Source organism: Dendrobium catenatum, unplaced genomic scaffold, assembly GCF_001605985.2.
Source record: "Dendrobium catenatum unplaced genomic scaffold, ASM160598v2 fragScaff_scaffold_231, whole genome shotgun sequence".
NCBI lineage: Eukaryota > Viridiplantae > Streptophyta > Magnoliopsida > Asparagales > Orchidaceae > Dendrobium > Dendrobium catenatum.
In genome coordinates this window covers 10,202,005-10,274,093 of record NW_021318693.1, presented here as the reverse complement: position 1 = coordinate 10,274,093, position 72,089 = coordinate 10,202,005, and the positions used below count along the sequence as shown (strand labels likewise).

The following is a 72,089-nucleotide window of genomic DNA, read 5'->3' as shown; positions in this document are numbered from 1 at the left end:
CGGAGAAGCGATGCTAGCGGTGCCGAACAGTCAAGTAACGGGATTTCTTGCAGAATTTCGGGACTACGTGGAAAAAAATTTTTATTTTGATTTTCTGTCTTTTTCTTTTGTTGATTTTTGTTCGTTATCTGATGGTTCAACAAGCGGATTGTTGAATTCAATAAGAAAAGAGGAAATGAAGGGATTTAGGTTGAATGAGGAGTTTGATAAATGTGTGTATAAAAGAAAAAAAAACAGGACCTAAAAGAACAAACTCCTAATAAAATGAGATATTCAAAAGATGCATAAGAAATAGTAAAAAAGTTTATATATTTGTAAACTCATATTTGATAGGTTTATAATAGCATTAATTTCATTTTATTCCAGTGTATCTTGTATAAATTGTTGATTCATTGAGTAATAATTATAAAAGAAATGAATGATAGTGGAAAAGTGAAATAAGTCATATATTGAGAATATGCCCGCATAAGTAAAGGTGAAAGATCTAACGAGATAAGCATATACTCTTGAAATTCAAAAAGTTAAGAATTCGGACCCAACGTTGAATGAGATAGCAGCTTTAATTCTAAAAGTTAAGAATTCATACCCGACCTTGAATTAGAAAGCTGAAATGATGCGAAAGCTTATAGCCATCATATGACTTGTATAAATGGATTGAACATGAAATAAGAAAGTGATGTTATATATTCTTATAATCAGTATGGAATTTATATACGTTTTAAATCAATTGTCAAAATGGTGTTATTATTTCTTATGGATTACTTGTGTATTTCATTGAGCTCTAGCTCATTAACAGTGATTGTACTGCTGGAAAAGAAAAGGAGCTAGTGGGATAGTAATCATAACAGTTGACTACTCTTTTGTGTACATACACTTTTTGGGTGTATAAAGGGATCTGAGTGGGAGATGTACATACTTTTGGATATTCAAAAAAAATTAAAAAAAATTTAGTAAAACTTTGTATTTCAATTGAAATGAGCATTCTTATTTGAGGTATATTACGTATGCTTCCTATTATGAAGTATAAAGCTTGGTATTATGATATTCCTAATAGACTACTTCTTACTCCTTGATTCTGATAAAGATATTTCATAATAGGTGTTAGTTAGGAGTTCTGTTCAAATTCTCCTTCTATGTTACACGCTCGATTGATTGGGGGGTCAAAATAAGGTGTGACATCCCCCACCATCAATTCGATTGAACGCAATAAAAACGACAGATTATGAACACCGTGCAATGCAAAACCATGCAACCATCGCCTGTTTTATGAAGCAAACTATGCCAACACATTTGAAACTTCGAAAATATCTGCAATATACACCCATATTAACTATCCACTGCACAAAAGCACAACTCAATATTTATCTATGTGCGAGGCGACGACAAAAAATTTGAGACCCGCAAAAAATTAAAAAAAAAAAAGTTTTAGAATGTCAATACACATTTCAATTTCAATTTGTTTTAAATTTTAATTAAACTTTTAAATATAAATTCTCGTAAGCCTCAAAACCCCGTAAAACACAGATCTGAACACTACGACACTCCTCCCAAGTCCATACAACCTTTATTGCCTATCCCATCCCTGTTTAAACAAAAAAGGACCATTGGTTTTCTTCCTCCTTTTGCTCCGACCCAATTTCTCTGAACCCTCAGCGACAAGGAAGTGGGGAAGCATCGATAGGAGTCTGCTAGTGATGGCTTCAACGTTGCTATCAACATGTGAAGGATAGAAGTTTGTGAGACTCTAAAAGCTATAAAATATTAGCATGGCCTCTTTTTAAAATGAAATATCCTTTTTTTTTTTAAGATGACTCCTAAATAACAGTATTCCATAGAGTAGAACTTCACATATTAAGTTCCTAAGAGAGAGAGCTAAAGGTGTTAGCCATAAAAGCTAGAAGGTTATCAAGCAAATGTTGCCAAAGATAAGAATAGAAAGATGGTTTAGAGCCATTGAGTCTACTTCGAAATTTTCATGACTTTTGTCAAGCAGCAAGAATGCAAAATGTCCCTAGAACTTATAAATATATGAAAGGTGGCTAAAAACCCTTAATTTTGCTTTGAGATTTACACTTATGTTGTTGAGTGGTAGGTGGCTACACAGCGAGAATTCTTTTCAATTTATATAAAACAACTAATACACAAAAGAAAATGATTTACTTTAATTTACTATTTAATTATATATTTATATTATTTTGAAGCATCACTCGTGCTATTATCATTACTCAATGGCAATTTAGTTATGTTTAGGGCTACAAATGAACTGAGCGGAGTATGTGTGTATTCATATTTGAGATTGTTTATTATTAGCTTATTCAAGCTTGGTTCAAACTCAATTCGAACTTTTTTGCTTGTGTTCAAGCTTGGTTCATTTAAAAGAATAGATGTTCATCTTTGTAATGTGTTTGGTTCATATTCAGTTCGTTTATGCTTATCGAGCTTTAAACAAATGAGTCTTATCGAGACTACTAATAAACAATCACCTAGAACCTATTCGCAAATAGATATAGGGAGAATTTTCGATATACCAAACGAGTCCGTTCACGAACAAACAAGCTCATAAAATTATTCTTCTTATAAACAAGCTTATTCATGCATACTGTAAGCAAAAAATACTGCAAACATGAATAAACACCAACTGCTTATGAATAAATTCATTATATTAAAATAGTGTAACATAAAAAATTAAATATTTTTTATATAATAAGAATACTTTATTTTAATAAAAATAAATTTATGTGAAAATATACAAAATAAAGATTTAAATAAGCTTATTAACATGCTTCTTATTGAGCTTATTCATGAGTTTTGATTGATATTGTTCATGCGCATAAACAAGCCGAACACATGGATGTTCATATTTGTTTATTTAACAATCAAGTATTTTAAAAATTGTTCAAAATTGTTTGATTACTTAAACAAGCAATCATGAAGCTGTAATCGAGTGGAGTCATTAGTAGCTTGTGGAACGCTCGGTTCTTTTGCAGCCCTAGTTATGTTCATTTTTCAAACATTTTTTCTCTCAAATTAAATGTATTTGATCTTACTAAAAAAAAAAAGTTAGGCATCCAATGAGTCTTCCTTTAACTAGTGCTATAAAAAAGTCCACCTAAACTGAAAAAAAAAAAAAAAACTATTCTTCCTTTAACTAATTCTATAAAAAAGTCCACCTAAACTGAAAAACAAAAAACTACACACAAAGAATTGATCCAATGTAGTTTGAGTGCAATTTAGTTTCAGTTTTTTATTTAATTTGTATAAATCAATTGATTTAGTTTAATTTGGGTTAAGTCAAATAAAATTGTACTGAAGCTGTGGAAATCCTGCATTGTCATCTACCATGATAGCTGCCTCATGCTTTGATTACTACCTATGTCTGCCAGCACCAAGTTGTAATTGACCCTACATTCAAATCTAGCATCCAGTTGCTGCCATCTAGTTGCAGTACCTGCTGCAAGCACCTGCTTATCCACCAGCTCGCATCCAGCCCTTCGCCAGGCTACACAGCCCCTCCTGGTTGTCCTCCAGCACTGAATTCTCCTTATTGTCATGCCTATGGCAACCATCCTCCAGTCCTTTGACACTTAATGGGAAGGGATTTATTTCCTACCATGCTTTATTATAAACTGATCAGGCAAATCACCATCTTATTTCTTCCCTCATTTATATGGCCGGTTATAGCCTTAGGTAATTACCTTGTTGCCTATTCTAGGAGTGCTAATATCTCCTATAAATTGTGTAGCCTTTCAGCCATTGTGAATATGAAAAATATGTAGTATTATTCTGATATTGTTCAACATCATATCAAAGACTCGCTTCTACGTAATTCATCCTTCTCCATTCTCTATCCTCCATACTTGTCTATATTTCACATCCTCTAAGAATTCTAAGTTTTCCTCATCTTTCCTCTACAATTTTTTTGAAGAAGCCTTGATGATGGTTATGAAATCATCTCAGAAATAAGATCCCCTTGTGGTACCACCTACTGCATAAAACAAGATTCCATGAAAACATTGGTATCAAATAAACCTTCTCCAAGTCTTCCATTATTAGATTTACCATGGCGATCAAAAGTCTAAGTAACCCCAAGTAATTTTTTTCTCTTTCTAAATTGAGATTTACAAGATAAAGTCCACATGACAATTTCTTTCGTATTTGAGAGAGAGTAATACAAACCAAATCTATAGACTCAAGAAATCTCCGTATGTTTTTAAACAATCACCAAAAGCATTTTTCGACAGATTTACCATAGTGATTAAAAGGCATTGCTACTCTAAATAACAATATGAGCACAATTTATTCACCAACAAAACATCAGAAGGTAAAACTTTTATCCTGAACCTATATACTGATGAAATCACCTTGACAAAAAATCATGAAGAAGAAATGTACAGGATGAAAGGTGTCCAAACTGTAGAATCTGAAATCAACTTTAGTTTATTGAAAATTTTCTTAGGCACTAAAATAATAAGACAAGCAAAGGGGTATTCAGTATTCACCTTGCAACAGGAATACATTTAGACTTACTAAAAGAAATTAGAACGCTTTGGGGTAAACCAACTAGCATAACAATGATCCATTAAAAAAATTAGAACAAGAAAGATGCTACCTTAGTTGACAAAGAAAGATACCTACAGTTAATAGGGAAACTTATCTATATATCTCACACAAGATCTTTTTTTTTTTTTTTTTTTTTTTTTTTTTTTTTTTTGTTAATATTGTTAATCAATTTATAAATAAACCCCATAAAGAAGAAGCTTGATGTTGCATATAGGATACTAAGATATATTAAAAAGACACCTAAAAAGTATTATTCTTCAAGAAGGGGTCTAACACAGGTATTGAAATATGCACTTATGTTGACTTGGTAGGATTTGTAACTGATCTTCAATCAACATATGGTTATTGCTCATTTATATGATAACATTTAGCTATGCATAGAAGCAAAAAAAAATAGCATGCAGTAGCTCGAAGAAGTGCTAAAGTATAATTCAGGGCTATAGCCAATGAAATTATTAAAGTACATAGCTTAAACACCTTCTCGAAGATTTTAAATTTTCCACTATAAAACCTATGATAATGAAATTGATACACATTTTATATTAGCATTGGTAAGAATCTTGTTCACCGTGATCGAACCAAGTATATATTGAAATTGATACACATTTTATAAAAGAAAATTTTTATCAAGGAATCATCCAAATTAATTACACTCCAACAAAACTTGAGACTGTTAATATCCTTACTGAAGCTGTTGATCAATCTCAATTTGACAACCTTACATCCAAATTAGGAATGATCAACATATATTTCTAGCTTGAGGAGAAATGTGAAAATCTTATCATGCCATTTACAATGATAGCTGCCTCCTACATTGATCACTCCCTGCATCTGTCAGAACAAAGCCACAACTGTATATGCGTTTAAATCACGCATCAGCTCCTGCCAGCTAGCTACAGAGCCTCTCTGTCCACCAGCTAGCATGCAACTCTCCACCAGGCTGCAGGGCCTCAGCTGGCTGTTCGCCAACCCTAATTCTCCCTATTATCACGCTAAAGGAAGCTTCTTTCTTCCAGTCCTTTGATTCCTAATGGGAAGGGATTTATTTATTGAATTACTATCATCATTTATTATAAATTGATTAGGCAAATTTCCTTATATCTTCCCATATTTATGTGGTCAGTTATGGCCTTATGTAATTACATTGCTGTCTAAAGGAGGCCTATTTTTTTTTTTTTTTTTAAGGAGGCCTATTTAATTGTTTTCTAACACTAACTAAAATCAAAATCGAACTGAATGGTTCAAGAGTACAATCATTGTCAGCTCATTCTAATTTTCCAACTTCCATGATCACTTTGATTTGATTTCTAGTAATAGTGGACTTAAAATCAAAGTGAACCAGGCCCATACCTGCTCCCTTGTGTATTTAAGATGGTCATGTTAAATGTTTTGGCTTTTGTTTCTTATTAATATAATGAAGGTGACCATGTTATCTTGGGTCCTAATTATTAAAGATCCAGTCAAAGTAGAATGCCTTGTTGATCGTGCTTAATCGAGGAATCTCAAATTTAATTTATTCTATGCCCAAATAATAAATTAATATATGAACAACCATAGATTTGTTCAACCATAATTTAAATAAAATACTTTAAAATAGAACAACCTAAACAATATGAAAAAGATATTTATTGTTTGATAATTTAGTATTATATTTAAATGATTTAAAAATATAGGATATCAAAATATTTAACTTTGTATACCTTCTTATTCAATTTATCAGCTACTATTAAAAAATCATTTTACGCACAAGTCATAGATAAGTGTGACAAATATAAATTATAAATCTAGGAAGAATGAAATAAATAAAGATACGATAGGAGTGCCAAGTTTTGAAGTTAAGGTAGAGATATATAGACTATATGATTTGGTATAAAATGGAGGGAAAATCCTAACGTGGGTGGATAGATATGTGGAAGGATTAGGAACAAAAATGATAGAAAAAACATAACTTAATTAGAAGTTTTAATATGAATAAAAAATAAAGTTAACATCTCATACAACACTTAACAAGAATAAAAAAAAAAAGATACAGCCAACTCCAAATAGTTGGGATAGAACCATTGAATGATAGTATCAAACGTGTCAGTTTATTAAAAATCTAAGCCACGATTAATATTTTGTAATCGACGGAAAATTAGAGGTCCAATATCACAAGACAAAGTCTTAAATAAAAAACTCATAAGGTAAAGGACATCGACACAGTTATATTTGAAAGATCAGCAAGATACCTAGGACTTCTTTTTCCCTTCGTTTATATGCTACAGGTTCCATTTTCGAGACCAAAAGGTGAAGCAGCTGGCATATGCTAGGGAAATGAATGTAGGGCTGCCTGCATATAGCACAATGGGATGCTCGGAAGACATGCATAGCCTTATGCACGCACCAAAAGCATGACATATGACCACATGCTGAACAAGAAAAAACGTTTATTAATCTGCTGAAGAAGACATCATCCACTGAAGTTAAATCATCCGAAATACTTTCATACCAAGAACAACAGGCTTGAAGAGTAGATCCCTGTAATGGCAAAAAGACAACATTAGAGAATAGAGGATTAAGAAAATATGAGATGACTTGCAAATAATTTCTACAGCTATATATATATATATATATATAAATATAAAGAGAGAGAGAGAGAGAGAGAGAGAAAGAGATAGGCAAAAATTAAAAATAAAATGAAGCATTTTAAACTGCACAAGCTCATAAAGAATTAATACTTTCCACCTTAAATTTTGAGAATGATTTAATCCATACGTTGCGCTTCCAGTCATTTTTGGTCATAAATTATTGGGAGACCTTTTCCACCAAATATTTGGACATTGGAAACTACTACCATAAAAACTGTTAACAGCAAAGGTTTCAAAAAACACATTTAGAAGAGGCTCGTTATACCTCCTATAGTTTATGAAGCCATTTTCAACCATTGGACTACCTCCATGATTAGGAGAAATTATTATGTGCAAAATCCGGACGTAGCTCTTCGTCTAAATTCCAATCCGTGGTTGAAACGTATTTTTTTGGGTCAATTTATTTTGTACAGCCACTTGGATTTTTTTAATAACACGTGACCCAACGACCCGGCCAAGCTATTTTAGTTTGCGCTCCTTTTGAGAAAACCCCGTGACTGGTTCCCAAAGTTTAGGGTTTTCACCGAATAAAACTTTTCCGCGAATCATCCCAAAATTTTGAAGGAACCGATTAAGACGATGGAGACAGCTGTGGGCTCCGAAAATTCGGCCCCGGCCTCCGCTCGCGCTTTTCTTTCGGCGAGGGAGTTTTAACTGAATAAGTTTCGAGGTAAATTTTGGAAGGCAGATGGGTTTGTAGATAAGACACTACCCAGAGATTTCGCCCTCATTTTGCGAGGACTTTATGATCTGAGTTCGGGTTTCCTATAGGCGCAAGCCCCTATAGTTAATTACCCCTCCCGATCACGAGAGAGAACTTTCGATTAAGGCTAGTCATCAATCAGATTTGTATAGAGATACGTGCATCTGGCATATAGTAGCAGCAATGGATACGGAATTTTGGAAATCTGAAGATTTGGGTGTTGAGAATTTGAAGGTTCATATATTTGGAATTTGGTTTGAAAGATTTGAGAAATTTGATATTTAAAATTGGAATTTTCACCATCTGGAACTTAAAGCGGATGGTGGGGGAATGGATGATAGACCCGATCAAGATCCCATGGTTCCGTCGTCCCGGGCCATCATGGTCCCTGGTCTACTTAGTCAGAGGAGGTAGTCGACCCAACCTGACAGAAGGATCCTTGTCGGCAGCCATGGGTTACTTCGTCCAAGGGGACCTTGTAGACATGGGATGGATGTTTGCCTAAGGGGACAAATTTGAATCCACCTTAGCTAACAGAGAGCTTTGTGCCCTATCGATCATATCCTATTGATTCATATCTCAAGGATTTAACGCCATTAAGGAACGTATCGGTTGAGATCTGCATTCAACACGGCCATCATCGGGGTGTTTGGGGTCATTTCTCTTTATGGATTGAACCTCGTCAACTATGTTGGGCTGTCGACAGAGGATTGGGTTTCGTAAGCTTTATGCCCTTGATAGTGAATTCTCATTGTTATAGGCATTGAAGGCCTAATATGAATGTATTAAAACAAATATACCGGTCACCATCACCGTATACTTGTTTGATTGTTCGAACCCTGTCAACTTCTATTGATCCGTATAGAAGGATCGGGTTCAAACTTGAATTCACTTGTTGACCCGCGCAGCATCCCTAGACGTCACGTGTGTACTAATAATACGCTCGTCGGGGCCCATGCGGGTGTTTGGGGGCATTTTATAATTATTTGTTGAACCTTGTCGACTCCCATTTACTTGCTTAGGAGGATTGGGTTTAAATTTATTTACTTGCGCAGCATTCCTAGACGTTACGTGTGTACCAATAAAACGCTCATCGGGGCCCTTGCAGGTATTTGATTGCTTTTACCCTTTTTAGTGTACCTATGTGTATACAAACTACGGTGCACGTGCGGGGGTAATTTGAAATCATTTGTAGACAATCTTTCACAGTAGCATGTAGAAACTTGTGCTTGGTCCGTAGTCCTTATGTATTTTGCTTGTGGGATACACATTGAATACATAGTAGAGTAGCTTATAGGAGCATGTTGATTTACCACCCTTGCCTTTAGATGATATCTCATATGCATATATATGCTCGCAGATAACTTATTACTTATGAAACACGTCTGTTATCACTGATTGTAAGGATTTTTGTATCTTCATGTCTTTACTTATATGCATATTACTGCACTTTCCAAATCATCACCAGTGAGTAATTTATCATTAGAACTCCTTTGGGTTTGTTTGTGGATAGCACGTTAGATACACAGGGATTTTCTGTAGTAACTCGTAGGAGCTCCTATGCTTGTATCTCTTTGTTACACTTGTTGTATATCTTTCATACTCTCTTAATGAGTGTATTAATGTACTTGTTGTAATTGCCTTATTCTTTCAAAAGCATAAGTATTATGAATGTTGTGTATCGACCGTCACCATTCATCTGTGAAATGTTCATTCAGGATCTCATAAATTTTTCTTGAAGTTGTGCCGACCAATCATGTCTCATACAACATTCCATATCATTGATTATGATAACTTATGCATCAACTTGCGTTGAATGTAATAGGATCACTTTTAACTTTCAAATTGACATATCTTTAATGAACAAGTACCCTCATCTAGAATTCCTTCTCTGTAGCATTTGCAAATCGATTCAGTGAAGAGATCATCACATTATTGCATGCTTCATTCATGTACTTGGGGATGCCCAAGTTCATTATAAATCATTGGCCTTCATTTGCAAACTCATCTTGATCATTTGCCACTTAAATGTTCTCCATGTATTCCTTACACATGCTTGTGGGTGAGTTATACTTGTTAGCATTTTTACTTCAAGTGACATAATCGTTATGAATGAGTTATAACATTGAGAAAGTCTTTGTGTTATGATTTTCAAGCAAGTTATGTTGAAATCCACAAGTCTTTGTACATTTGCTTGCATGGTTGACACTTGCTATCATTTTGATGGTCCGATCCACTGCTTAGTGACTTATGTCATGCCCCTCTATATGAATTATCCATTTGGTCTTGATTGAGAACCCATGATTGTCAATTAGTGTTTGCATATCACAAATGATCATTTGCTATTTGATTGCACTTCCACTTGATTTTTGCTTGCATGTTGATCACACTTGGATGCCCTCCTTCATGAGTCCCCTATTTCATTGATTGATGCTTATTTGAACAATACAAAGTTTGGCTCAACTCAAATGCTTCATTCAGATCCAAGTTCTTTAAAATTCATATTCCTTGCTTCAAGCTTAAGCTTATGAGTTTAATTCTAGTTCAATGTGCAAGGTCAAATTGAAGTTAGACCTTTCTTACATCAAGTTCATTTCAACCTTGGTTCTTTCTGTAGCTCAAATCAAGTCCCCTGTTGTCATTCGAGCTCAAGACCATGTTCTAACTCAAGTCTTCATTGGAGTTCATTTGCAAGTTCAAGCCTTATGATTTGATTCAAGTCATTTGCGCTTGAATGTTCAATATCAAGTCCACTGTGATACTTGTAGAGTTCAATCAAGTTCTTACTTGAGTCCAGTTCAATTTTATTTGAAGTTCAAGTTCAAGTGCCATTCAAATTGAGTCCAACTCCTCTGTTATTTTTCTGATTTGAGTTCACTTAAATCATTTATTGCAAGTCCATACTCACTCGAGTTCAAGTTCATGTTCAATTTCATTTCAAATATTTTTATAGTTCATTTTGTGTCCAAATACAAGCCCGAGTCCTCTGCTTCAGTTCAGGTTCAAGTCTGAATCATAGTTCATTTTTAGTTCAAGTCCTTGTCCTTTTGGACAAAATTTCGGCAGCCTCCCGACGTCTCCCCGTTTAGGGGAAAAACCAAGAGGCCGCCTACCCGCCACGTCAACAAAGACGTGCACGGTTGGTGTTGGTGAGACACCGCGGCGGTTGTATTTTTGTTTTTCTCCCACCACGCGCAATAAAAGCGTGTATGTGGTTTTAAAAAGCATTTTTTAAAAGCAATTTTGATTTCCCCCTGCTCGGAGGTACTTATGAGCGACCCCGTCTCGCCGTAGGTGCCGCACCAGGGTCCCATCCCACCACGCGCACCAAAGGCGTGCTTGGGGCGGTTTTCCGGTTTGTCACAAACGTTGAAGCAGAGTTTTGAGTTTAGAAAATTTCATACCTTCGCGGGGTTGTCGTGGTTGGCAAATGGATCGAGGGGTCACTCGCCTACCTCGTCGTAGGTGTCGCACCGGGGTCCCATCCCACCACGCACACCAAAGACGTGCTTGGGGCGGTTTTCCGGTTCGACACGTAAGCCGAGGTAATAGAGTGGAGGGATCTTTTTTTTTAATTCATAATTAATTATAAATCATATATAATTAATTATATTTGACATATAATTAATTATATTCAATTCATAATTAATTATAAACTAAAATGTATAATTTATAATTAATGATAAATTAATTATAATTAATATATAATTAACTATTTAAAATTAATTATAAATTTATTAGATTTATTTTATCATTAAATTAAGAAAAATATAATTAATTATATTTAATCTATAATTAATTTTTTTTAATTTTCAAATTAATCATAACTTAATTAGTGATTTAATTTATGATTAATCAAAAACTAATTAAAATTATTTATTTAATATACAATTAATTATTAATTTAAATTATTATAAATAAATCATTTTTAATTTATAATTTTGATAAACTAATTATAATTAATATTATAATTAATTTAACTTAATTATAAATTAAAATAAGATTAAGCTTAATCTTATAAACAGAGAGTTTAAGTCTCTTAAACTCTCTGTTTAAGAGACTTGGCCGAAGAAGCACGTGAAAAGTGGCCGACTACCTTCACAGCCAACGAGCTCCTGGTTGCTGCCTCCGATCAAGACAGGAAGGGAACGTCGATCGAAGGAGTGAAGTCGCTCAACAACAAGGGAGGTAGGGGAATCTCTCTCTCTCTCTCTCTCTCTCTCTCTCTCTCTCTCTCTCTCTCTCTCTCTCTCTCTCTCTGTGTGTGTGCTTGGGTCGGCACAGGTAGTCGGCAAGGGAGCTGGGGTCGGGTGAGAGGATCGAAGACTGGGTCTTCTGATCAAATAAAGAGGAGTTGGAGGCGGCAGGGTTTGGATGGAGATAGAGGGAGATCGATAGTGGAGATGGGTCGACGGGAGCAGGCGCTGGAGATCGAGAGTAATTGATGGGATGTGGAGTTGGAAGAGCAGAGGTATCGGAAGTGAGGGAGTGGAGCGAGGCAGCGAGACGCGAATGAGAAGGGCTTCGGTCGCATTTTATAGACGCGAAAAGGGCGAGGATCAAGGCCGTCGTCGCAGGTTTCACGGGAAAGTGACGCGAACGGCGCCGAATCCAGCGAGATTCACGGAGGGCATCAGCAGACTTCGTGGATCCGCCGTGTATAAGGTATGTGTATGCAGGATTTTTTTTTTTCTTCTACACAGAGGTTAACAACAGCTTTGGATGACGTTAAATTCCATGATGAGATGATATGTTCACAGGTCGCGAAGGCTAAAAACTTTCAGATAAGAAGAACGGGAAGTTTACAGGATAGTGCAGAGATGCCAAGGTTGGATGAATGGGAAGTCAATTTGGTGGGAGGAGCTGTAGGTTTAAACTTATCGGTAAATTTGTAGGGATTAGTATGTATGCTTCAATTTTATTCTTATGAAGAATGCCTCAAAAATAGAAAAGACATGATTTTTTTTTTCATTTTTGAAAGTTTCCGAAGTTCAATTAGAAATATTGAAACAATATGTGACATTTTTGCTTAGATACATGGTACTCAATGATTTATGTGGTGTCTTTCCACTTTTCAATGCATTCTGCACTTGTACACTATTTATGTTTTTTTAATCTTTTGGAAAATCTTCTGCTCCGCATACAACCTATGTATTAATTCCTTTTGTACACATTGTGTACAGTGCAAAAGCTTGTACACACTGCATACAAAAATCTTGTACACATTGTGTACAAGACTTGTACAAAATGTGCATAAGGTTGTACACAGTTTGTAGAACAACCTTATACACAGATTGTACACACTGTATACAATTTGTTCATTATGTGCAAAGAGAATTATTACAAAATGTTATACACACACTTGCGGATTGTTTCTCTTAATATTTTTTCCATTCTATCAAAGAGTGTGTACAAGTCTAATTAGTCTAATTTTTATGAGTTATTTGAATTTTTATTATCTTAGTAAGAGTATTTGTTTTTGTGATCAAAAATTTGGGGCCCTCCCTCTCCCAAATTTTTTGATTGCATCAGCATATATGCACATAATGCTCGTGTAGACCTCATTTTTGTATGGGTCGATTTACCTAAGTTCATTCCTTAGGACCTAGGTTTTCATAGCCCAATGTAGACGTCGCCTTTAGGATTCCCCTTAGGTAGATACCCAATAACGTAGCACTGTCTCGGCCTGCCTTGTAATTCAACCCAAATCCAATTTAATTCTAAATGTAATAATCTAATCGAATGTCTTTGAGTTGATAGGGCTCGATTGGAGTTCAATTTAAACGTTCGATAGACATTGTACAACCTATCTCGGGCTAATTGGAGTTAATTGGATATCAAATAAAGTCACTTGAAGTCAATCAAAAATTAAATTCATCAAATTTGACATTAATTGAACCTATTTGACATTAATTGAACCTAATTTGATCAAATCGGCATTAATGCAATCAAAATTACTCAATTTCAACGTGATTTGAATTAAATCGGCATTAATCAAAACGAGTCGACACAAATTGGCGCGATACCGAGTTAAATCCACTTGATTCGAGTTCAATTTAACAGCGGCAGCTTCGATTAGCCCAATCGACTCGTTTGGAACCAATCAGAATAGAATCAGCATCAATTGGATTAAAAGAAACAATATGAATCATTTCACATTTTTAATTTAATCAAATTCATTTGAATTCATCTATTATTGCAAATATTTCATCTCAAACCAGCTAGACTTATGCAAAATTTATTTAATAAAGGATTTTCCTTTGGATTTGTTTAAATTAAGGGTAAAATGGTTATCCATCCCTCTCGATTCCATGATATTTCAGATGAAAAGAGAGAAGTTATGCCGCACAAAGTAGTTCATGCGATCAAGCAGATGCATATGTTCAATTCGAATAAAAATAAGGAAAAAAAAAAAAGAGGCGGCAAAGGCTGGATTTCGATCAGATCAACGATTGCTTTAGTTCCAAGAATCCTTCAGTTTGAATAAAAAAGAGGCAGACCCTAACATCGCAACACATGATATTGCAATCAATCTACATTTGTTTTTGTCAATATGTGGCATTTGATTCTCTGGCTTCAAGGATATAAAACTATTACGAATAACTCATTATTAGCGGTTAAATAATATTTGTAATTCAATGTACAATTTCTTCAACTTTTGGATTTAAATTATTTGATTAAACGAAAGGAATGAAAACTTTCAGGCGAGGTTATCTCCTTATAAAAGGATAAGGCTCTTCATCCACAAGTCTCTATTTGGCGCTCTTCATCCACAAGTTCTCTATATTTTCAGTTTCTCTGTTCCCATTTATGGGGCACAATCTGCAAGACTCCTTTGTGCTCTTAGTTTTGTGACCATATTAGTATCCAAGTACTTTATTATGTTGTGATTCCTCGACAATACTGCAGCTTTCTTTTGTGACATCCTTATTTCATGGGTTTATGATTATTATGTGATCTTCTTTTTCTATATAAAAAAAACTAATTAGTAGTTAAATAAAACTTCTAATTGGTTGAGCAATTCCTTATAATTCTAATATTAAGTTATTTGATTAAGTGAGAGGCTTGACAACTTTCGAGAGAGGTTATCTCCTAGTAAAAGCATGAGACTTGCATTTCTAATGAATTCTTTCTCATCTTCTTTATTTTTTCTTTCCCTCTTCCTTCTTTTTCTTATGTTTTTGTTAAAATTATATTATATTTAGTTAGATTAACTAGAATATAAATTTTGTACAAATGCATAAATTTCAAGAACACGCATAAATTTGTAGATCCTTAATTTCTAGATGAAGGCCATAGGTCTTTGGTCTTAATTTATTTAAATCGTGTTTAAGATTAATAGCCAGTATCCTGTGGAATTTGCATGTTTGTTGCATTATTTTCGAAGCGGTAATAGTTGTTTATTCGCAATTATTTTTGTACTATAATGTTTCTTCATTGCCAAATAGAACATGAAATCGTCTTGTGGGTTGAAGGGGTAATCCCATGAACTGGACGAGTCAGTGTTGTATGAAATTGTGCGTTGAGCCATCATCTACCAATACTTACACTACAGTTATGGCAAGTTCACCTCTAATGTCTACTATAGCATGGATTTTTGGAGGATTTCAGCACCTTCAGCAACATCGTATTTTTGTTCAAGCACTTCCTTGATCATTTCTGCAAACATATTTCCTTCGCAAACATGGTTGAGGTTAAATTTATCATCACAGTGATAGCAATGCCATTTTTTCTGGTTTTTCCAACATTTCAAATATCATTAATGCTTGATTGCTAGATAGGGTCAGTTCGCATTGGTTGCTGAAGTGGATGCTCTAGATGGAGTTGGCAGCTAGCTAGAAGTGCCAAGGTAGAACCAAATTAGGAGTAATTGGGTCGGTTTGTTCAATTTTGGAATCACTGACTTTGTCCTTTATCAGTTTTATCAAGACAGCAACTTGATCATAAAACTTTAGACATTAAATGCAAATCTCTTTGATAATCACCATTTTAGCCCAGATTCTAAGGCACTTGATAAAAACAATTCATCAATGATAGTGGCTTTGTTGGATAATTGTTCAAATTACAGTTGGTATTCTAATGTGGTAGTAATTTGGGTGAGTTTAGCTAAATTCACCTTGCAAGTCACAGCATTTTGACAGGCAAAAATGCGTCTGCAACGAATTGAATCGTCACAAGTTAATAAACATTTTGTCTTTTTCTTTGAATCCAGTGATACTATTCTTCTACGGGACCATCCGTGTGGAAGTATGGTAAAGTTATCTTATCTTCGTCATTGAGCTAGTGAAATCCACCAATTGCTGCATCTAATATATCGGTGTTTCTAGATTTCATGAGTTAATTGCCAACATGAATTTGATCAGGAAGACATCATATTAGCAAGGCTCAGTATGAATCTTCTCTGAGCACCAAATATGACAAATAATCAAATAACTGATGTCCATCAAGCAGATGCTTCATTGTTCAAAAACAAATTTTCATAGACAGAAAATTAGAACAACAGAAGAACTCATTCTACAGTTAGTTCCACCCAATACCAGGATTTACTAAATCGGGGATTTAAGGTAAAAAAAGACAAGAAACGGGATTTAAGATTCTGTAAGATTTAAAATGGTCGTTTGTACCGCTAGGCATGATTTAACATAAATATTGCCACCGAACAGCCCCTAAAAAAATTACAGGAAATCAAAAAAGAAGTAAACAAAAAGTATCGAAAGAGCACAGCTGCACATGGATCAATGTATATATGTTAAAATGTCTAAACAAATTCGGCGGAGACTAGTTCGAGAACAGAGACTTACAGGCATACGCAGCATTGGAAAGAGGGGTGATAAGAGCTTTCTAGGGTTTCTTCTTCCATCAAGCTAATCAATGATACAGGACACGACGAATTTTGTTCAGTCCTCGCTGCCAGCGAAAGGAGAGCGAAGGGGAAGACCGGTTGTATATCAAGATTACAGGAAAATTTAGCCGTGCAATTACATATTAATATGCATGCCTTGAGTATTTATAATATTCTTCCGTATTTTTTAAAATTAATCAAAAATACAAAAATTCATGATTTTTTTTTTTTTTTGCATATATTTTTTTGCTTCATATTTTCAATGATTTGATGGGGTCACACACAAATATACATACTTGATAGTTCAAAAAAATAATATCAAGCTTAATTTTGTAAAGAGAAAATTGATTTATATATATATATATATATATATATATATATATATATATATTATTAATTTCATTTATGATGAAAATATCCCCATTATATAAAAAGTTATTCAATAGTTCCACTTCCTAGTACATTTTCGAGGAGCAAAGCTAGAAATTTTTATTAGTGTGGGTGCAAATTAATGATTTTTCAAATATTCTTAAATTTTTTTATATGATTTCTATTGTTAGCTCATAATAAACTAATATTTTAAGCTTCAAAGAATATCAATATTTATTTTAATAAATTATTAAATTTTACACAAATTATGATTATCTTATTTCATTTAAAATATTTAGGTGTTATATAAAAAAAAAATAGCATCAATATTAGACCGTGGGAAGAAATGAATTACCACACCACATACTTTAAATTTATTTGATTCATCTTCGAATATTGATCAAACCTTGATTACATGTTAGTACTTTCAAACAAGGTTCAAAAAAATGTTCAAAGAATGTTCAAACAATATTTGAAGATGGTTCTTACATGGTTCAAGCAAGGTTCAAAGATGGTTTTATTTGTCTAATTATTTTATTTTAAATTGTTCAATTTAGTCAAAGGGTATTTTTTATTTAAGTTTTCAATGATTTGCAATTTTGTTATTTGAATCTTATAAATTTGGGATTCATTTTTCAGTAAAAGATTTTAAAGAATACTTTGTGAAGAATATTCACCATACAATGAGCCTTACCTATTAAAGCATCATAAACTCACTTACCTATTAAAGCATCATAAACATAATAAGTTGTGCGCTTTACTCAATAGGTGAACTATCAATTTACAATGTCTCAAGAAAAATTAAGTGTCTTTAATAAATTTTAGGGTTTAAAACTTTTATTAAGGGGTTGTGAATGAAATTTTTATTTTAAGTTTAATTTTCTTTATTTTGTTTAATCATTTATTAAAGTTATAAAACAAGCTCATTATAATTCAAAAAAGAATTCTCCTTTAATCTACGAGATCATAGGAGGATTCGGTTCAAATTTTATATTTTTTAAATTTGCAATAAATTCTTATGATTTTAAAGTTTTGGTCATTTTGGAACCATATTATTTGAAAAATCAATTGAGGTTTGGTTCTACTTCAAATCTCAGTAAGAAAGTTTGGAGGTGTGTAATAAATTATTCATCTATGTTCAGTATGAGGCATTGAACCATTGGTATGAAGAGAGTTTCTTAAACCCCCTTAGATAAATGCTCTATTTTGCTTATTTAACTCTCTCAATTTGGTGAATTTAGTATGATACTTTCTAATGTTTGTGAATATGACCATAAGACGAGTAAATTCTTTCCTCTCAAAATTTATTCTGATCCTCGTACCATACTTAAGCAACCACCTAAAATATTTTTGTAAAACATAGGCATAATAAATAATATTAATAAACTTGAAATCAAAAAATTTAAGTAATGCCAAATAAATATCATAAGCTAAAAAATCTCCAATGATCCAAAGCAATATACCTCTAAGGAGAGGTTGAGATGTCATATGTGAGGACACATTCTTCGCATAAGAACTTGGGATAATCAATTAACAATTGTAAAAAATATCAATTTTTTATTTTGGATTATGTGATTTATATATTATAAGTGTTAAGAACATGTACGGGGTAGTCATACACATCTCTAGTGAAAAGTTGTATGATATTAGTATAATTGGACAACAAGAATATGTTGAAGCTGTCTAATTGTATAGAGTAAAACCATCAGTACATAATTCCAATTTTATGTTACATGGATTAACAACAAATGAAGTATGCATTTGATCAAAATATTTTCACGCTTAAGCATCTGATGGATGAGAAAGAACACCACAAAGTGTTAATTTCTCCTTATGTCATCTCATATTATATGTTGAACTCATTGATGCATAGAGCCACTGAAGTCATGGAACAATTAGTAAATAAAATAAATAGGAATTTGAAACATATTTCTTTTAACGATGTTATTTACCCGAGTTTAGTTTAAACCGATGTGCATTGCTGGTGTGACAATAAACTTCTTTCGCATCATTCTTATAGTATAATATACATCTATTTATAAAATAATCAAATTTTGTAACGGTGATTCATCAACTATTTTTAAATCTAATTTCTTTGTTCGATATAAATCTGCATGAATTAAATTATTTATTGGATTTTCTTTATTGAGAAGACCAATTATGAAGTAATTTAAACATCCATGATGAATATTATATTCAGTTTTGATACTTGGTATCCAAACCGCAACTAATAATTCTGAATGATTTTTATAACCATCCTAAATTGCTTTTTGAGCGTCATATAGTAATTCAAAGAATTTTTTAATTTCTAGGTTTGGTGGTTCTTTCATGTTGGTCCTTAAATTAGGACCTACTGCATCAAAAATAAGTTCTTCATATAGTGTACTCATTTGATCTTCATCAACTATTTTTAAAAGCTGTAGATGAAACGACATGAGTATCTCTATGTGGCTCATACTCGCCATATGAGGTCCAAATCTAGTATCCTGGAACAAATTCTCTACAATATAAATCAACATTTACATCATGATATTAAGGAATGCTTGATTTTTTTTGCTTCGATCATGGACATCTAACTATTTCATCTGACTTAAACGAAGGTAGTTGAGATATGACTAAAATAAAAGTCTCAACTCTCTCCTTAAATTCATCTAATAATCCTCTTCGACCCGGCACTAATCTATTATACATCAAATATATCTCTTCTTAGATAATCATTTGGACGTTAAAGCAAATATTTGTTACATAGTTGTGAAATGAATTATTAGAAACGATACAACCTTAAATCTTGTTTAAAATTTAATAAAGAAATATCATTTCTAATATTTTCAGCCAAGTCTTTTTAGGTCTAACTCTACCTTTCTTAATATAAGTCAAATCTAATACCTCTAGTTTCCTAACCGGGTCATCGAAAGGCCGCCATTTTAAGTTACCAAACCATCTAAGGTGACTTATCTCTGCAAAACTTAACTTAGTATTATGCTTTTCTTTTAATGGCCAATATTCGGCAATATAAAGCATTGTAGGTCTCACCACCATCTTATAGACTTTTTCCTTAAGTTTGAGGGGGACTTTTCTATCACTTAATAATCCTGATGCATTCCTCTACTTCAACCATCCAACTTGAATTATGTTGATAACCCACATCTATTTTAGCTTCACACTGAACAATAGATCCAATATATCTAAAATGTGTACTCTTGTTAAAAACTTGATTACCCAAAGTCACAATCCCCTCATTAGGTGTATTACTACTAAAATTATACTCCACATACTCAGTTTTAGATCTACTCAAGAGAAAATCTTTAGACTCTAAGGTTGACCTCCATAATTTAAGTCTACCTGCAACTCCCTCTCTAGTCTTATCAATAAGAAGAATATCATCAGCAAAAAGTATAAAACTAAGCTACATCCTCTTGTAAATGTCTATTGAGAACATCCATGACTAAAACAAAATGATATAGGCTTAAGGCTTTCTCAAAATCAACCTTTAGACTCAAAGTTTGACCTCCGTAATTCAAGTTTATCTTTAACTCCCTCTCTAGTATTACCAACAAGAAGAATATTAACAAAAAAAAGTGTAAACCAAGGTAAATCTTTTTGCAAACATCTAGTGAGAGCATCCATGACTAAAGAAAAAAATAAGGAGATGCATGGAGATCACCTTCGGTTAGGGCAGGTAAACATGAGTGAGGGCATCGGGCAAGGGCACAGGCAGAGTTAAGCTCGCCAACATTCTCTTCACAAATCGAACAAGCACGAGTTCGGAGTTTAGCGAGGGAAAGAGTGTTCTCTGGACGAAATAAAATGAGCTAGGTGAAGAAATGAGGAAGAAGGGAGGGGGTTCAATTTTAGGGGCATTTCCGATGGTTTTTCCGGCAGTTTTAATCATCGAATAATTTTCACTTAAAAATGGCAGCTAAACTATTAGTAAATGGTGTCATGAAAAGAGAATACTTGCGGTAATTTTGGCTGTCATTTGACCGTCAAAAATTCTGGTGGTATTATATTTAGTATCTGCAGTACAACCGCCAATTAATAGCCACGGTCAAATTGTCGGTATTCAATGAATTTCCTGTAGTGTTGAATGATGTTTAGTGTCTCATGATATATGCTATTTGTACCGGTCCCTAGTATCAATCAATCATTATGTTCTTATCATACAATCAATTTCATTCAGATATATCATTTAATCGTTCTTGTCAATCTATTAGCTATATAATTATGCAATAGTGTTAGAATTCATATTCAATACTTATAAGCAATAATCAAAATCAATATTCATAAGGTCAATGTTTATATAATATAAAAAATGAGTATCAACAATCACTAATAGTAACTAATAATCAATAGTAGGAATCAATAATCAATATTATATCAAATATTAAGATGAGGGTATCTTATATCTTGCTTTTACACTTATGACTCTCAATTAGTCGCCCCTTATGACTCTCAAATAGTGTACTCATTACAATTTATCTTGAATCATGCGGATCAGTGGCCTCGGCTCCTTATCTCTAATCAGTGTCCGGCTCCTTATGACTCCCATAAGTGAATTAGTAAATTGTGAGGTTATAACGTGGGGTTTATCCTTTCAGTTATATAAGTATCACTTCTCAATATTACATTCTAGTTCATATTAATCCTATCAGTCATTGTTGTACCTAAAATTTAATATTATTTTATCAAATCTCCATACATCTCTTTCAACCCAATTCAAAATACCTTTCCCTGTTCATTTTACATAAAAAATTCTATACACATAATTAATAGGTGAATGTATAAAAAAATTAAATCATATTATTTAGAATGATCAAATCTATAACTTATCAAAAGTTACATAATAAAAACTTACAAATAATGAATTTTTAGCATATTTGGATTGATTAAATCTGTAGAAATAAAAATCATTGATAATAGAAGTAATAAGGGTAGTTATTTTTAATGAATAGAATAATTTTCATAAAAAAATGATGAATGAAAATCACTAAAAGACCTCTCTCTGCCTGTCTCTCTCCTTTCCCTTCTCGTTCTATTCTTCTATTATTTCTTCTTGGGCAAGCAATGAAATGAGGGAGGTGTGGGGAAAATTGAACGTATCCCAAATACTCATTTTTCTTATTATAACCGCCGTGTATGTATATTCTAGCACGCAAATAGGGGGGCAATTGATACAGCATCAATAACCATAAAACTTACACACACAAAAAATCAACTCATCTACAAATATAAAAGATAATTATTATTAGCGCATTAATTATTAAAACAAGACACAATAAATGTGTAAAACAAAGACAAAGTTGGAGCAAAATAAAATATGTGTTACAAACCTATCCCTTGAATGTGCATATTTAATGTATATTTATGTTGTTGTAAGCTGTAAGAAATTGTGCATATTTATTATCATGACAGAAAAGTATTCAACATGGTTGTGTGTGTGTGTGTGTGTGTGTGTATATATATATATATGATTTGTTTATTTATTTATGTATATATAATTTAATGCACAATATTTTTTTAAATTAAAAGAACTTATCATTATGTTTTCATTATATTATTTCTTATGGCATTAATGGATCAAGAGCTAAGGGCAACTATGATGTTAGTAAAGATGATCATTAATATTTGAAACTCAAATCATAAGACTTTATAGACCAAACCATTAGCAAACATTAAATAATCCTTTAAAGTAAATGTAAAAAAAAAAAAGTAAAAATTCTAATTCCATACAAATTATAATAGGAAAAGAAGTAGAATGGCTATCTATACAACTAACAAATTAAATGTTACATCGATCGAAACATTTATATTATCCAGTGTAAGATTTAAGAACAACAGTAATCCTTACAAAATTAATTGGGATAATAAGACATCCTATATTGTGACCACTATGTGACTAGTTTTCATTAAGCTAGGTAGCTATAAAGATTATATGGTGTGATTTCCTTTCCATGTTTAGGATCTATATAATTATAGGTAAATTATAGATTGATAAAACAAATCTTACCTATAACTATCATAAAAATGCCAAATTCTTTAAATATAATGATATTTAAATTACATCAAATCAAACCATTATGTGGCAATCGCAATTGATAGTCAATGGTCCATACGCTGATGTACTTACTTTAAAAAAAGTTTCTATTATATCTTTATCACCCTCTAAGTTACCTATTATTGATGCACCCTTGTGGTGATATACTACTTGATGCACCAATTAAGTCACCTATTGAAACCCTACTATTAATTTTTATCCTTATGGTTCTAGACCACCTTTCAAATTATATGCCACTAATGTAGACACTCCACTAAGAGTGAGTACCTACCATCTAACATAAACAAATAATGCTTATTCATCAAACATATCCTTTAGCACGCCCTTGGATGTTACACCTAACGAGCATGTCTACCTTAAGGAGGATAACACATTTATGATTGATGAAGTACATATACTTTACTTTGTACTCAAACCCACAACCTATTATATCTCTTGGACTTTATAGAGAGCTAAAATTTGGTTCATTTCTTCTAAGTTTTCATACTTTTAATGCACAGCTGGTTTCCCACATGCCTTCTCCAAACACTCCAGATGTATTATTTTTAGTACCGCCAAATTTGGATGATCCCCATTATCATTAATATATTAGTATATTAGCACTAGTAATTGATGAAGTTATGTCAAAGCTATTTGAACCAATTATACTGGACGATCCCAATCGAGACGATCAGTTGTAATCAAGATGTTAGTAGCCAATCATAATTTAGACAATATTTTAAAAATTTAAATTTTGTGCTAATCATACCGTACAATAAGTATCATACTGTATGACATAATCAAATGTTGCCTAAATTAATCTTATGATTAAGGAATAATTTTGGATTAATTGAGCTAGTTAGATCGTACAAGATAATTTAACTGATGGTAATGTATGAGTTAATTTCTAAATGAGACGATATTTATCCACTGCAAATCGCACGGGTCGAAAATTCAAGTCATTTGTGTTAATCGTACTAGACAACGCTCCAAATCATACTAAATGATCAGCTCAATTCCTTGAACAGATAGTATAGCACCTTGATTTTCACATAGTACTAACATTAGTATTTTGAACTAATCATGCTACAAAATCAATGTAAATAGAATTGAAGTTTAGGGTTTTTTTTTTTGGTGAAATCTTGTACTTAAGCTCTCTAATTAGACTTCTTTCAAGTCTTTAGTTATTTGAGTTTTCTCGAGAGAGAGCTTAGAGAAGAGATATTGGAGAGCTTTGGGAAGGAGAAAAGAGAAGTTGAGTGTGAGGAAGGAGTGTGTGGGTTTTCACACGGCTGCTCTGAGTTAGCTTCCACTTTATTTACTCAAAGTGTTAAGTTAGGTTTCTTAGGTGGCTATAGGAAGAAGATCATAAGTTCGACGATCGTTGAGGTTATCTGTCTTCACCAAGAGGGTGAAAAAGAAGGTCATGGTTCTTTGCCTTTACCTGGAGGGTTAAAAAGAAGGTCATGGTTCTCCGCCATTATTAGGAGGGTGAAAAAGGAGGTTATGGTTTTATGTCATCATTAGGAGGGTAAAAAAAATGTCAAGGTTCTTTGCCACGTATGGTTAGTGAAAAGATTGTAAGGGCTTCTCCGCCTAGCTGTGGGGGTTAAAGGAGAGACACTAAAGGTTTAGTGCAATACTCAGGGAGAATGACTCCAGGGAGTGGATGTAGATCATTGTTTGACTGAACCATTATAAAATTCTAGTTTGCTTATTCTGATTTCTTATTTTTTGCACTTTACCTTTTTTGTATTTCATTTCTTTGATAATTGCTTTATGAAGATTTGATATTGATGTCTCATTATGTTGATTAAAATATCATCATCATTTTTATAACTTTTGATATGATTATTTGCTTATACATCAAGTGATATTTTTTTCTTACTTTTTATTTACTAAAAACATCCAAAATATAAGTTTTTGTTTTTAAGTAAGTAGTTAGTTTTTAAAACTACCAATTCACACCCCCCTCCCCCCTCTTGGTGTGTCTAGGGATAATTCACTTAGGCTTAACATCCTACATCGAACTTTCAACTGGTATAAGAGCAATTCTCACAAGAAGCGTTTTAGAAAACCTTGAGAAAAATGATTTATGACACATTTAAGAAATAGAAACACCGTGAAAGGCTATTCCGTAATTCATCCACCTTTATTTGAAAATATAATATTTAAATTTTGAAAATTTGTATATCTAGTTTTTTGCAATCTATTGATTTTTGCATGTGGTTTTTAGTACAAAAGGATTATATTGTACCCTCTCATTTTATTAATGTTATAAAAACTAAAGTAGCTTTTAATGAATAGAGTAATGAGGATAGAGATATTGCTCAATTAAATGCTAACTATTTGAATCTCTTTATATGTTCTTTAAAATATGAAAATTATATGAGAGTGTCTACCTATACTATGGGAAAAGAAATATGGGATAGACTGTGCTTCACATATAAGGGAATTAATTAAGTCAAACATTTCTTGGTTGAACATTTTATTGTATGATTATGAACTATTTTGCATGAAACTTAGCGAGACTATATATGAAAAGCACACTAAGTTCACCTAGATAGTGACATCCCTATATGTATTAGATAGAGAACTTTCTAATTCTGAAAAAGTTAATAAGATTTTACGTTGCATACCTAGTGTTTATGATGCCAAGGTCACTGCAATTTTAAAATCCAAAGATTTAAATGTGCATTTGAATGATAATTTATTTTGCTCGCTCATTTCCTATAAGCAAAGTATGAGTAAAAGACTACTTTATGCAGTTGATAATAAAAAAGATTGTGGCTTTAAAATTGAATGACTTGGATAGTGATAGCTCTGTAGCTGAGAAGGTTGATGACATTCCGTTGATGACCCATTAGTTAATTTTTTTTTTTTTTGAAAAGAAAGTAGAAGCATCATCAACAATAAAGGAGCAAAGGTAAAAATAATAAAAATTAAAAGCGTCATCTGACACGATATATTTTGAATGCAGAATAATATGACACATATGAACTGATTGTCCCAAGTTAAAAGATCACATGATCAAGAAAAATTGTGAATAGAAGAAAAAGTTCATAAAGGGAAAATAACGAATGCAAAATATATTTTGGGTAGTCTCCACTTTGGAATCATCAGAAACGAAAATGGAAGACGAGGTACCCAATATGTGTCTTATGGCAGATAATAATCTTGATCATTCTGTTCAAGAGGAAGTATGCGAGCTTTCATATAATAAATTCTTAGAAGTTTATTAAAAAATTCACAATGCATAAAAAAGTTTAAGAAAGTTAAAAAAAAACTCACAATGATAGTTTGAATTCTAATTTCTTAAGTTTGCAAAAAGAGCATGATAACCTTAAAATAAATCATTCTGCATTATATGAAGAACGTACATATGTCTTTACTTAATGAATATGATGCATTAAATAATAAGGATTAAATTCAGATACCGTTGAGGTTCTCTGCCTTCACCAGGAAGGTGAAAAAGAGGTAGAGATTATCTACCTTCACAAGGAGGGTAAAAAATGAGGTTGAGGTTCTCCACCCTCATAAGGAGGATAAAAAAGAGGTTGATGTTCTTTACCTTCACTTGGAGGGTAAAAAGGAGGTCAAGATTCTCTGTCACCCTGGATTAGTGGAAAGATTGTAAGGGCTTATCTAGCTAGTTGTAGGGGCTAAATGAGAGACACTAAAGGTTTAGTGCAATACTCAGAGAAGAAAACTATGTGGAATGGATATATGTCATTGTTTGATCGAACCAATATAAAATTTTGGTGTGTTGATTCTAATTTTCATTTTTTGCACTTTACTATTTCTGCATTTTATTTATGTTATAATTGCTTATTAAAAATCTTTAATTGATATCTCGTTGCATTGATTAGACTATCATCACCATTATTATAACTCTTGATAAGTTTATTCATTTTCTCATCAAGAGATAATATTGCTTGTTTTTAATTACTGAAAAATCCAAAACAATAAGTTTTTGTGTTTTAAAGTAAGCAATTAGTTTTTAAAACTATAAATTCACCTCCCTCTTTGCGTTCCTAGGGATAGTTCACTTAGGCTTAACATCCTACATCGAACTTTCAGTTCCCACAAGAGAATATTCTATCATATATGTTACAAAGTAAATACTTATGAAATACACAAAAAAATTTGACCAAATACACAAATAATATACAACAAACACGCAGAATATACACATTAATAATGTAGTATCACACAGTTAACTTACTTATTAACGAGCTTTTTTAAAACAATCATTCAAAAACAATTATTTTTATTTACTCAACATCACCCTGCCCTTATATTCCATTATTAAACTTATAGGTTTAGACATTATTTGAATGTCATCAATGTAATTGGTTGAACTGGGATATGGGTTTCTGTTCTTTGCTTATTCTGATCCCTTCTCCTCCTAAATTTGACCAATTCCTCTTCATACTCATCCACAACTTGATGTTCAGTGTCAAGTATGACTTTCTCTTGGCTGATGACAATTGGAATAATTGGTTCATCTGGGGCTTCCTACTTGATTTGGACTAGATCAAGTGTCCCTTCAACAGGGATGGGTTGCTAGTAGGATGAGGAGGACAGAGCAGGAGTTTGTTATGGATCAAATTTGCATTGAGCAATGTGGTGAATCAACTTGTATTAAATTGATTCTACTCTTACTGTTAGATGCTCAAACCTCCTGATCAACTTACCTTCAATTTCATGGAAAAAATTTGTGCATGTATCATGGAGTGATGTCATCAATCTCCTGGAGACCATCCCTAGCCGTTTGAGATGGAGTTGGAGAGGGGGCTTGTTGAGGAGGGTATTTTCATAAGCCAACATGATATGACATGATAATATACATGTCATACCAAATTCGATTGTGAAAAAACTGACCCCAAGATTTGGTTGGAGAAGTATTGAAATAAAACTTCTAATTTATATATTATACATAGCCACTATTGAACACAATATAAGGCGTAAAACTATTGAATCCCAACATGATTTTTTTATATATATCATCCAAAACATATATATCTAAAATCTATCTACAATAGTGCTTGACAATATATATTACAACAAAAAAATAAAAGCCAAGCTTACAAAAATAAAAACTAACAAAACATACCTATAGCATAGATAAGAGCCTGTTATCCTAATTGCTCAGCTCGCTTCTTTGTGATGCCCCAGAATAAAATTTGAAAGAATTATTCATTTATATTTTAAATAAATAACAATCAGAGTTATCTAATATCATATATCAATAATAAATATCAAAATAGATTCTATAATTCAAAATATTAATATATACATTTATATTCATTCTAAAAAATTATATACAATACTCATGATCTACACAATCATATCGTAACTACTATGTTATGAGTACAAAAGAATAACTAAAAAAAATAGAATATGAAGAATCCTGACCAGCCTTAAACTTCTGTTTTACAGCCCTGACCTGAACTCATTTAACCATATATAATAAGCTTAAAAAACCTAAGAGGTCACTAAAATCTATAACAAAATTTAAAGCACGATAAATGAGCAATAAGCATGACAACAGTCAAATCATAGCATTTACATTCAGATGATCATTGAATTAATATAGAAATAATAAAATTCATATGCATTACTAGTGAAATCTATAAATAGTAAAACACTACAGTACATAAACCAGTAATGTAATATACTAGTACGAGTATCAAATCTACAAAATAATTTTTGTATCCATAATATTAATCAGTAAATAAATCGTATAAAGCATCCAATCAAAATACCAGTAAAGATAGTTGAAATCAAATTATTGTAGTAAAATCATATAAGAGTGTGCAATAGGGGTGTCAATTTTGGGTGATGGATCGGTTGGGTCAAACTCAAAACTGACCCGACACTATTCGAGTTCAGTTCAACCCAACACCTTTTTCAAATGAGTCAATTTTTTGGACTCCAGAGACACAGCAACACATACATCGTCATGTCACGACCGACGACAGCGAAAGCTGGCGGAAGCTGCCGGCGATTGACGCAAGACATCCGATACAGGATGCAACGTGGAACTTAAGTGGGAAGTGAGCAGAACATGATGTGAGGCTGGACGCGATGTGACACTGGCCTCTAGATATGACATGATGTTGGTAGCCGGGGCAGGCAAGTTGCGGGCCAAGAGGGGCAACCGGGGCAAGCTAGGGCAGGCGGGGCGGCAAGGCAGGCGTGCAAACTCGAGCAGGATTGGTCAGAGCAGGAAATGGGTTTTTGGGTCATTCTGGGTCATTCCCTGGTTCCCGGGTCAACTCAAACCCGACCCAATTTTTTAAACGATTCAATTTTCCAGACCCGAACCTGACCTGCTTCAGGTTCAGGTTCGGGTCAACCAAAACCTAAAATTTTTTGGTCTGGTTCATGTCGGGTTCGGGTCAAGTTTTCAGGTCGGGTCTAGTGTGCACATACTATCCAGTTATTCTATATCAGTATTAAACCAATATCTAAATCATAAGCTCAATATCTTAATCATATACTCAATAAACCTTGTATATCACATGTTTAATATCAATATAGTGAATCAGTAGTATCTAAAAGTATCACTATCTAAATCAATAATAATAATAATAATTTAATGATAGGAGATATGAGCAATAGAATAATACAATAACTGTAAATCTTTGCAGTACTAATAAATACATACAATAATAAGAATAATGTCTTAGAATATACATTTAAACAATCACATTAAATAAGTAAGAAATCTTGAATATCATGATATTTTTCAGTGTTAGTATTAGTGTTAGTACAATGTTAACTCAGTAAATAGAGTCATCACTCATTGCCCGTCAGCACATTATAATTATCCTTATAACTCTCAATTAGTGTATCACATGAATTAGTAGAGGATAACACTAAACTGCAATATTTAAAGGAAAGCTCGTCGGCTCACCATCATGTATATGTCAATTAGTCTTCAACTAACGGGCCAACCAGTCTTTACTTATTTATTTTATACATATACATTATTATCATAATACTGTAACAGTAATAGCGACCAATTATTATTGAAGCACATATCCACAATCATTTTCAATGCATTGCAACAAATAATGTATAATTGAGCTTAATTAAGAAGATGCCAAAATGTCATAAATGTAGACAACAAAAAATCCTATTAGGTAAAAATGCACATTTTTAAAAAAATACCAAAATATCATGAATGGTATAAAATGATGTTTTAAGACTTTTATTGTACAATAATACTATTTTTAGACGTCAAAATAAATTTATAAGTAAACAAAAATAGCTATAATTTCAAAATCACATGGTAAAAAATCTCAAATAAATACTCAAAATAATCAAAATGCTCAAAATGTTCAAATTAACACAAAAAAATTACGAGGTGAAAGTTTTTTCAATACAAAATTATTCAAATTTTTCAGTAACGAAAATATAATTTTGATCAAAAAAATATAAAAAACAAAAAATAATTGAACCTGTGGGTCTCCGAAAGGATTCTGCTCGTGTGTTTCGAATGCAAAGGGTACGATCAAAATATTTATTAAATAAATCATAATATTTAAAAAGTATCTATAAAATCGGTTTGCAAATTGTACACATGACGGTCCCAAAATTCTCACTTATACCGATAGGCACAAAATTCTTAAGAATTTTAACCGGAGCCCAAAAAATACAAAAAAATTGTGTAAGTAAAATACTATGATCTCAATACTATGAAGAAGACGGATTGTGATTTGAAGTTATAATGGCTCCAAAAAAAATTGATAATGTCAAAATACGATATATTACAGGGGTTCTATAGGGAGGACGAGGGGGTTTGATGGGGAGAATAAGGTGTGTGGGTGGAGAAATATTTTTTGGCTATTGAAGAGTGTAATTACTGAGGGGAATGAGGAAGGCAGCGTGTTAAAAATTCTAGAGGCCTAACAGATTGTCTGCTTCCTCCTGGGTAACTCCCAAGAGGATATAAAAATTTGCGAAAAGTTATTTCTAAGCAAATATCTATTCTTCTTAGAGGTAATAATTAAAATTTGTTGTAGGACAAATTTGTATACATACCTCTCTTTTCTTTAAAATAATAAATAAATTGGAGGTCTTCACATAATTATATACAATATCATCAGTCTATCGAACGAAATGGGGCATTTGGTCAGGGTACTTAGGGGCATATATTGAAGTGTGCTGCATAAACCAAATCTACGTAAGATCAAATATAATTTTAGCAAATGTATTTGAAAAATGAAATAAAAATTATAATTATGCTCTTAACACTCACAAGTAGCAGATAAACAAAATCATTTATGTAATCAATTAACTTATATATGGAAATATTCATGGAAACTTTATTAAACTCTTCAACTAAAAATTTCCTAATCAACCACGCCCAATTAATAAATAAAAACTCGTCTACATCACTTGATATTAAATCGAGCCTCCTAGGGGTTCGAAAGTTATTAAGTTGGAAAAATAAAATTGAACATAAATACATTAAAAAAATATTTTTAACATAGTGGATGGGGGGTTGATCTGTTCATCTTCACTCTTTATTTCCTTTGATGAGACTCCTATAAGTGGAGAGCTACGCCAAGAGATCTCAGTAAGAAGGATTACTTCATCTGTTGTGAACTATATAACATGACACTTTATTATAAAACATTATTGTGGAATATATAGAGTATAAGGAGCTCATATATCAGTAGGATGTTCTGCTCGAGGGAAGGGAAATTTATAAATTTGTAGATGTTTAATATCCTCAAATTGTCTTCCAAATCAGGGTTTATAATCTCTGAAAAAGGTGTCATAGATTTTTTGAAAATAAGAGGTCAAATATATACCTGAAATATCACAAAAATATAAGTATAATTTACACAGAAAATACATAGTAAATACACAGAAAATATGCAGGAAATACACATAAAATATGTATCAATGCGAAGAAGATACATAACAAATATATAGATAATACATAATATATATATATATATATATAGAGAGAGAGAGAGAGAGAGAGAGAGAGATAATACATAGAAAAAAATACACATCAAAAACCCTAAACCCTAACACAAGCACAGACACACAATAAGTATGGAGTAAATACACATTTTAAAATAATAGTAAAATGATAAAATAAGTATACAATAAATATGTAGCAAATACACTTAAACCTAAACAAAGTGGCAAACACATAATAAATACGCAAACAATATGTTGCAAAAAGCATAAACCCTAAACAAGCATAAAAAATGCAGTAAGTACGAAGAAAATAAGTAGTAAATATGCAATAATCATGTAGCAAGTAACGTACAATTATAACGAAGTAGATCCTAAACCCTAAAAGGAGTCGAGAAGGAACCAACCTAATCTTCATTTTGTTAACTGCACATAAATACACATCAACTAAAAATGTAATTTATACATACACATTTTTGAAAATGATTATTACATTTACTTTTACTTCTCACGACTATCTTATAAATAAAACAAAAAAAAAGATCAAGTCATTAGCAAAGAAGAAGAACACCCATTGCACAAAAAAAATTTATTAGGTTCGGACACCAGACAAAGAATTATCCGAATTTTTCTCTGTGCCATATTAGAACCTAATAATTTGCCTATTGCAAGCGGAGAAAAAGACTGAATAAGATGAAATATAAAATTTTTTTATGTCATCCAAATTTTTACTAACAAGAAAAGAACAAGACAAAAAAAGAAATGAAATGAATATCACAGGAGCTACGTCCGCACATAATAATTTTTGCAAAAGCAGACATAATTCTTCTCTGCCCTCCTTTTCTTTTGGGAAAATTTGGGGCCAAAACCCATATATTACTATATAAAAAGAACATTACAAGTAAATGTAAAAAACCAAACCATTAAAAGCTAAAAAAACAAAAAAAATTAGCTTAAGCGGAGAGGATAAAAACAAAAACTAAACCACCCAATACTACAATGTAAAGAAGAAGCCAAAATGTGGTAGCAAAATCTTATTATATAGGACTCAGGCTGCAGTCCGAGCAGTAAACCGACTTGAATTTAGCTACAACAATGCTCTAATAATCCTCTGGTTGCCCCGAAGACCATCCAAGAGGAGTGTGGAGCTGAAGCAATCATCATCATCCTCGAAAAACCTCCAGGCGACATGTACAGCACTCCTAGTTGCCCCGAAGGCCTTCAAGGGGCAAAGAGGTAGAACCAGCAGGGACAGGAAAACACATGCTCCAAAATCTCGTGAATAATACGACATAACGCAAAACCTACACCTTCCAGCCATGTACAATATGTAGGAAACAAACTCAACGGAGAATGATCCTGCCAGAGAACTCCATGTAACTGAAACATCCAACATTGAATCCAGAAACAACAACACCAGGATAGGTGCAAAACCAACCCAAGGGACCAATAGCTAAAGTAGTTCCAACAGAGAATCCTCATTAATCCATTTAAATACCTTGGAAAAAACTGCACTTTTTATTTTTTTGGCAAATGGTAGTGGAAGATGCAAAAACATTGCCATACTTCCTATCATTCCTTTCCCTCCAAAGGTGATAAATCGAACAGCAAATAATGAGATTGTAAAAGGACTTGACCTTAACATGAACATCATTAGAGCATTCAAATTCCTTGAGAATATTTGGTCTAAGAAGTTGACTAGCCATATTAGGGATGAGGTTTGAGATTACGAGGAAAGAGAAATCACATTTGAAAAATAGGTGAGAAGTGGTTTCATTGGCATATTGAGATAGGGGGCAGCAAGGATTAACAAAAATTCCCTTTGAATTAAGGACATCAACAGTTTTTAGTCCGCCTAGAATAGCCATCCAACCAAAAGATGAATATCTCAATGAATGAGTTTGTGCCATACAAAATGTTGGCAGTTAACCCAAGATTCATTGTTGAAAAGAAAATTATGATAAGAGCTATAGGTATTATACTTCCCATCACCCCAAGCCAAGCAGCCTGTAGCATTAGAAGCTACATAAATATCAGAAAACAGATGCTGAAGAGAAGCAGACAACTCTAAAGGCATATCCTAGCCATAATCCTTTAAAATAACACAAATCCTAACATTATCAGGGAAGTGATTCAGGATTGCTTGCATACCAGGAACTTCATGTAGCAGAATACCATTAAATCAATGATCCCAGTAAAGAGAGAAGGGCACCTTGCTAGAAATTATAAAAGTAAAATTATTCTTTGCATCATTGGCAACCATACATAATTTTTTCCAGAAAGAGGAAGACTTCATCGCAGGAGGTTTCCAAGGAGAAACATATTTATGAAATATTCATGTGGAGAGGGGGCTGCTGTAATTGTATAATCTCTTAATAAGAAAGCTGTTGAAATTGAATTACACATAATAGAGAGAAGGAAGATCGAGCCTGTGAAAGCTGTTTTTCCTTCCAGTGTAGCAAACGATCGGTACATGTTGTAAAGGAAATTTTGGATAGAGAAGTTCTTCCCAGGACGAACTGGGGTTTGTCTGGATGAAATTTTTTCAGAGAGCAACTAGTCCAGGTACGATTACTGTATATGTTTGATGTTTTTCCTTCCAGGTTCGTTCGGACGAAGTTGGATGGTCTGGGAAGATCAGTACATGTTGTAAAGGAGTTTCTGGACAGAGAATTTCATCCCAGGACGAACTTGGGTTCATCTGGACGAAATTTTTCCAGAGAGCAACTCGTTCAGGTACGATTATTGTACACGTCTGAACGAATTTTGTCCAGAGGGAAAATCACCCCGGGATGATTTGCGATCGTCCGGGACGATCTGGTTGGAAATATATGGAAATGTGATCTTTTTGAAGAGAGAGAAAAGCCCAGGAGAGAGAAATTTGAAAGAAAAAGAAGAAAAATAGATTTTTGGGCGACTTTTGTCCATTTTCGTCCCTAGTTGTAGTTGAAGAAGTTGACCGACTCGAGGTAAGGCACATTCCGCCTTTCTCAATTTTCAAAAACGAGGATTTTGATGACTTTTTTTGTTTCGGATTTTGTTTCCGTTAGCAAATAATTGATTTCGTTTTGTACTGATAAAGATTTTACCCCGTAACTTTTGGTATGTTTCTGAGATGATAATTGTGCATGTTTTGAGTATTTTCTGAAATATTTTTATCGGGTATTTTGAATTCTATGGAGTTTTAATCGAATAATAATTTATCTGGATGTCTGAATTTACTGTCTGAGTACAATGAAAGTCTTATAATGATATTGTGTACTATCTGTGGTAATTTAGTAAATTTTTGAATCTGTGAATTTTGTGGAAATTTTGTATACTGCCGTTATGCCGCTGACAATTTTCTGATGTAATCCGATTTCTGAATTGAATGTTTTGATGTAATGTGATATCAAAAGGAAGTCATAAGGGGCCTTGAGATTCTGTCAGTGTCAGGGAAATCTGAGAAATCTAAAAACAAGTTCTGTTCTGAAAATTCTGTATATCTATTCTGTTTTGGTGCTATAAGTACAAAGAGAGACATAAGGGGCTAGAATCTGAGATTCTGTCAGTGACAGGGAAGGGAGGCATAAGGGGCCAGAATCCGTCGAGATTCTATCAGGGTCAGGGATATCTGATATGTGATATGTGATATGTGATATCTAAAATGTGATTTTATCTGAATTAAATTCTGATTTGTACGATCTGATCTGTTCTGTGATTTGAAAACTTTATAAGTTTTATAAGATATGTTCTTCACTCTGATTTGAATTCATGTATCTGTGATTTCATTTCTATTTGAATTCAAGTATATGTTCTGTCTATTATACGATTTCTGTATGGCTATTCGAATAACTGCTTCTGATGTGTTTTCTGATGAGAATTTCTGGAGATTTTGATTGGTGAGTGTAGTCTTGCTGAGCTGTTAGCTCATCCTTATTTTATGCGTGGTTTTTAGGTTCTGGGAAAGGGAAGGAAGTCTTAGACTAAAAGTTCTGTGTTTGATCAGTGATTAGGTATTTTGTACTTTTGATTTTTATACAGTCATGACTTTTCTGTTCTGTTCTTTCTGTCTGTACCATGAACTGTATTGTACATGATTATTTTGATGAAAGAAAAAAAGAAAATAGTGGATGTATTTCTTTATATGTATTTGAAGTTTATTGCAGCTCTGTGTTTTTGTTTGTTTGAACATTTGGAAGAAAGTTCTGAAGCAAGTCCCAAAACTAGATCCTGGATTTCAAGTTTCAAGTTCCGTCGCGACCCTATGCGAGCGGGATTCGTACCGGTTGGGTTGGGTCGTGACAAACTTTAGTGGTACCAGAGAACTTATTTTGGACTTGGATTGTAGGACAGAGCTATAGGAATTGATCTGTAAGTCTGTCGGGGTAGTTCTGGTTTGTTTGGATTTTTATTATGTTATTTTATGTGCATAGTTTTCTGTGTGATTATGGATATGCCATACCCAGATATGACTGATGGGCAGAGTGCTAGTCAGGTAGCTCCTGATAACAGTACTTCCCCAGTGGTTGGTTCTGATACGGTTTCTCACTTTGCTACACTGGTTGCTCAGATGATGAGTGAGACTCAGAATATAGCCTCTACTGTTCGATCTGAGGATGTGGATTGACATCTACATATGTTTTTGAGATTGAAACCTCCGAGATTTGAGGGCACGGTTGAGCCCAGAGCAGCTGAGGAGTGGTTAAGGAGGTTGGAAAAGACCTTTGACGGCATGCAGTGTCCTCCGGACAGGAAGGTACCGTTAGTTGTTTTCTTGTTAGATGGTGAAGCTGAGCGCTGGTGGACAGGCCAGCAGGAGGAGAAATTTCAATGCAAGCTGAACTCTCTGATTACTTGGGAAGAATTTTTTGAGGTATTTCGATCGTGGTTTGTACCTCCTTCTACAAGACAGCAAATGCATGAGACTTTCTTGAGGTTGGTTCAAGGGAGCAGAACAGTGATGCAATACGAGGCAGAGTTTATTGCTTTGGCTCGATATGCTCCACAGCTGGTGAATACTTCTACTGAGAAGTGCTATAGATTTATGAGGGGACTACGAGATAGTCTGAGGCAGCCCCTAGTACCATTTCATATTTCTGATTTTTCTGAGCTTGTTGAGAGAGCTCGACTGATAGAGAACAATCTGATGGCTACTCAGCAGCGGTGGACTGCTAGTATGAAGAGATTCAGTGGTGATGCTTCTAGTAGTGGTTTTTCTGGATTTGGCAAGAAGATATTTGCTTCTGGAGATTCCAGGAGGAGTGGACAGTCTGTGTCCACTATAGTTTTTGGTAGTGGCAGTGTGACCAATTCTGGGTAGTTAGTGGTGCACCTGTGTGCCAAACTTGTGGATGATAGTATTTCGGCCAGTGCTACAGGACGACTGGTCAGTGTTTTAGATGTGGTCAGCCAGGACATCACATTGCTGAGTATCCACAGGCTGGATTTGATCGACGATCTGAGTCTAGGTCTGATAGTTTTGCCAGATCAGCAGGAAGGCCGAGGATAGTTCCTCCACGTACTATTTCTGAGGGATCATCTGGTAGACCTGGTGGATCAAGTTCCATGGCAAGGAGACCACCTGGCGCCTGGCGGTACTCAGAGGGAGTCTAGTGATTCTGCAGCTCCAGCTCCAGTTCAACCACATGTATGTAGTTTTAATTAGCAAGAGGCTCATGATGCTCCGGATGTGGCGACAGGTACGGTTTATATTTCTGAGTATCCCTATTGTGTTTTGTTTGATTCTGGAGCTAGTCATTCGTTTTTGTCTGAGTGTTATTTTGATGCTTTATATCTAGATTTTGTTTTGCTACCGATTTCTCTTTCTGTTCTTTTGCCGGCTGGGAATAATTTGATTGTTCGTAAGTTTTATTTTTGTGAGATTGAAATTTCTGGCAAGAAATGGAAGTCGAGTTTGATTTTGTTGCTGATTTCTTCGTATGATGTGATTTTGGGCATGGATTGGCTGACTCTGTATGAGACTCAATTTGACTGTTTGAAGAAGCAAGTGAGCTTGCTTATGGAGGGTGAGAGATGTGTATTTCAAGGATTAAGAGGTGTTCTCTCCAATTTGATTTTTGTTTTGGAAGTTAAAAGAATGTGGAAGAAGGGTTGTATGGTATTTTTGGCCTCAGTATGAGATATGAACATGGATGCGGGTTCTGTTTCTGATAACCCAATAGTGCGAGAGTTTTCAGATGTATTTCCTAAGGAGTTGGTTGGTTTAACTCCGGATAGAGATGTTGAGTTCTGTATTGATGTATTTTCGGGTATAGCTCCAATATCTAAGGCTCCGTACAGGATGGCACCGAAGGAACTTTCAGAGTTGAAAGTTCAGCTTCAGGAGTTGGTTGATAGAGAATTTGTTCGTCCTAGTGTTGCTCCTTGGGGAGAACCTGTTCTATTTGTAAAGAAGAAGGATGGAACACTGCGCATGTGTGTGGATTACAGAGATCTGAATAAAGTTACAATCAAGAATAAGTATCCGTTGCTACGGATTGACGATTTGTTTGATCAGCTGGCTGGATCTTCTATATTCTCAATGATTGATTTGAAATCTGGGTATTATCAGGTGAAGGTGAGGGAAGCTGATGTGATGAAGACAGCTTTCAATACTCGGTATGAGCACTATGAGTTTTTGGTTATGCCTTTTGGGGTAACCAATGCACCTGCTGTTTTTATGGATCTGATAAACAGAGTATTCAAGGGGTATTTGGATCAGTTCGTGATCGTCTTCATAGACGATATTCTGGTATATTCTGCTTATGAGGAAGACTATGCCAGACATTTGAGGATTGTGTTGGAAACTTTGAGGCAGTATAAGTTGTATGCTAAGTTCTCCAAATGTGAATTCTGGCTGAAGAGCATTTCTTTTCTAGGTCATGTGGTGAGCGGCGAAGTTATTTCTGTGGATCCCCAGAAAGTTCAAGCTGTTGCTACTTGGCCAAGGCCTACTACAGTATTTGAGGTACGTAGTTTCTTGGGAATGACCGATTATTATAAAAAGTTTGTGAAGGGATTTTCTCAGATTTCTACATCTCTGACGAGACTGACTCAGAAGGCAGTAGCTTTTGTTTGGACACCGGAGTGTGAAGCTAGTTTTCAACGATTGAAGGATTGTTTGACATCTGCTCCAGTATTAGCACTTCCGTCAGGTACGGAAGGATTTAAGGTATTCAGTTATGCTTCACTGAAAGGTTTGGGTTGTGTTTTGATGCAGCAAGGTCAGGTAATTGCTTATGCCTCAAGGCAGTTGAAATCTCATGAAAAGAATTACCCGACGCACGATTTGGAATTGGCTGCAGTTGTCTTTGCTTTGAAGATTTGGCGTCATTACTTGTATGGCATCAGATGTGATATCTTTACAGATCACAAGAGTTTGAAGTATATCTTCACTCAGAAGGATCTGAATTTGAGGCAAATAAGATAGCTTGAGTTGATCAAGGATTATGATCTGACGATTCATTATCAGCCTGGTAAGGCTAATGTAGAAGCCGACGCTCTGAGCAGGAAGTCTTCTGGATTATCAGGTATTCAGCTTACTTCTGATGTGTATCTGATACGAGAAATGGAAAGACTACAGTTAAAGGTAATTTCCTCTACTGGTCCAGATTCTGGTGTGTTGACTCAGATGGACATTCAGTTTTCTTTGGAAGAAATGATTCATGAAGCCCATAAGTCAGACGCTGACTATTCGAAGCTGATTGGTCAGATTGAATATGGTAAGAAACCTGAACTAAGAATTTCTGATTCTGGTATTTTCTGTAAGAACAGGCTGTTGATTCCTATGTTTAGAGATCTGAGGAAAGAGATTATGCACGAATCTCACTATACAGGCTATACCATTCATCTAGGAAGTTGTAAGATGTACGGAGATATGAAGAGTTTGTTTTGGTGGCCTGGAATGAAAAAGGATGTATCGGAGTTTGTTTCGAAATGTGAAGCCTATCAGTTAGTGAAGGCAGATCATCAGCGACTAGGAGGTTTTTTGTAGTCGTTGCCTATCCCTGAGTGAAAATGGAAGGAGGTAACGATGGATTTTGCTATGGGTTTTTCTCGATCAAGGCAAGGACATGATGCAATTTGGGTAATTGTTGATCGCCTGACGAAGTCTGCACATTTTCTTCCGATCAGGCAGACGGATCCGGTGGATAAGTTAGCTCAGATATATGTTAAGGAAATTGTCAGATTACATGGTGTGCCTAAAGTGATTGTATCTGATCGAGGTGGATGATTCACTTCCAGACTTTGGAAGGGTATTCAGCAAGGCTTAGGTATGAAGTTGCATTTCAGTACGACTTTTCATCCGCAGACTGATGGACAGTCTAAGAAGACTATTCAGGTACTGGAAGATCTTTTGATTTGGAGGTAGTTGAGAGGATCACATTCCTTTGATAGAATTTGCTTATAATAACAGTTTTCAGTCCAATATTGGTATGACACCTTACGAAGCTCTGTATGGCCGAAAGTGTAGAACCCCTTTGACTCTTACTGAGGTGGAAGATAAACAAGAAATAGGTGCAACTTTTGTGGATGAAACTGTTAAGAAAATCAATCTGATTAAAGAAAGATTGAAAGCTGCACTAGATATACAACAAAAGTATTACAATTTGAAGCATAGGCTGGTGGAATTTCAGGTTGGTGACTTTGTGTAAGTCAAAGGCAGTCCGATGAAAGGTATTAGCAGATTTGGAAGAGTGAGCAAGCTTAGTCCAAGGAATATCGGACCTTTTGAAATTATTGAAAGGATTAGAAAGTCTGCTTATAGATTGTTATTGCCTGATCAAATGTCTGATATCCATAATATTTTTTACGTATCCTCTTTGAGAAAGTGGATCTCTGACTCTAAAAAGAAACTATCTGCTGATGATGTGGAGATTCAGGAGAATCTGCAGTTGATTTTGGCCTATGATATGCGTAAGTTAAATAAACAGATTCCGATGGTTAAAGTGCAGTGGAAGCATAGAACAGCACGAGAGGCGACTTGGGAGAAAGAGTCAGATATGAGACAGTTATATCCGCATATTTTCTGACTCAGTTTTATTTTGGAAATGTCGAGGACGACATTTTTCTGAAGTTGGGGAGATTGTGAAAGCTGTTTTTCCTTCCAGGTTCGTCCGGACGAAGTTGGATCGTCCGGGACGATTTGTACAGGTTGTAAAGGAGTTTCTGGACAGAGAAGTTCGTCCCAGGACGAACTGGGGTTCGTCTGGACGATATTTTTCCATAGAGCAACTCGTCCAGGTACGATTATTGTACACGTCTGAACGAATTTTGTCGAGAGGGCAAATCGTCCCGGGACGATTTGCGATCGTCCGGGACGATCTGGTTGGATACATATGGAAACGAGATCTTTTTGAAGAGAGAGAAAAGCCCAGGAGAGAGAAATTCGAAGGAAAAAGAAGAAAAGTGGAGTTTTGGGCTACTTATGTCCGTTTTCGTCCGTAGCTGTAGTTGAAGAAGTTGATCGACTCGAGGTAAGACACGTTCCGCCTTTCTCAATTTTCAGAAATGAGGATTTTGACGACTTTTCTGTTTCAGATTTTGTTTCCGTTAGCGAATAATTGATTTCGTTTTGTACTGATAAAGGTTTTACCGCGTAACTTTTGGTATGTTTTTGAGATGATAACTGTGCACGTTTTGAGTATTTTCTGGAATATTTTTACCGGTTATTTGAATTCTGTGGAGTTTTGATCGAATAACAATTTATCTGGATTCTGAATTTACTGTCTCAGTACAATGAAAGTCTTAGAATGATGTTGTGTACTATCTGTGGTAATTTGGTAAATTTATGAATCTGTGAATTTTGTGGAAATTTCGTATACTGCTGTTATACCGCTGACGATTTTCTGACGTAATCCGATTTTTTGAATTGAATGTTTTGATGTGCTGTGATATCAAAAGGGAGTCATAAGGGGCCAGAATTCTTTGAGATTCTGTTAGTGTCAAAAAAATCTGAAAATATGTTCTGTTTTGAAAATTCTGTATATCTATTCAATTCTGGTGCTATAAGCACAAAGGAAGACATAAGGGGCCAGAATATGAGATTATGTCAGTGTCAGGGAAGGGAGGCATAAGGGGCCAGAATCCGTCGGGATTCTGTCAGGGTCAGGGATATATGATATGTGATATGTGAAATGTGATATCTGAAATGTGATTTTATCTGAATTAAATTCTGATTTGTACGATCCGATCTGTTTTGTGATTTGAAAACTTTATAAGTTATATAAGATCTGTTCTGCACTCTTATTTGAATTCATGTATCTGTGATTTGATTTCTATTTGAATTCAAGTATCTGTTCTGTCTGTTATACGATTTCTGTATGGCTATTCGAATAACTGCTTCTGATGTATTTTCTGATGAGAATTTCTGGAGATTTTGATTGGTGAGTGTAGTCTTGCTGAGCTGTTAGCTCTTCCTTGTTTTCTGCGTGGTTTTTAGGTTTTGGGAAAGGGAAGGAAGTCTTAGACTAGAAGTTCTGTGTTTGATCAGTAATTAGGTATTTTGTACTTTTTATTTTTGTACAGTCATGACTTTTCTGTTTTGTTCTTTTTGTCTGTAAGCCATGAACTGTATTGTACATGATTATTTTGATGAAATAAAGAAGAAAATAGTGGATGCATTTTTTTATATGTATTTGAAGTTTATAGCAGCTCTGTGTTTCTATTTGTTTGAACATTTGGAAAGAAAGTTCTGAAGCAAGTCCCAAAACTAGATTCTGGATTTCAAGTTTCAAGTTCCGTCGCGACCCGATGTGAGCGGGATTCGTTCCGGTCGGGTTGGGTTGCGACAGAGCCCCCATATGCTTTAGGCTTACATGTTTTCTTCCAGGAAATGAGGTGCAATTTACGTGTAGCAATATCACCAAAGTAAAGAAACTTAACACAAAGTTTCTCTATTTGTTTGATGATGGTTTTGGGCATAATGGACCCGCGGATGCAATAAGTGATTGTGTTCGAGATAGTGAATCGTAAAAATTGTAATCTACCAGCAAAAGAAAGAGCATTCAATTTCCAACCCGAGTGTTTGTGGGTAACAATTTCCGTCAACTTAGAGAAATCAAAGAGCTTAGGGTTGTAAGGGGATATAGGAATCCCAAGGTAAGCAATACAAGTGGAGGTGTAGGGGATATTAAGAATAGAACTGATGAGGTTGGCATTATGACAGTTATTGGGTAAGATGAGGGAACTTTTCCCAAAATTAACCTCAAGACCCGAAGCCACAGAAAACTTCTCAATCAACCGACAAAGAACCTCACAATTGTGAAATTAAGCCTTTCCAAATATAAGGAGGTCATCAACATATAAAAGATGAGAGAACCTAATGCCATCCACTTGAGGGCCTCGAACATAGTTTCACTATCCAAGATATAAGAAAAACATTCATGACAATACGAAAAATATAAGGACTTAAAGGGCAACCCTGCCTAAGACCAGCATAGGAGGTGAAGTATTCAAGAGCACCATTAATGCAAATAGAAAATCACACATAATTAATATAAACACTAATCCACTTGATGAAGGGGTGAGTGAAGCCTTTCTGAATCATCCGGGTAATAATAAATTCCCTTGATACACTATCAAAAGATTTTTTTTATATCCAGTTTAACATATAATAATTTGAACTTAGCAGAATTTCTAGAGTGGTAATGGATCCCACCAATTTAATTCCCTTAGATGGTAAGAGTCATAACAGGGCCCATGTGAGTATCTCATATTTTGTTTAAGTGAACGCGGGATGCCCTAAGGAGCTCTGCTAGGGTTTGCGCCGCCGGGGGTTTCTCTTCGCCGCTGGCTTAGGAGGGCTCCTCCCTCCTAAGATGGCTGCCTCTCCGCAAGATTTTCCACGCCCCCCACCCACCTCTGTGCTAGGTCCTTTGCCTGGGGGACTTTCTTACGCTGCTAACGTCTCTGCCTCCTCCTCTTCCAAGCTCGCCAACTTCCCTGTTTCTTTCTTCAATCCGACTCAAAAGCTTTCGTTCAAGGCAGATGATTTGTCGAAAGGGAAAAACATCTGGACTTCGTCTCTTATCGGGTACTCGTTGGGCCCTCGCCCCTATTATGAAAGGCTTCTAAAATCCATGTTAAAGCTTTGGCCTCTTAAAGGCTCCTTGACTCTTCTCTCCCTAGCCGATGGCTTTTTTCTGCTCAAGTTTACCACTGCGGAAGACCTAGAAATGGTGCTTTCGGGTGGACCTTGGTTCATTCTGGGAAAACCATTTATTTTGCAACGCTGGTCGCCAAAATTCAAGCCCAAGAGGGATGAAGATGCTCCAATCCCCATCTGGATAAAGATTGTGGACTTCCCGCTAGTTCTCTGGACTCCTACTGGTATTTCAAAGATTGCAAGCTACATCGGTATTCCGATCTCGGTGGACGATCTTACGGCTACCAGATCCAGACTGACGTACGCCAGGGTTTGTGTCCTTATCTCTAAGGATTCGGCTCTCCCCGACGAAATCCCTCTTGAAATCGAAGGTGAGGATTTGGTTTTAAAAGTTATTTATGATTGGAAACCGGATAAATGCGAAGGTTGCGGCTCTTTCATTCATCCGTTCTCTCTCTGCCCAAAAAACCCGAATCCAAAACCTGTTATTCCCCCCCCAACCCCAGAGAAATCGTGGACGAAGCTCTTCCAGACAACGCTCCTCCAGAAACCATCGATCAAAATCTATTTTGCCACCTCCCAAACCTATCTCAACTGATGCAAACCTCGTTCCATCTCAGGTGTTGATCCCTCCTGAATCCTCTTTACCACAATCTAAGTCTACTCCTCCACCTCCTTCTGAACCTCCCACCATTTTGACTAAATCCCCCCCCCCCCCCCCACCCCCAGCCCCCCCCCGATTCCTAATCTCAACACTCCCATAGAGGAATCCTCCTCTAACGGGCAGCCTGCCTCTCCCCGATTGGTGTTACCTCCTAAGATACCTCTCCTAAACAAATTTGCCTCTTTGCATAATGAAGATCACCTTCTCCCAGATTCTGTGGATTCTGTCTCTGATTCGGAATTGGCTTCCTCATCCAATGCTAATGATGATACTGTACAATTGCATTCCTCGGACAAAAAAAGTCACAATACTAGATCCACTGTGGATAAACAAAAGTCTCCTAACCAATCCAAATCCAAGAAAGGAAAGTCGGCCAAGAAGGCCAACAGTAAAAAGTCCTAATATCAGTTCCTAAATTAGCTTGTTGGAATGTTAGGGGGTTTAACAGCCCTGAAACTGTGAGTTCTTGCAAGTCTCTTATCAGCTCTCATAATCTTAAGTTACTTTGTATTTTGGAAGCCAAAATTTCTCCTTCTTCTGTTATGGACACTTGGTTTTTACGCAAACACCGTCTCTTTGATAGTGAAGATAGTTGTCACAACTTTGAGGACTCTTCTGTGGGTCGTATCTGGATAAAATGAGATAATTCGGTTATCTCCTTCACTAGAATCTCCTCCTCTCCGCAATTTATTCATGGTATTATATCTGTGGGTTCACTCCCACCTATTTTTCTTACTGTTATATATGCCTTTAACTCCATGGAAGATCGGAAAAATCTTTGGGAGGCTCTTTTTGTTATTTCTATCAATATGGATCAACCTTGGGTTATTTTGGGCGACTTCAATTGTTTCAGATTTGAAAATGAAAAGGTAGGGGGTACCACTGTTTCCAATAGTAGATTGGGAGAATTAAATAGCATTATTTTTAAATGTGGGGTCCATGACCTTTCTTCTACGGGACTTTTTTATACATGGTTTTAACCAACGGGCGGTTTATCCAATTCATATTAAATTGGATAGAGTTTTGGTGAATAATGCATTGTTGGATTTTCTCCCCACTGCCTACTACTATGTGGAATCACATTTTGGCTCAGATCATTCTTCTTTAATTTTCAACTCTACTCATGATAAGCCTCTATCTGTTAGGTTTATGTTCAAGAATTACTGGATGAATATGGCTGGTTTTTGGGATGATTTGTTTAATGCCTTTTCTTCTAGATCTGCTAGAAGTCCTATGGCATCCTTCCAACATAGCTTACAACTCCTCAAGAGATTTCTGAAAAACAGAAATTGGGCATCCTCTTCATATCTTTCTAATGCTTTATTAGAAGTTAAAAGTAAACAAAACTCTTGTTTGACTGAGCTTCAACATAGACCTCTTGACTTGGAGTTAAATCAAAATCTTAAGAGTATTAATGAGGAGATGGCCTCATTACAAGCTAACTGGACTTCTTGGTTATCTCAGCGTGCTAAAACCTTATGGCTTACTAAGGGAGAAGATGATTTGGGTTTTCTCTTTGCTAAAATTAGAAGTCGTAACAATAAGAATTGCATTAAGGAGATCACTACTGTTGATGGTCACTTTACTTCTTTTGGTGACATCTCTAGAGCCATTGTTAAGCACTTTGAAGGGTTATACAACTCTAATCAAACCAATATCCAATTACCTCTTAATATCCCTCCGGGTAAAATGGTTCCCCAACATCACATTGATATGCTTGTTGCACCATTGTCTCTTGAAGAAGTTAAAAAGGCTGTTTTTGATGGGAATGAGAATACTGCTCCAGGGCCTGATGGTTTCACTTATGCATTCTATAGAAAATCTTGGCATGTTATTGGTTTGCAAGTTTATAATGCTGTAAACAATTTTTTCACAAAGGGATCTTTGCCGAGAGGTGTTAAGGCTACGGCTATAGGTTTAATACCTAAATGTTCGCACGCTGCCAATATCAATGACTACAGACCAATCTCTCTTTGTAACGTTTTATACAAAATTGTTGCTAAAACTTTGGCAAATAGACTGAAAGTGGTCCTCCCATATATCATTCATGAAAGCCAATCTGGCTTTATTACTAATAGATGCTCCACTGATAACATCATTCTTGCAGCTGATATATTGAGAGATTTTAAGGGAAAGGAGAAATTTTTTGGTGCTAAACTTGATATCAAAAAGGCATTTGATACAGTCTCGAGGGAATTTATTATTACCAGACTTGCTCAGAAGGGATTCCCGCATGCCTTTGTTAATTGGATCAAGGGATGTATTTGTGAGGTTCACTTCTCTATTTGTTTAAATGGTTCTCTTGAAGGTTTCTTCAATTCCACATCGGGTCTCAGGCAAGGATGCCCCTTATCACCTCTTCTTTTTTGTATTGCAATGGATGGTCTTTCCCTACTCCTTTCTGACACTCAAAAATTCCAAGGTATTTATTGCAAAAATGTCCAAATCAGCCATTTGATGTATGCTGATGACCTTTTAGTGGTTGGGAAATCATCTATTCAAAATGCTAGACAACTGAATCAATGTTTGCAAACCTTTGGAGCTTTTTCAGGCCTTCTTATTAACTCCAACAAGAGCGCCATCATTTTCTCCCATCAAAGTGTTGAAAATCAATTGATTTGTGAAGAACTTGGAATTCTTAATGTCAACCACCACCTTACCTACTTGGGCATCCCCATATCAGTTAAAAGACTTAAAATTTCTCACTTCCAACCTCTATTGAGCAGAATTTCTGCTCTACTTGCAGGTTGGAAGAATAAGTTTCTCTCTTTTGCAGGTAGGGTACAATTTCTCAAATTCACTATCTCCAACACCCTTGCATATTGGATAAGGGGTTCCATCATACCAAAAAGTTGCTGTGCTACCATTAACAAACTTTGTGCTAAGTTTTTATTTCATAACAACTTAGAGGAGAGGAAACTTCATTTTATCTCATGGAAATCAGTTACTCTTCCCAAATCCAAGGGTGGTCTTGGCATACCTTCAATCGAGGCTCTCTATTTTGGGGTTTGTTGCTCTATTATTGGAAGGTTCTACAACAATCAAAACATGCTAACTCACTGGTTCAAAGCCAAATTCATCTCTCCTTGGAAGCCCTCTTCTTCCAATGCACCCAAATTTTGGAAAAAAATTGCTCAAACAGCACTTAGAATTAAGGATGAGTTAATTTTTTCTGTTTCAAATTCCAGTGACTTTGCTTTTCTTTGGGACCCATGGATTTCTGGGCAAGTCATTGGGGAGGCGCATCGGGGGATGGATGCAACTAAGGTGAAAGACTTCTATTTTAATGGTATGTGGCATCTTCCTAATACCATCCCTACTAGTATAACTGATCAAATTATGGCTGTGGAAATCAAAAGGTATAATGAGGTTTTGTGGAATGGTTCCCAGAAGTGGTTATTCAAAAATTTTATGGAATTTTATTATGCTAATGTGCCATCTGTGGACTGGTATAATGCCATTTGGCATAAGTATCATGCGTTGAAATTTGCATGTTTTGCTTGGATGGCAAGATTGGGAAAGCTTAAAATTGCTGACAACCTGCTCTCTAGAGGCATCCAGGTGCCTTTGAACTGCTCATTTTGTCTTGGAAATCTGGAAACCCATACACATTTATTCTTTACTTGTGACTTTGCCTTCTATATTCTGACGGCCATTCTCCCAGATTTTAAATGCTTCTTTCTCAGGCCTAACTTACCGCAAACTCTGGAATTCATTCAAAATTCGGTTAGATACAACAAAGCTGAAAAGGATTTTTGCTACCTTGCTATTAGTTGTATTATCTATCATTTATGGAGAGAACGCAATAACAGGCGTTTTGGAGATATCAGTGTCAATGTGACTAAACTGTTTTGCAATATCTCCATGGCTTTAAGATTGAAAACTCTAAAATGGAAAAACAGGGAACTATTGCTTCAAAGGTTCAGGATTTTTTAGTTTGGACTGTTTTCAAATATTTTTGGATGCCATCTTCTTTGGTTATGGTTTTTGGGAAGCAAAGTTATGAGGACGATTACTTATGGTTTAGCTTGGTTTTTTTGAACTTCATTCTCCTTCAGACCTGGGATAAGTTGTTTTTTGGGAATGTGGATTTCGGTTTTTTGCATTCACATTCCAGATTGTCTTTAGATCCTTTTACAAGCAAATCTCGGGTATACTTCAAAGATTATGGCAGTATTTGTGGGATGAACATGTGCACAACGGACGATGATGAGCATGGACTGTCTTTCCGAGCCATTGAGGGTCTTATGGGCAACTTGGCTCGTTTTTGTGACTTTTTCTGGACGGGCTGGAGTCACTGTGAGGGCCAGTTTTGCTGGGTTATTCTGTCGCTTACTCAGATTTTGTGGGCAACCAGTGCCACCGTCTGCTTCATATAGTTCTCGCCTCTGAATTTTTTGATGATTGAGACAGTGCCTTAATTCTGAGTCTATTTGTTGTTGCCATTTTCTTTTCCCAGTACTGCTATAGTCTTTGTAATTTTGTTTAGATTTAGCTCTTTGCTTTTTCTTTACTTTTGTTACTTATAATATGAACTCTTTTTCTTAATATATGGGCTCTTTTGCCCCGGGTTTTCAAAAAAAAAAAAACAGTTTGCAAATATTTGTTAATGCAGTTAACGAGTCGAGTTCGAGCCGGCTCACGAGCCGGCTCGGCTCACTTACACCCCTACCTTAGATGGTAAGAGTCATAACAGGGCCCATCCTAGCTGCTAAATTTTTTGCTAAAATAGTAAAATTTCATTCTCAGCCCTCCTCTATTTCTGTAATTCTCCTTTCTTTGCTCTGTGCTTTGCTTATCCTCATCTCCATGTCTTCGGCTTCGCGTGCTCAGTATGATGTAGAGTTTTGAAAGAGTCGCTAAAGCAAGCTGCTTTCGACGACGTCATTGCTGGCTGATCGGAAATCACGACGGGAGCTCGCCGTAAAGGTAACGATCTTTCACCACTTTCGCGCGCTTATTTGGCTAAATCCCATAAATCGGCCGAACTATCGGATTTACTAAATCCGGAATTTAGGGCAAAAATGTCGAAATCGCGATTTAACTTACCGTGAGATTTGAGCAGCCGTTTTTTGGCGTTTGGCAAGGTTTAACTCAAATACTGCTCAATTCGTGCTGAAATTCCGCATCCAAATGCCAAAGCTTTGCAGTTTGAGTTGCAAAGCTCAAATTCATGGTGGACAGGTGTTGTTTTTCTGATGTCTATTATCTGTCAGTCCTTGCTTGTAGAGGTGGCTCCTTTCTTAGTTTGTTTCCGCAGTTTTATCATCTCTTCATGTTACAAGCATATGAATAACTGAATGCTTATATAAATGTCTCCTTTTTAGTTGTGTTAACTGAAAGTTAGAGTTGCATGAATTCAAAATATTTTGATTTCCTTGCAGTAAGAAGAATTCCGAGTGTAAAGTTCATTTTTTACGATAGGAACCCTGAATAAGGGGAGATAGTTATCTTAGGTAAGTTCCAATTTTACTCATTACAATAATGCCTGTAAAAAAAGTTTCTTACTATCTCACTTTTGTGGTGATATTTTATGTTAATTTGTTTGAGTCACTATCACTAGCTCAATTCTTAGCCCCCCCCCCCCCAAAAAAAAAAAAAAAAAAAAAAAACAAACAAACAAATGTTCAATAATCATCTTTATCTAAGCTAATTGTATTGCTTGAAACGAGTGACTAAACCACAATCTAATATTTTTACCAGCTATAGGATTCTGTTTTTTTTTTTCTTTGAATTAATTCAGCAGTAAATATCTTTCTTCAACTCTTATGAGAATAGTAGTCTTATGTAGGTTTACAATTATTGATGCATTGTGTTCATTATGTCCGTGTAGCTAAATAGATATAATGGAGAACATGCAGTATGCTGAAGAACTTGTGAGGGAATTTATTGTTTTCAGAGGTTTTACTAATACTCTCCAAGTCTTTGAAAGAGAATTGTCAACCGATGTTGGTAGAAGCTTTCAAGTGGATAAGATCATAGAACTAGTTTTCTCAGTTTATGTTCCAAAATATCAAGCGGACAAATTAGTTAGTTTGCTGAGCTTTTTCAAGCAATGTTTTTCCTCATCATCAGATGCAGTTCTTATTTCTACGCTATCGAAGCTTGAGTTGTCAATCTTGCGCTATTATATTGTTCATGCTTTGCAAACCGGAAGACAGGACAAGGTAGTGGAATTTTTTGCTTCAAACGGGAATTATCTATTGCAGAGGCGTGAAGAATGGCTACCATGGTTTGGTAGGTTTTTATCCATTAGACTTCTAGATTATTATGATCTTAGTGTGCTTTTGTTTGAAGTATTTTTTTGCAGCTATTCCATATCTTAAGAATCCAAGCTTGGATCCTCAGTATCGTGTGTATTTTTCAAAGGACTGGTTTGATGCCTTGCAACTTTCATTCCACAATATCTTGAGTGAGATATTCAATGGGACTCATATCCTAAAAGAAATAAGTATATTTAATTCCTTCTTCTACTACACTTGAGTCAGCTATCTTGGAACTTTGCTAATTGAGTTGTTATCGTTTTGAAAGTTACATCATTATACTCATACTAAACCTGTGGTATTATTAAAGTTACTTATTTCAATTTTTTTTTTAATTTGTAATCTTACTTATTCATTCTTAGAGTTCCTTAATCAATTTACGTGTCCCCGCTCTATTAAAGATAAGTACAGAAAAGAATACAGTCAGGCGTCTTGAAGCTGACATTAAGCAACTAAACCAGAAGCTATCACAACTTCAAGCTTTGTTAGAGACAAAGGAATCTGAGATATTAAGACTAAGAAGGTAACACCACAGTTATTTATATCCTTCTTTCATTCATGAGGGAATTGTTACTAATATGTGATGCATTTAGATTTTTTGCATTATTTTTGTTTTGAACAATATTAGTTGTATTTTTCTATTTTTTGTTTTATTTTTATGCTATCCAATGATGGTGGTAAATCCAATGATCATGGTAGGAAAAGGTTTGGGTTATGCTTACCTTGGGTTTGCTGGCTTTGGGGTCCACCTTGTCCTTTGGGTTGTTTTTTGGTTTCAAGAGGGCCTTTTTCTGCTGGACCCGTGAAATGCCTCCTGGTTTCCTGTGTTGAAGCCGTGGCTTTGGCTCTGTATTTGGCTGGATCCGTGGCCTTTTTGCTTGCCTTTGCTGAGACTCTTGGGATATCATGCAAGGTGACTTTTGGCATTTCATTTCTATTATTTTTATATGGGATTTGAGGGGTTTTTGGGCTGTTAAGTTTCTCCCCTATTGCCTATATATATGAGATGCTTGGAGATGAATTGGGTGGTGAATTATTGTGAGCAAAATTGCTATTGACTTGCGGGTTATTGGAAAAGCTTGCGAGCTTTGTCCGTCTTCTTTCTCATCCCCTCCGGAAATCCTACGGGCTCTTTCCAACCTTTCTTCTCGGGCTTCTAATCTCTTCGTCTCTCCGCAAGTTCCACTCCACCTGTATCTTTGTTCTAGTTCCGTTGGTAAAGTTTGTTGGCTGTTTTGGTGGATTTGTTGGCTATTTTGGTGGCATTTGCTGGAGGAGTTTGGTAGGACGTTGGACCCCTTTGCAGTGGTGGACCCTTTGGTTTGCATATCTAAACATTATCTGAAATATATATATTCCTACAATCGGTGCATGTGAGGAGTCCTCTAGTAGGATGTTCTGAGGATAGCTTTTGTTTGTTTTAGTTTGTTTCTTTTGTTAACTTTCTTTTGCTTTGGCTTTGTTGGATGATCGCTTCTTTTATATTCTGAAATTTAGTTGTTTATTTAGCCTATTTTGTTCTCCAAGTGGTGTCTTAAATTTCTAAAGAGTTAGTCTTGAATTTCTTTGTTCTCTCTTTGTGTTTTTGTTTCAAGTTGCTTACATCAATATGCATGCTCATAGTTTTATCTTTATGTTCATTCCTTTTATGTTTGAAGTTTCTTGGCGTGCATTCATTTCTATTCTCTTGGCTTCAAACTGCAATACATGTTTAAGATTTTGACACTCAGTGCTAGGTGGTTTTTCTTTATTTGCATAGTCCATATTTGGTATCCTAACTACTGAAGAAATTGCCATGCTGGCCTTCCCCTTTCATAAGTGTGTGGCTGTATGCACACATCATGTGCTGTTACTCCCATTATAATTATGAGCTTTTCATGTTATTGTTCATATCTCCATCAACCTATCCATACATTTAAATTGTTGGTTTAGATTGGACATTTGTTATTATTTCTCTTGAGATAGCCTTTTCTGTGGTGATAGTGCTTTGAACTTGATGTTGCATTTCCTTATCAGTATTGCTGCAACTGTGCCTGAAATATGCAATCTTCAAGCGAGGAACTCTGTTGATAGTTCATCACATGAACACACATTGACGGATATCGGAAACAGTCTCTTAAGAGAGGGCTGCCATGAAAGTACCACTTCTAACGATCCCCATGCTGGGGCTAGGAAAGTTGCCAATGGAGGGGATATCTCAATCTCAGCTAATACTTCTCAGGATCTAGTAGTATCAAAATCAGATGTTTCTTCAATCTCCTTGAATAGAGTTTCCCCCATTGAAGCTAAAGACAAGGATGCTTCTCAGATGTCCCTTTCAGGTTGGAATTTTGTGACCGATGTAATATAGTTCCTTATGCCTTCCTCTGTTCATCATATAGTTTTTCCCGTATAAGCCCTTGTAGCAGCAACTTTTTAGTTTACTCTAGTTTAATCCCAAAAACAATGAATGATATGGCCAGACTCCTTTTTCTCTTATATGATTAAGTTGAATAGATGCATGGAGAACTTTGGAGATGAAGTATTATTGAATATTTTCAGTGCATTGAATTTAATACAGAAATCAGGCGAGAAGTTATGAAGGAAGATGAGTTCCCCGAAGTCTCAGTTGAGTTTCAGGTAAGTGAACTAGTCAAACTGCTAATTGTGCTTTTTGCATGTTTGTCTCTAATCGATTGGCGTCTTTATTTATCTTCCTTATCTTGTTTCATGCTTTTACTATGACTTATTTTCTGGTCTGTTTCTGGTTTACAGGATTAGGTTAACAGGGCTTTTGATTTTCAGGAAACTTTTTTGGGGCATACAAATCCAATTAGTAGGTGTCGCTTTTCTGCTTCTGGTACTAATGTTGCTAGTGCTTCTGTAGACGGCACCGTCAGGTAATTATTATTTTTAATAACATTAAAAAATTTTAGCCTTTTATTTACAAGGCTCATTCATGAAATTAAACCATTATAGGATTTGGACATATGGATCATCTACAACGGCATCAAGAAATGCAACTATATACTGTGGGGCTGAGATCATGTCACTTGAATGGGATTGCAGATCTGATCGCTTGGTATTTTAACTCATGCAATGACTGGTTTGTTTTATGCATTTTTGATTGCTGTGCTTGATAAAGAGGATGCATGAAATTTATATTTTTGGTGTTTCTTCATTCTCTTGACGATAGCTGCTCATAGGGACAGCTGATGGAGGCATTAAAGCCTGGAATGTTGATGCTAAGAGAGTTGTCTGTGATCTAAATACCACTCAAGAATTCCCAAGGTCCTTTACAAGATAGTTTTGAAGATAAAATTTGAAATTTTCTTTACTTATCACCTTGGGTTTGCATTGCAGCGTCATGGACTTGAAGTGTAGTCCCGTGGAACCAATTTTTGTCTCTGCTGCTGCATCTATGAGGTATTCATTTCATCATCCTTTTGGTTTACTCCCATTTTCTTTTACAAGGAACTTACACTTGATGCTCTCTTTAGTAGCCTTCAACATTCCCTATCGTTCAACTAGTAATAGACAATTAATGTTGCTTGTTCGGATGTTGTTTTTCATATTCAATGTCACATTCTGTATATGTCTATTGAATTTTCAAGATTTCTGTACGTTTATGTAAGATGATTCTTATTGTTCATACATTGATAAACTACTTGTAGGCATGGCTTTAGTAAAATTGATCAAATGGGCTTTGCTTCTTTGACTGTTTGGAACATGAAAACATGGAAGGCCATGGTAGGGATGCTTGACGAAGTCATTTATGTTGTTGATAAAATCAGAATGATTGAACAAAAAGGGGAATTATCCACTAATTTAGATAGTTTCTTTTTTGTTTCTTCAGGCAACCCTACCTCTTGGTAAAGATCCACCAGCAATCACTTCATTGAGTTTCAATCACAATGGGAAGATTTTAGCTGCTTCTGCTACTGATGGGATGATTCACATGTTTGGTATCCTTTATATGCTGCATATAAAAAATGTGCCATTTATCTTTCAGATCTATATCCCCTATGCTAATGCTTGCATTCATCTAGTTGTTGAAGATGCTTTGGTGTTGAATATGATTGTGCACTTACTGTTAAGTTTTCTTACAAGTGAAGGCTGTCGTGGTAGAATTTATTTTGTTTGTATTAGTTTTAATTACCAAGTGTAGAGAAATGACCTAGGTGATTCTAGCGTGCTTAAGGTTGAGCAAAATTGAATTTGAAGGAAAAGTTTGACCAACGATATAACGATTAGAAGTTTCCCAACTAGATTATATGTGGTTTTTGGTTTTTGCCACATGTAAATTTAAAGAATGAATAGCTAAAAAGGATATATTAAGCTGACTGTAATTAGTTTCAGATTATGCTAATGATAGCGATAATGATAGATGATGGTGAGGGTAGTTATTGAGTTTAAACATTTTTTTTTCCAAACATATGATACTTCAAGATTGTTTTTGATATTAATAACCTTTTTTTGTGGCTTTTTGCCCTGTTTGTTCCAAAAATTGAAGTTATAAACATGTCATCCTAGACTCCTAGTAAAGCATCACCCATAAATTTTTTACAAATGGTTTAGAGATGTTTTTATGCCATTTAAGTCCAATGGCTAAGACATTTTGTTATGTGAATCAAATGGAAGTTGGAAATAGTGGATTCTTTAGTGAAATTGAATATGACCACAGTTTATTTTAATTGTGCTTGTTGGTGATTTAATGTGGTGGAGAAAATGAATAGATTTTTTTGGTACTTGCTTGTGTCTGCAGTAAATAGAGATCGGAATGAAAAGAGGGTCGCTTCGTAATGTTTAGGGTTCCGTCTTGGGTGAATACTCTTCTGGAGAAGAATAATATGCATTATGTATCTGTTCAAATAAAATGTTCTTCCTCTAGATAAGAACAAAGGTCCAATGATCTAAGTTTTCTCAATATTGATAAATGGCTAAACTAACTGTATACTTTGTCATTTTCTTTCAATAATTGAAGAAGAAGCATTCGTTTGAAATTCCTTTGGGCAAATTTATACTTTTTCTTGGTCCTAAAAATTTATTTCTTAATTTGTAATTTTACTCATTATAGATTTGCCAAAGCAATCATCAATACTTCCTTTGAAATATTTTTCTTAAGGGAGAGTTGCAACAAATTAAATAGCTGTTGAGTAGGACTTAAATGTTAGTTCATGATATTTTGGGTTATTATTTGGATGACTAGCATTTCAAATTTTGAAGTCATTTTATATTTATAAGCTATGCCAAATATACAATCAACAATGCCAAGCTCCTTGCTCACGTTAGCTTAGTGACCTCTAAAAGCTTTTTAGCTACCCTCACATTGCTTCCACACATACATTCATCTATCCCTTCTCTTATATCTTTGGGTACCGTCTTTCCTCAATGACCATCTCTTTCACTTTCCCCCGCAATAATCCAACATTAAATTCTTCCTCGGTGTTGCCAATTCTCATTTGCATCATCTTATTGTACCCACCCTCATCACCCATACATTCATTTGGCAAAGACGACCCCATGCACTTGTCCCAGCCTCTTTTGACCCACTGATTTATTTTGTATCTGAATTGGATTCCATTCAAGATCTCATTGGCATTGCATTCTGCTGTTGAAAAATCACTCACCAAATGGTATTCAACAATAACAAGATGCTGTCCATTGGTGACCAATCGTAGTCGAGCAATAGCCACATATAGTTAGGCAATTGCTAACCAGCGATATCAAATAATGACAAGATGTAGAGCAAAGTTGTTATTTTTAGATCAATACGGGGTTTTGTAAAGTAAAAACTTATCTTGGTTGATGCATTAATTTAGTGGAACTCTAAAGAGGCGATGGGCCCATAAATTCTTCAGTTCAAATATCTTGAAACTTCGACAAGGAAATGAGGAGATTTATTATGAGAAAGAATGTATGACACAACTTGCGAAGGAAGAGGAGACTCAATAACAGTCAAATTCAATGTGCTTAAGATATCATATGAGTAGATAGGACCTTCACTACTATCTTGATCGAAATCTGATTCTAAGTCAATGGAGCTCCTTAGAGAAAATTTTCTAGGCATAAGATCAGTGACCCTTCTAAAAGAATATAATTTCATAAGATGTTTATCAGAATATTGTTCCTGAGATTCAGTAGAATTTTTGGAAGGCTCCTTAGTCTTAGGGGTGATTAATTCACGTTGAGAACTTCTAAATATGTTTCTACAAATATTTCCTTTCCAGACCACGATTTAGTAATGAATTGCACTAATCTTTCTCAATTTTGTTTTTCTTTATTATTATTAAGGATTGATGTGGGATGAGTGGATTCTTCATTAACTATAGGGATGGTTGGGTTTTGGTTTCCATTGAATAAAAGTTCTTGAAATCTAATGCATCTTTCTTTGAATTCCTAATCATTGTACGAGTAATGATAATTAGCCCTTCTATTGTAATAGTAGTGCTATATAGGGTAATCTTTATAAGGTCTAGGATGATACTCTTGGCATAGAGGTTGTGATGGGTAGCTAGTAAGCTTGATCATGGGCTTTGACTTACAATAAGAGATTGGGACATTCCTATGAAGTCTTGAGTAACTTTCTTCGCCATAATATGTCATCAGGGTTTGGTGGGTTTGATATGGGTGTCTGCTATTGGTTGATATGATATTTTCTTTGAGCATATTATTACTATTTGATTTTGGGGTTCTAGATGACAAAAATTGATTACTTATACTTATGATTCAAATATAAAATGGTAGTTATGATTAAAATACTAAGGGTAGAAAATGTCGTGATTGTATATGTACAAAATATAATGATATTCAAACTAAATTTTTATGAATGACCATAGGACTTGATCAAGTGAATATTTTATCTTTTCCCTTAATTTTAATAATACTATGATAAGCAAATGATAACAATGATGACATCCTACGCATAAAATCTCTTAAAACATAAATTGAAAGCCTTACATCCATTCACGACACAACAACCAACACATTATATAACATGAACATAAAAACCTGACATTCTGGGACTCTCTACGACGGTAGGTAAACTGTCTTTCCGCCATCACTCTCTAGTAAATTGATGAGGACATCGTCAGCATTTTTGACACATGTACCTTTATGAGACGCCAGAGATCGACGGCCACGAAGCATGAGTTGTATTTTGTCATTTTATGTAGTAGTTTATTTTATTTTGATGTTTTTCCGCTTTTGCACTTATGGGCATTGAGTCGCTTATGTAGCCCGGAAGGGTATTTGTGTCATTTCTTGTTATTTCATTTTGACCTATTTATATGAGGCCTCATGCATTGTAATTTCAGTTTTGATGAAATGAAATTTTTACTTTGAGTTCTCTTTGTGAGTTCCTCCTCCCCGATCTCTTAGTGAGTTCGTCGGAGGAAATAGATCTCTTTGTGAGTTCTAAATTCTCGTCCCCTCATTCGTGGTGGAAATTCAGATTGAAGGCAATTGAGGTTAGTGGATCCGTGGCTACTCAAGTCTCTAGAAACTCCCAATTCTTTTCCCTTTGCTCTTGCCGCCGCCTACTCCAAGCAGGCCAAAGTCGCCGGCCCCTGGCTACAGCCTTCCGCCGGCCAGCCGCTCAGCCACCCGCCGGCCAGCCTTCCGCCGGCCAACAGCCAGCCACCCGCCGGCCTGTCTTCCGCCGGCCAGCCCCACAGCTCCATCCCGCCGCCTCCCCCTCTTAAATTCTCAGCCTTTGAATTTCAAATCCCTCGAGTAATCACTTTCCTAATTGGTGCTCATCCATTAATCCAGCCCATTAATAAGATTAAAGCCAAATTCGAAATTCAAATTTGGTTTCCCTCTCATTTTAAAGTTTGGGAAGTTACTTAAGACATAATTAAATATGAAATTAAAATTCAGATTTAATTCAATTATCTACTTAAGGGCCCCACCTCATCAAAACCGAAACCCCCCTCTCTCCTCTAGCTTGGCCGGCCACTCCCCTCTCTCTCTCCCCTTTTAATTCTCTTTTATTACTTCCTTAATCCCTTTCCTCATAAGTTAATTTCAATTTCAAATTTTGAAAACTGAAATTAATCCCTCCTCACTTTTGGAAATCTGAACTAAAATTCAGATTTTAGTTTTTCCCCTCATAACCTCACCCACCCCCTCTCTCTCCTCCAAAACCGTGACTCCTCCCTCTCCCATCCTGAGTACTCATTCAACCCTTGGCGAGGATGCATGGCGGAGCCCGAATGGAACTTTGGATTTGTGTGTGACGACCAAGATCAAGTTGACATCCTCCAATCATCGTTCTTTGACGTGGGCTTCGACTTCGACGATATCATTGAAGATTACATCGACCGTATCTATTACACCTTAGTGGATGTGATTGACGAGCAAAGATCAAAGGGACGTTGGATCATCCTTGGACGACCGTCATCCTCCATCACTCCGACCACCTATCCAAGAACGACGATCTTAGGCTCCTTCTTCCTCGGTTCTAATGTGAAGACTCTTCTTCCGCTAAAACCTAGACTAGTTGAGTGTATGGGCTCCAAAGGTGAAAGTTCTCTTTATTAAATCGCTGATTCTTGTTTATTATCGTAGTTTTACAATTGCTCTTTGTGTTTTCTTAAATTGTTTGGTTAACCGACTTCGCTCTTCTTTGCTTAAGCAAGTTAAAAACTAAGAATTCTAAGGGTCAATCATTGTTATAAGTAATAAATTTATTGTGGAAACACTTTGTTAATTCGCTATCTTTAATTTCCCTAAGTAACTCTGGATTTGTTTCACATCATCTTGATTTGTTTCACATCATAGATTCTCCTGAAAAATATTCTCAAAAGCAGGGTGAGTTAACGCTCAACAGGTAATACATATCTCAATTAAATTCATAATGCAAGGAAAGAAGAAATATTATGCAGTAAACTTTTCGTATGACAAGACTTAAATAACATAAGGATTTTATGTATGCTTCATCAATATAACATTAGGAATGCATAACATTTGAATTCATAATTCTTTCCTTAATTTTATTTTTCTTTTCTTAAAATTTTCCTTTCTTCGTAAAACTTTCATTCATTCAAAACTTTCTTTTATTCATAAATGTATCAATATATAAAATGTTAATCATATAATTATACACCCGTTCGAGAAATACTAGTATTTTGTACCGATCATATACACAATCAAATTTTGGTCATTCATTTACTATTGGCTCCGAAGAAACCCTTTACCAGTGGCTCCGAAAAGCCCTTTTACCATTGACTCCAAAGAGTCCGTTTACCATTTGGTACTCCAGATCATCATGCACATTCAATCATTCCATACTTAACATAAGAACATTAAATCAATCGTCAATTCATATGTGTCTGTCTAATAATGTTTCATGCTCAAATGTTCTTCTAAAATGTCACAAGTTAAACATGAAAATATAAGCTTGCTGCGCAGTATGACTTTTAAATAATTGACATAAAATTTTTAAACTAAAATATCATAATAAAGCATATGAAATTTTGACCATTAACAAGAAGAACTTATGAACTTAAAAGAGGTAGGAATACCTACCTTAGCAATTGCAAAGCAAACATCTACGACATACGACGTCGCTTAGACACGTGTCGTTCCTTTATGATCAAAACCTAAGATTACACATAAAGAAATATCAACAGTAATTTTTCCTTAAAACTTTATACATTTCTAAATTGTCGAAACTTTTCATTTATTACTATTTGATCCTTATTACGCTTAATGAAATTAAAATAATTTAAGTTAAATTTTTGGATTAAATAAATTACCAAATTTTTGGAAAACTTTAAATCATCAATTTCATCCCAATATCATTCCAATCTTTCCCCCAAGCCTAATTTATAAATACCTTAATCTATTTTCGGATTATTTAATAAGAAAAAATATAAAAAAAGCAAATTATTAAAAAAAAAAGCTAAAATTTCATTTTAGAAACATTCCTATGCCCATAGGAAATATTTTTGTGAAAGCTCTTTAAGAAATTTCAATTTTTAAGAAAAACCCTAATTTTCCAATCAAAAAATTTTTGGGGAAAACTTGAAATTTATGTTTAGAATCATTCCTCAAACTCTTCTTATACATTTTCTACAAGAATTTCTAAGTTTTGAAAAACCCTAAAATTTTCTTTTTAGAAAAACTTTGAAAGAAATGGAGAAATGCTTAAATTAAGCATACCTTAGTCTTCCCCTTGCCTTCCTCTACAATTTCCCTCAAATCCGGCCACCGAAAACTGCTGTCGGAGCCGCCCACGAAGTCTCCCGTCTGCCTCCTCCCTTCGTCTCTCATTTCAGCCGCACGAAATGAATGGGGACCAAATGAATTTCGGTCCCTGTAAGAGGGAGTTGCTATGTTTAATTGCATAAAGTCCTAAATACTCTTACTTGCCTTATTTCGTTTTAATATTATTAAGGGTATTTTAGGTATACTTAAACTTCTAAAAATTTTAACTTCCAATTTAAGCGAAATTCAATATAGGTTATTTATATCAATTTGCTCGAAATTTTGTGTAGAATTTTATAAAATTGATTTCGTCTAAATCCGACGACTTTGAAATTTCACTTAATTTTTGTCGTGACGCATCGAGATATGTGCAACGCTTACTATTGACGAATTCGGGTTTTACAGGAGGTCACCCATCCCTGGACTTCGGGATGAGCACGTTTAGCTGCAGAGTTTCTTAATGAAATTTGACCATTACACCAAAGGCACCTTGATGTTTAAATAGTTTAGCTTCTTTTACATAAGGTGTTTCACATTTATGGCGCAAAAAGATTGATGTGATGTGAGTGGGAAAAAAGCCTAAGACTAGGTGCTTCAAGTCGAAAGAGTACAATTGTTTGTTATGTAATTTTAGTGGACATGAGTGGTAATGATTAAACTAACTTGTTAGAATGTTAAGTACGCAAGTGATATAGGCTTAGGTATCATTAAGTTAATCTAATGCTTTTTGGAATGGGGATGTATAATCATGTAATTAATAGGAATAAAGCTTGATGATTGATGGAGGAGACAGTATATTGATTTATGATTATTGAATGTCTTAATGGTTGAATGGAATTCATCAAAGATTAATGAAAACTATCATTCGTCTTGTATTACAGCGAAATGGAGAAGGCAATATAAGTGCAGTAGAAATTAAGTTGTTATGAGAAAAATATTATTAAATTATTAAGGTTTAAATTTGAATGATTAAAGAATGTTCGTCAGATCCACCCTGGAGGATTTCGTATTAAATGAGCAGATAGTTTGGATATTTATAACTAAGAAGAAGAGGCATGATAAGGCCTGAAGCGAGAATTGATATGATTACTTAGGATAGAAAAACGAGGTAGGCATAGCTATTATGGATAGAAGATGTTTATAAGAAATTATATAAACTGCAATTAGTAACAAATGCTGGTACGGACAAATTCAAATTGAGAGGAAGTACTTAAAAAATACTGAACCCTGACATGATAAAATGTACCTGTGGACCCTTGGTAATTTCATTGAAATTTTTGTTTGAACCTAGTTTTGAGTTCTAAATAACGTTGTTACATGATCGAACGAATCTAGCCTCGAAATTTATGTACCTAGTATGCCCGAAGTAAATATAGGAAATTTGAAAGTCTTGCAAGATTCCACGACATGGAAAATTTCTACAAAGATTTCCAACGAACAACATGTGAACTGCGTTTTGTAATCAATTTTCTTTGAGGAAGTTTACAAGTTGACAAGAAGTGTTTACATCTCACTTTCAGAAGAGTTCAAGTGTTTTTCGTTGAAATTAGATGAAGTTGAGTTCTCACTCTTAAAACTCTCCTTAATAGTGTCAATCTTGAGAGCTATGGAATTACCTTCATTTTTTTTCTTTTTACTATTAAGAATAATATAATAATATTAAATTAATGGAATGATGGGTTGGAGTATTACTTTTTCTTATAATAACATAACAAAAACTGATGTGAAAATAAAGTAAAATTGAAATTCGCTGCAGCTCAAATAAATACGGGAACTAAATTCAAAAGAAGTGAATTATCTCAAAATAAACAGATCTCACTGCAACTCTTTTCAAAGGAACTTCTTTTCCGAGTTGAGATCCAAGCACCTAAAAAAAAAAGACCTTTAGTGTGCCACCATAAACTGGATACATCGTAGTAGTAGGCTCAGGAAACAATGTTAATAACAGCTAGATCCATACCTTATCCACTCTACATTTCTATCAATCACTTGGGGTAGTCTTTTCAAATTTAGAGATTGCTTGGTTAACTACTTGGCATGAGACATGGATGCTTAGCAATTATTTCAGAGTTCCAGGTTTGTAGCAGTGGGAAGCTGTAGCTGTAGAATCTCTTTTTATGACTTATACCGATTACTTAGCCTTTTAGTTTTAATTCTATCTCATAATTAGCAAGATCTAGTGGAAGTATGATCATTAAAACCGAGTTTTGTGGCTCACACTGTTTATATTTGGTCTTTATGAGCGTGGTTTCCTACTTATTTTTCAATATATATGATGCACAAGATACCAATTGACCCTTCAAGATTTTCAACTTCCTTAATCAACGTAAGATATGTCTGCTGGTCTACAAATCACAGGATGGCCAGCTCATGATTCAGCTGTCAGCTCAGTACTATTTGGACCAGATGAGACGAGCATTTTCAGTTTGGGTTCTGATGGCAAGGCATGCAACATTGGATTTGATTTGTTGACTTTTTTTTCCTCGGAAGCTTTCTAATCATTCGTTTCAATTGCATTTCAAATTATTTCTCCTGTTAAGTTTATATATTATATTATTTTAATTGAATGAACTTTGAAAGTAGACAAATGATATTTATTTATTTTTGGTGAATTTGCATAAATACCACTTTAAACGTCTGTATTATTATATCTAATGCCTAATTTTTCTTATCTACATAACGACTAAAAATTTTTAATATATGAAAATTACTACTATGCTACCCTTTATTACCACTTAACTCTCTGCGTGCAATGATGCACAAACACGAAGACGATGACACGGACATAGGATACGTCTATTATTAAAAATATATGACATATACACATGTTAGACACAATATTATAATTTTATATCTTAAAAATAATGTATAGAATTGAATAAGAAGAATATTAAGAATAATTGAAAAATAATAAGTCATTTAACTATGATCTGCACTTAAAATGATTAGTATTAGAATGTTGAGAGTCGGACGTGGATGGCAGGTGAGACATCGAGATGATAGATGACAATGTTGCTGAAAAATTCGAGCATGGATGCTATGCAATGGTGCATCAGGTATTGACGTCAAAATAGGATCAGCCCTTGATGCTGAGACATGTTAGTCGTCGATGTTGAGATGTCGTTTAAAAAAAAATGTGACATTGAAACGACGCAGGGGCGTGATTGTGGGTGTAGAAATTGGCGACATTTGAGATGGCGCAGGGGCGTGATTGTGGGTGTATAAATTGGTGGCGTCGTGCTTCAATGTTAAGACAACATATGACTTTAGTGTTGAGATACTACTTCATTGCCTCCCCAACCTCTAGAAAAGAGGGAAAATGAGACGACAAGAGAGGAGAAAAGAGCTTCATTTGCTGGAGAGTTAGCAAGAATTTTGTATACCTGGGTGATGGAAGGTATCAAAGTTGTAATTTTATGTTGTCAAGGAGTTTTAGCTGTTATATAAATAAATAAATATAGACGTTAAATATGTTAATGTAAATGTTTAAAGTGGTAGGTTTGTAAATCCGCCCTTCCCTCTTTTTTTTTTTTTTTTTTTGAGATTCCAAAACCTCACATCTGTTTAATGTGAAGGCTATTTGATATGCCTTGGTATCAAAGACAGCCAACGAACCAATACAAATTCAACAAACAACATATTTTTATTGATAAGAAAGGAAATACGAATAGACAAGATGCAATTGTCCTCTTTAGAGAACCCTAGGCGTCGTTAGGATTCATCATAAAAATAATGGACAACAAATTCTCACAAAATTCTTCATACAAAAGATATCATAAATCCTACTACTTATAGCAAACAATAAACAAAAACAGCTCTCCCCCAATTCCCTCTCAAATCAGCACCCAAATCTGCCTTTTTTAATTAGGAAACAACTCCTAATTAATCCCCTCCAAATTATAATTCAAATTAGATCTCTTGCGCTAAAATTGAAGTTAGAGAGGTTTTAAAGAAAAAGAAAAAAAAGTGTGGGAAAATTGTTGTACCTTATGATATTCCAATAGAGGTGGGTAAATGCTTAGGAGATGAAGGAATTTCATGGATTTCTAAACTTTTTAATATTATTTTTCATATTATTTTGAAGACTAAAAAAAGCCAGATGTGTGGAGAACGAGTGTGTTGATTTCTATTTTTAAGAATAAAGGTGATGCACAAGATTGTGCGATTTATTGAAGAATTAAGTTGATGTGTCATACTTTAAAACTATGGGAGAGAGTTATAGAGCAAATGTTACGATATAATACTAATGTTTCTCAAAATCAATTTGGATTCATGCCTGGTAGGTCTACTATGGAAGCTATACATATGTTGAGAGTTTTGATGGAGAAGTATAGAGAGAATAAGGAGGATCTTCTTATGATATTTATTGATTTAGAGAAAACATATGATAATTTTCCAAGAGAAGTGCTATGGAGAGTTCTAAAAAATAAAGGGGTTAATAGTGCTTTTATATTCATGTCGTTAGGGATATACATGCTAGAGTTATTACTTGTGTCCAAACACAAGTTGGTTTGACCAAGTATTTTCCATTTTCAGTTGGATTACATCAAGGATCAGCCTTAAGCTCATATCTTGATGTGAAACAAACTCATTCAGGAGTTATTTTAAGGAAATTAAAGAGAACAGATTTAACAAAATAATCCCAAAATAAATTTATTAATTATAACAATTATTGATCCTTAGAACTCTTAGTTTTTAACTCGTTTAGGCAACGAAGAGTGACATCGATTAACCCAACAATTCAAGAAAACTCAAAGAGTAATTGTACGCTACGACAATAAACAAGAATCCACGAATTAATAAAGAGAACCTTCAGCTTTAGAGCCCATACACTCACTAATCTAGGCTTTAGCGGAAGAAGCGTCTCCACATTAGAACCAAGGCCACTCCGAGGAAGAAGGACCCTTAGATCGTCGTTCGTGGATAGGTAGCTTCCTGGACAGCACCCAATATGGGTCTACCAGGATCCGGTCTACTCTTGGAGCTGCTGGACACTTTGGACAGCAGCCTGCAGTTTTCTTGGGTGCCGGCTAGCAAGTTCCCATGCTGGAATGAGGAGTGGGCAGCCGGTAGAAGATGAGGGGAAGGTTGAGGGCCACGTGCAAAGAGTTCAGGGAACTCACGTTTGCATCACTTGGAAGAGAAAATCCAATAACAACGGAAGAGGGGAAAGCTGTTTCAGTTTCAGATTTTTGAAATCTGAAATTAAAACTCAAGAAATCTGGAATTAATTATGTGAGAGGAGGCATTTAAGAGGTGGTGATGTGGCAATTAAATAGAGGAGCAATGGGATGAGGTGGCCGGCCATATGGGAGAGAGAGATTTAGGAGTTATGAGAGTGGGGCCCAAATTTAAGTAGGTAATTAAATTAAACCTGAATTTTATTTCAGATTTAATTAGGTATTGAGTAACTTCCCAAGTGGATTTGAGATGAGATGGAAAGTTGAATTCGAATTTCAAAATGGCTCTAAGTGCCATTAATTACCTTGCCTTAAGATGAGCCCTTGATTAGGCAATTCATTAAGTCACCTGGGAATTGGAATTCACGGCTTGGGCAAACAAGGAGGTCCAGCGGCAAGGGAAACTACAAGGAGAAGGTGGGCTGGAGGTTCACGGATGGCTGTTTGACCGTGAGATTGGGAGCCGTAAGGAAGGGGGGGTTGTATTTTTTAATAAATAAAAATTGAAGAAAAAAAAATTTATTAAAAAAATTATAAAATATTTAAGAGGCGTGTCGGGTACGTCTGCCTAATTTATTTTTTTAATTTTTTTAATTGTCTATGACATGTCAAAGGCATGTCGGGCGTGTGTCATATCAGATACGTGTCAGAAATTGCATATCTCTTTGGAGAGAAGTGTTGGTGCATCATAGGTGCAAACTCACTTCTTTCTCACACAAATTTGACTCGCTCCATAGGCGTTAACCCTCTTCTATCTCTGTTCTACTTGACTCGATGACTACAAACCTACATGACTCCAGACCTCCCCTACTTCATTGCCTCCCCAGCCTCTAGAAAGAGGGCAAATGAGACGACAAGAGAGGAGAAAAGAGCTTCATTTGCTGGAGAGTTAGCAATAATTTTGTATACTTGGGTGATGGAAGATATCAAAGTTGTAATTTTATGTTGTCAAGGAGTTTTAGCTGTTATATAAATAAATAAATATAGACATTAAATATGTTAATGTAAATGTAAGTGCTAGGTTTGTAAATCCGCCCTTCCCTCTTTTTTTTTTATGAGATTCCAAAACCTGACATTTGTTTAACGTGAAGGCTATTTGATATGCCTTGGTATCAAAGACAACCAACGAACCAATACAAATTCAACAAACAACATATTTTTATGTATAAGAAAGGAAATACGAACAAAAAAGATGCAATTGTCCTCTTTAGAGAACCCTAGACGCCGTTAGGAGTCCTCACAAAAATAATTTACAGCAAACACTCACAAAATTCTTCATACAAAATATAACATAAATCCTACTACTTATAGCAAACAATAAACAATAACAGCTCTCCCCCAATTCCCTCTCAAATCAACACCCAAATATGCCTTTTTTAATTAGGAAACACTCCTAGTTAATCCCTTCCAAATTAGAATTCAAATATCTCTTGCGCAAAATTGAAGTTAGAGAGGTTTTAAAGAAAAATAAAAAAAAAGTGTGGGAAAATTGTTGTACCTTATGATATTCCAATAGAGGTGGGTAAATGCTTAGGAGATGAGGGAATTTCATGGATTTCTAAACTTTTTTAATATTATTTTTCATATTATTTTGAAGACTAAAAAAAGCCAGATGTGTGGAGAACGAGTGTTTTGATTTCTATTTTTAAGAATAAAGGTGATGCACAAGATTGTGCGATTTATTGAAGAATTAAGTTGATGTGTCATACTTTAAAACTATGGGAGAGAGTTATGGAGCAAATGTTACGATATGTACTAATGTTTCTCAAAATCAATTTGGATTCATGCCTGGTAGGTCTACTATGGAAGCTATACATTTGTTGAGAGTTTTGATGGAGAAGTATAGAGAGAATAAGGAGGATCTTCTTATGATATTTATTGATTTAGAGAAAGCATATGATAATTTTCCAAGAGAAGTGCTATGGAGAGTTCTAAAAAATAAAGGGGTTAATAGTGCTTTTATATTCAAGTCGTTAGGGATATGCATGCTAGAGTTGTTTCTTGTGTCCAAACATAAGTTGGTTTGACCAAATATTTTCCAATTTCAGTTGGATTACATCAAGGATCAACCTTAAGCTCATATCGTTTTGCTTTAGTCATGGATGCTTTTATTAGAGATTTGCAAGAGGATGTTCCCTGGTGTATTGCTTTTTGCTGATGATATTCTTCTTGTAAATAAAGATTAAAGAGGGAGTTGAAGGTTAACTTGAATTGTGGAGGTCAACCTTAGAATCTAAATATTTTTGTTTGAGTAGATCTAAAACCGAATACATGGAGTATAATTTTAGTAGTAATAGATCTAGTAGGGGATTTGTGACTTTGAGCGATCAATTTATTAATAAGAGTACACGTTTTAAACATCTTGGGTCTATTGTTTAGAGTGATGGTGAAATAAATGGGGATATTATAAGTAGAATTTAAGTTGGATGGTTGAAGTGGAGGAATGCATAGAGCTTGTTGTGTGATAGAAAAGTACCATTCAAACTTAAGAGAAAATTCTATAAGATATTGGTTAGACCTGCAATGCTTTATGGTGCAGAATGTTGGCCATTAAAAGAGAAGAATAATATTAAGTTCAGTGTTGTAGAGATGAGGATGCTCACGTGGATGAGTAGCTTTACTCTTAGAGACATGATACAAATCAAGCATTTACGTGAAAAGATTGGAGTAGCTCGAGTGGCAGATATGATTAGAGAGAGTCGCCTTAGATGATTTGGTCACATAAAATGGCGACTTTCTGATAACTAGTTAGGAGAGTAATGTATTAGATTTAACCTGTGTTAAGAAAGGTAGAGATACACCTAAAAAGACTTGGTTATAAAATATTAGAAATGACATTTCTTTATTAGATCTAAATAAGAATTTGACTCTTAACATAACACAATGGGGAAAAAAGATTCATGTAGCTGACTTCATGTAGTGGGATAAAGGTTTGATGTTGTTGTAATTAAAATTTTTCTAAATAATTCCTCTTTGATTAAGAACCTTCCTAAATAATTTACTCTTGATTAGGAAACTTCCTAATTACCTCCAAATTAAATCAGCTAGTTCATCACTATTCTAAAAACCTGATTTTTGTTATGTCCTTTACAAATGATATTCTTACTGATGCAATATTATCGCTTCATTATCTTTTAGTAGTACGATAAACATTGTCTGTCTAAGCTTCTGCAAGGACAATCATTTTGTATTAGTGTTTGCAGATCTTTGAATGGAGCCTGCAGAATCAAGGCCAAGTTCTTTGGTCCAGAGATTGCAGCAGGTACGACATAGGTGTAGTTTAAGCTATATAGTTTTACCAATATTCTATTATAGAAAAAATTTAGCCAGTTTTTTAAAGAAGAGCTGCAGCGGACGTTTGGTTTGATTACTAATGAAAATTCCAAGTGACCTGATTTTTCATTATCATCATCATTAGCTATATCGCACCTATTTGGGACTGGCTCTATAGTTCTCATTTTCCATTTTTTCTCTATCAGGTGTTACATGATGTTAAATCAATAAATCTTCTTACACAACTTATCAAGTATCTTTGGTTTATATATATTTTTTCTTAGTCCTTTTACAGTGCATTATATTCACATGTTGGCATATTTTTGTCATAGAATTTTTATGTATTCATATCTCTAACACCTAAATATTTATAGTTATTTATATAACACTTAAATATTTAAATCACATAAAAAATATCACTATTATTTTTTGAAAAGTGAAATGCATATTTTCATGCATATATTTGATGTGATCAAGATATTTAAGCGTTATATAAATAAATATAATAGTTTAGTGTTTCATGTATATATATAAGAACTCTATGATATATATGTAAATTGCGTTCTTGTAATCTTTGCTGTACATTCACTAAATTACATATATTTATTTTCTTCCTCTTTTATCTTCCATAGATGATACACATTGATTCATAACATTTTTTTTATGTCATACTTAGCTTATCTTTTCTAATTTTTTTTTTTTTGTCTAAGTGACTCTTATCTCTGAAGCTATAACTTAGCATACCTGTTGTGCCATCAAAGGGGTTCGGGTGCTTGTGTGAAAGGATAAATGAAAATAAGCATGTAAAACCATGATATATGCCCATGCCTTGCTAGTCTGGGGACACATCATGTTTGCCTCTTTTAAAAAGAAATCCTAAAAAAAAAAATACTTTTATGAGTTTGTTTTTCATTTTGATTGCTCTCTTGACTAGGTTTTGCTACCCTGAGAGTGAGAAGATATGCAGACATGAAATTGCACTGGATTCAAATGGAAGGAGATTGCTAGTTACATCAGGCTCAGTTAGGTCCCCCATTTACCAGGTGGAGCATCTTCTCTTATTTTAGATTACTATCAGGAGCTCTATATTCGTGAATAACTATGCTTGGCTGTATAAATTTTCACATTAAGGCTTCGTTTGTGATGGCTTTCTTACTGCTTAATGAAGCAAATTTTTAGTACAAAAATTTAATTTTTGTACCAAAAAGCTGCATTAGGAAGCAGTAAGAAAGCCTTCTCCCAAACGAAACCTAAATTAAGTGATCTTGAATTATATTTTTTTAGCCGACCCCATATAGTGAGATAAAGGCTTGATGTTATTGTTGTAATTAACTAATTATTAAATGAGCAGAACATTGACATGATTACAAGAGCCTGTTCAATTATGATCGGCACTATATATATAATATTTACATGTTGAATGTCTATTTGATGATATTTACAGAATGATTAATTCTGTTATCAAAAGCCATTGAATATATTTTAGAAATCATGCAATACTTATTAAAAAAAAAATCATGCAATACTTATATTTTAAATTATGTGAATTTTAGAAGGTATTGCACCATGAATTTTTTTTTTTTCATGCAATCAGAGTCATAAATAATGAAAAGCTAAGCATGAACAAAAAGTTTAAGCTCCTTAACAAATTTGAGCTTGTTTATATTTGACTCAATAATTAGCAAAATAACCTGAAAAATGCTGTCTTCCTTCTATGTAAGCTCATGATCTCTGTTGTTTTGGGCAAATCATTTAAACTTGTTATCTTCATTCATCAGGTGCAGGATCATATGAGCGCCTTCAAAACACTTCCTCATACTGCAGCAATAACAAGTGTGGATTGGCATCCTACGCTTCCAATCTTCATAACAGGCTCTGCTGATCATTCTGTTAGAGTAACCTCTGTTATATAGAGATGTTATTTTAAGTATCCATTTGTGTCTATACTACTTTGAGGTACGTACATAGATTAGTGCAATTCTTTTGTTTCATAGATGTTAGCACCTTTGATATTTATTAAAACATGCCAAATATCATCCATTTGGTTTATTCATTATAACTATCCAAGTAGTTTCTTGTGATTTTTGTTGAGATTTTAGGAAATAAGTTTGTAGTTTTCACTTAGTGAGCAACTCTTTCTCGTTTTGTTGAGATATATTCTCTAATTTTAAAGTTGTAAGTTTTATTTAGGACGGTTTTTTTATTGCTTCTTAAAATAATTTTTAGTTCAAAAATTTTTTTAGTATTAAAAAATAGTCCTTTTTTAATTGAAAAGTTTATGCTGTTTTCGTTTTGATAATACCTATATAAATATAGGTGATATTTTACCTCTTAAAAGTGTGAATACTGAAT

The 72,089-nt window shown here is 34.7% G+C and overlaps 3 protein-coding genes across 5 annotated transcripts in view; 2 read left to right on the top strand and 1 right to left on the bottom strand.

Moving 5' to 3' along the window:
- Positions 1-16,860, bottom strand: part of LOC110109384 (E3 ubiquitin-protein ligase PRT1) — a 67,089-nt gene extending 50,229 nt beyond the window's left edge. For both annotated transcript variants that reach the window (XM_020840437.2, XM_020840438.2), the window contains exons 1-3: positions 16,692-16,860; positions 7,049-7,077; positions 6,789-6,968 (exon numbers count right to left, since the gene is read on the bottom strand). In XM_020840437.2, the coding sequence (XP_020696096.1) occupies positions 6,789-6,968; positions 7,049-7,077; positions 16,692-16,750 (268 nt within the window). In that variant the 5' untranslated portion in view covers positions 16,751-16,860. The remainder of the gene's footprint in view (positions 1-6,788; positions 6,969-7,048; positions 7,078-16,691) is intronic.
- Positions 16,861-40,092: 23,232 nt separating this feature from the next.
- On the top strand, positions 40,093-41,092 carry LOC110109379. The gene is made up of 4 exons (XM_020840419.2): positions 40,093-40,266; positions 40,372-40,401; positions 40,484-40,710; positions 40,828-41,092. The coding sequence occupies exons 1-4, from the start codon at positions 40,093-40,095 to the stop codon at positions 41,090-41,092; spliced, it is 696 nt and encodes a 231-aa protein (XP_020696078.2).
- An 8,484-nt stretch (positions 41,093-49,576) lies between these two features.
- Positions 49,577-71,878, top strand: LOC110109381 (WD repeat-containing protein 91 homolog). Of its 2 annotated transcripts, XM_028693168.1 has the most exons (17): positions 49,577-49,759; positions 50,215-50,286; positions 50,664-51,067; positions 51,141-51,263; positions 51,475-51,616; positions 53,110-53,414; positions 53,654-53,712; positions 53,878-53,972; positions 54,052-54,154; positions 54,269-54,363; positions 54,436-54,498; positions 54,747-54,822; positions 54,929-55,037; positions 63,616-63,728; positions 69,668-69,726; positions 70,672-70,780; positions 71,516-71,878. In XM_028693168.1, the coding sequence occupies exons 3-17, from the start codon at positions 50,677-50,679 to the stop codon at positions 71,648-71,650; spliced, it is 1,977 nt and encodes a 658-aa protein (XP_028549001.1). In that variant the 5' UTR covers positions 49,577-49,759; positions 50,215-50,286; positions 50,664-50,676; the 3' UTR covers positions 71,651-71,878. The 2 variants fall into 2 exon arrangements, with proteins under 2 accessions (XP_028549001.1, XP_020696079.1); XM_020840420.2 differs by lacking the exon at positions 50,215-50,286.
- Positions 71,879-72,089: the final 211 nt, after the last annotated feature.

Excerpts from the sequence above, each read along its gene's own strand:
- LOC110109379 (XM_020840419.2), top strand. The coding sequence starts at position 40,093 with ATGGATTTTGCTATGGGTTTTTCTCGATCAAGGCAAGGACATGATGCA. Across the intron at positions 40,402-40,483 it reads AGTCTAAGAAGACTATTCAG|TCCAATATTGGTATGACACC; the intron begins GTACTGGAAGAT and ends AACAGTTTTCAG. Across the intron at positions 40,711-40,827 it reads TTTCAGGTTGGTGACTTTGT|ATTGTTATTGCCTGATCAAA; the intron begins GTAAGTCAAAGG and ends GTCTGCTTATAG.
- LOC110109381 (XM_020840420.2), top strand. The coding sequence starts at position 50,677 with ATGGAGAACATGCAGTATGCTGAAGAACTTGTGAGGGAATTTATTGTT. Across the intron at positions 51,617-53,109 it reads GAGATATTAAGACTAAGAAG|TATTGCTGCAACTGTGCCTG; the intron begins GTAACACCACAG and ends TTTCCTTATCAG. Across the intron at positions 69,727-70,671 it reads TGGTCCAGAGATTGCAGCAG|GTTTTGCTACCCTGAGAGTG; the intron begins GTACGACATAGG and ends TCTCTTGACTAG.